Source organism: Molossus molossus, unplaced genomic scaffold (assembly GCF_014108415.1).
Source record: "Molossus molossus isolate mMolMol1 unplaced genomic scaffold, mMolMol1.p scaffold_m16_p_14, whole genome shotgun sequence".
NCBI classification, from domain to species: domain Eukaryota; kingdom Metazoa; phylum Chordata; class Mammalia; order Chiroptera; family Molossidae; genus Molossus; species Molossus molossus.
The window spans coordinates 45,491,544-45,563,632 of record NW_023425349.1 but is presented as its reverse complement, the minus strand read 5'-3'; the positions used below and the strand labels follow the sequence as shown (position 1 = coordinate 45,563,632).

The window sequence follows — 72,089 nt, the reverse complement described above, 5'->3', positions numbered from 1 at the left end:
ATCTGGATTCTCTGTTCTGTTTCATTGATCTATATGCCTGTTCTTGTGCCAGTACCAGCCTGTTCTGATTATGACGGTTTTGTAGTATAACCTGATATAAAGGGTTGTATCCCTCCTACTTTGTTCTTCTTTTTCAAGATTGTTGTGGCAATTCGGGGTCTTTTATGATTCCATATAAATTTTTGGAGTATTTGTTCTAGATCTGTGAAATATGCCATTGGTACTTTAATAGGGATTGCATTGAATCTGTAGATTGCTTTGAGTAGTGAGGACATTTTAATGATGTTGATTTTTCCACTTTCTTATATCTTCTATTTTTTTTTTTTCAATGTCCTGTAGTTTTCTGAGAACAGGTCTCCTTAGTTAAGTTTATTCCTAGGTATTTTTGTTGTTGTTGCAATGGTAAATTGTATTGTATTTTGAGTTTCACTTTCTGAGTGTTCATTATTGGTGTATATGAATGCCATTGATTTCTGGATGTTAATGTTGCATCCTGCTACTTTGCCAAGTTCATTTATTAAATCTAGTAGATTTTTGATGAAGTCTTCAGGGTTTTCTATGTACAATATCATATCATCAGCCAATAATGACAATTTCACTTCCTCCTTTCCAATTTGGATCCCTTTTATTTTTTGTTCTTGTCTAATTGCTGTGGCTAAGACTTCCAGTACTGTGTTAAGTAAATGTGGTGAAAGTGAGCATCCCTATCTTGTCCTTGATGTTAAGTGAAATGCCTTTAGTTTTTTCTCATTAAATATGATGTTGGGTATAGGCTTTTCATATATGGCCTTTATTATGTTGAGATATGATTCCCCTATTCCCACTTTGCTGAGCATTTTTATCAGAAATAGGTGCTGGATTTTGTCAAATGCTTTTTCAGTAGCTCTTGATATGATCAGATTATTTTTATTTTTCATTTTGTTAATGTGGTATATCACATTTATTGATTTCTGAATATTGTACCAGCTTTATATCCCTGGGATGAATCCCACTTGATCACGGTGAATAATTTTTTAATGTATTGCTGGATCCAATTTGCTAATATTTTGTTAAGGATTTTGGCATCTATGTAATCAGGGGTATTGGCCTGTAAATTTTTTTTTTGTTATGTCTTTATCTAGTTTTAGAATTAGGATTATGCTGGACTAATAAAACAAGTTTGAAAGTTTTCTGTCTTCTTAGATTTTTTGGAATAGTTTGAGGGGAATGGGTAACCCATTCATTAGTTCTTTTTTGAACATTCTGTAAAACTCCCAGGTTAAGCCACCGGGCCCAGGCTTTTGTTTGCTGGGAATTTTTTTTATAGCATAGATTTCAATTTTTTTATTACATAATCTTCAATTTCCTTAGTTGTTGTTGGTCTGTTTAAGTTTTCTGTCTCTACCTGGTTCAGTTTTGGGAGACTGTGTAATTCTAGAAATTTGTCCATTTCACCTAGGTTGTCCAATTTGTTGGCATATAATGGTTCATAATATTTTTAACAATCTTCTGTATATCTGTGGTGTCAGCAGTTACTGCTCCTCTTTCATTTCTGATTTTGTTTATTGCAGTCCTCTCTCTCTGTTTATTTTTTTTAAGGTATTTCTTTTTTTTTTTGTATGTGCTCCTAGTGGGAACCGAACCCGGGACCTCTGGTCCACAGGCCGATGCTCCAACCACTGAGCAAAATCAGCCAGGGCTCTCTTTGTTTCTTGGTGAGTATGGTTAAAGGTTCATCAATCTTTTTTATCTTTTCAAAGAACCAGCTCTTTGTTTTATTGATCTTTTGACTTTTTTTAGTCTCTTTGTAGTTTATTTCTGCACTGACCTTTACTATTTCTTTCCTTTTACTTGCTCTGGGTTTTTGTTTTTGTTTACTTTCTAGATTTTTAAGTTATAGGGTTAGATAGTCTATTAGAAATGTTTCTTGTTTGCCCTGGCCAGTTTGGCTCAGCGGTTAGAGCGTCGGCCTGCGGTACAGAGAGACCTGGGTTCGGTTCCCGCTAAGGGCACGTACTTCGGTTGCAGTTTGTCCCCGGCCTTGGTTGGTCGTGCGGGTGGCAGCCACTCGATATGTCCCTTCACGTCGATGTTTCTCTCTCTCTCTCCCTTCCTCTCTCTCCCTCCCACTCTATCTGTACAAAAAATGGAAAAATATCCTCGGGTGAGGATAAAAAAAAAAAAAAAAAAAGAAATATTTCTTGTTTCTTGAGGTATGCCTGTAGGGCTGGCTATTAACTTCCCTCTCAGGACTCCTTTCACTGCATCCCACAGATTTTGTGTTGTTGTGTGTTCTATTTCACTGGTTTCCAGGAATTTAAAAATATTTCTTCATTGATCTTCTTGGTAACCCATTCATTGTTCAATAACATGCTATTTAGCCTCTATGTGTTTAAAAACACTCAAGTTTTTATTGTAATTAATTTCTAGTTTCATACCATTGTGACCTGTGAAGATACTTGATATAATTTTGATATTCTTGAACTTGTAGAGACTTAATTTGTGTCCTAACATATGGTCTATCTTTGAGAATGTCCTATGTGCACTTGAGAAGAATGTGAATTCTGCTGTTTTGGGGTATAATTCTCTGTAAATATCTTTTAAATCCATTTGATATAGTGAATCATCTGGAGTCTGTTTCCTTGTTAATTTTTTGTCTAGAGGATCTATCCAATGATGTTAGTGGGGAGTTGCAATCTCCTGCTATGATTGTATTGCTGTCGATTTCTCCTTTGAAGTCCTCCATATGTTTTTAAATATATTTTGGTGCTTCTGTGTTGGGTACATATATGTTTACCTAGGTTATATCTTTCTGTTGGATAGATCCTTTCAAGTGGCCTTCTTTGTCTCTTGTTATGGCTTTCATTTTGAAGTCTATGTTATCAGACATGAGTATTGCTACCTCAGCTTTTTTATTTGCTTGGAAAATTTTTTCTCTCTCTTCACTTTCAACCTGTATGAGTCTTTTGTTATGAGGTGGGTCTTTTGTAAACAACATCTATATAAGTCATGCTTTTTTATCCATTCAGCTACTCTGTCTTTTGATCAGAACATTTAATGCATTTACATTTAAGGTTATTTAAAAAAATTTTTTTCTTTATTGATATTTTAGAGAGAGAGAAAGTGAGATGGAGAGAGAGATAGAAACATCAGTGAGAGAGAACATCAATTTGCTGCCTCCTGCATGTCTCCCACTGGGGATTGGGCCCACAACCTGGGCATGTGCCCTAATTGGGAATCAAACTAGCAACCTCTTGGTGCATGGGTCGATGCTCAACCACTGAGCCACAGTGGCCAGACAGGTTATTATTGATATGTACTTATTTATTGTCATTTTTATTTATTATAGTTATGTTTCTTTCCCTATTTCTTCTGCTTATTACAACAGTTCTTTTAAAATTTCTTGCAGTGCTGGTTTGGTGATAATACATTCCTGTAGTCTTTTTTTTTTTGTCATCTGGGGAGCTCTGTATTTCACCTTCTATTTGCTAGATAGAATAGTCTTGGATTCAGTTCTTTGTTTTTCATTACCTTGACTACTTCATGCCATTCCCTTCTGGCCTGTAGTGTTTCTGTTGAGAAATCAGCTGATAGCTGTATGGGGGCTCCTATGTAGGTAACTATTGCTTATTTCTTGCTGCCTTTAAAGTTCTCTCTTTGTCTTTAATTTTTGTCATTTTAATTATGATGTATTTTGGTGTGGGCCTCTGAGTTCTTCTTTTTTTGGGACTCTCTGTGCTTCTTGCTCTTGTATGCCTTTTTTCTTCACCCAGTTAGAGAAGTTTTCTGCTACTATTTCTTCAACTATATTCCCTAACCCTTGCTCATTTACTTCTGCTTCTGGAGCTCCTATGATGCAGATGTCATTATATTTCATATTGTCCCATAGTTTTAAACTCTCCTCCACTTTTTTTGTTTTGTTGTGTTTTTTCCTTTTGGTTCTCTGGGTGATTTTTTTCCTACCCTGTCTTCTAATTCACTGACACAATCCTTAGCTTCCTCTAATCTTCTGGTTCCTTCCAATGTGTTCTTTATTTCTGCTATGTCATTTTTCATTTCCTCTTTGACATTTTTCATTTCTAATTAGTTTATTTTCATTGTTTCTACATCTTTACTCATGCTATTGAGCTTTCTCATAATCATTATTCTGAACTCTGCCTCTGATAACTTGTTTCATTCAATTTAATTTATACCTTCTTCTGTAGAATTCTCTTGTTCTTTCATTTGGGATTTGTTTCTTTGTTTCTCCATTTTGGCTGTCTCAGTAGGCTTTGAAGCCTGCCAAATTTTCGCTGTGATTATTAGTGTTCCACTGATTGTGGCTCCCTCTATTGGGTTTGGATGAGTATGGAAGGGACCATCAATGTCTAGTCTTGCCCTGGCCGGTTTGGCTCAGCCATTAGAGCCTCTGCCCGTGGTCCAGAGAGACCTGGGTTCGGTTCCTGCCAAGGGCATGTTCCTCAGCTACAGTTTGTCCCTGGCCCCAGTTGGGGTTGTACAGGAAGTGGCCACTCAATATGTCCCTTTCACATTGATGTTTCTCTCTCTATCTCTCTCGCCCTCCCACTCTATCTGAACAAAATGGAAAAATGTCCTTGGGTGAGGATAAAAAATTAATAAAATAAAATGTCTAGCCTTACTTTGGCAGATAGAATTGCATACCGAGGAAAGATTCAATTATCCCAGAGCTTTTGCCTGCAGGCTGAGCATTAGTCTCAATTATATGATGTGCTTTGGATTGTAGACCTTAGCTGAATGGAAAATCCCTCAGGTAGGCAAGGTAAGAGGATTTGCAGTGGGTGGGGCATTTACTTTCCCCTGGGTTAAAGTTGCTTTGAGAAGAAAGTTCTTCCTGCAGTGTGGGTTATTGGCTCAATGCATGGATCCAGGCCTCAGCCTTCACAGTTCAGTTCCCAGATGCAAGACACCCAACACTGAGGGTCAGGCTCCAGGATCAAAGCCTTTAGCATCTTGTCTCTGCCCACTGACTTGCTGGTAGTCTTGGCTGTTAATGAGCCTCAGGTTGCATTTCTCTGTGCTGAGTGGTGTTAAATTTCCATGGGAGGGGCAGTTGCTTCTTCCCCAGGCTAAAGCTGCTCTGATGGGGCTACTTTCTCTGTGCTGGGTGATGGCTACTGATGGATGGGGGGGTGGCTCAGCATAAGAACTCAGGCCTCAGCCTTCACAGTTCAGTCCCCAGAGCCACAACCCCCAACATTGAGAGCCAAGTCCAAAATTCAAAGGTTTCAGAAGCTCTTCTCTGCCTACTGGCTGGCAGGTAGTCTCTGGCTGTTAATGAGTGTCAGGTTGCATTTCTCAGGGCCAAGTTGTATTAAATTCCTGAGGAAGGGGCAGTTGTTTCTTTCCCAGACTACAGTTGCTCTGGGAAGGGGCTCTTTAAGGAAAATGGCTACTGTCCTGTGGGGTAATTACTCAGCATAGAGCTCCTAATGGCCTCCTTCCCAGCTCTCTCCCAGTGCCACAGATACTCAACTCTCTTCACACATTCCTGTCTAGTCTGCCCTCCCTCTGCTGGGGCCGAAGGTGAGTGGCTATAGCTGTAATTTAGTGCACTGACCCTTCAGGGATGTGTTGGTGTTCCCTGTACCATTCCCTGCTGGATAAAACCTCTGCTCTGGTCATTTTTTCACCCAGGTGTTATGTGGGCGCCTTTCCCTGTTCCACCACTCTGTGCTGGGAAGCCAGCTTGAGGTTTTAACCCCCAACTTCTCGGAGGGAATGACTCACAGCTAAGGTAGCCCTCAGCTGCTGTCCATGGGCACCCAGCCAGCCCTCTCTTGCCTCTGTAGCTCCTACCAGTCTCGATTTGTGGTCTTCTTTACATCTCTGGTTATAAGATTTCTCTCCAGCTGCTCTTCAGTTGGTTTTTCCAGAGGACTTGTCTTTATTTTAGTTGTAATTTCAGTTTGGTCCTGGGAGATGTTCTGTGTCGCTTCCATTCACTCCACTGCCGTTTTGGATCTCCATTATTCCCTCTTGACTGGAAATAAATGTCTATCACATCAATCTATTGGTTGTCTTTATTTTAGATACTGTGAAATAATTGTAGTGGATTTGCACATGGCACAAATTAATTACATGTACTTCTCACATCTAATATATATAAAAACTAGAGCTGGTTTCCATCATGTTTCTCAAATGTTTTATGTTTTACATATTTGGTTTTGGATTCTACCACCAGAGGGCACCTCTGCCACATTTCAAACTACTTTCAAGTCAGTATTAAATAAATAATTTTACATCTGGAACGTTCTTGTTCATTTAGCATGAGAATTTTAGTGTTCAGCTTGAAATATTTTGTGAGCCTACCTGACTTTTCTGGATCCTGGAACATGTCAGCTCACTTTCCTTGGTGTCTAACACACAGTGTTAATTTGTTTCTTCTTCACCCTCTCCATCTTTTCACCTTTTTTTTTTTTTTTTTTAATGCTGTCCCAGTGCCTCATAATGGTAAAAATTCCCCATAGTTTCTCTTAGGCCCTCTCACCCTCAAAAGACTGCATTTAATGTCATAATGTATCAGCCATCCCTTTTCAGGTGGCTTCTAGACAGGAAAACAGGAGTTGAGACATATCTCCAGAATCCTAGACATCCTCTGCTCCTTGAGAGTCCATCAACTTGGCAAACTTAGTGTGTCCACATCTTGCCCAATATATGTTCTCTCCTTTCTGTTTAACCCTTCTAGTATTTTTAAACAGGCATTTAAATAATCAATGTTATTGAAGCATAGTTTATATATGAAGGAGAATAGAATTTGCCACCCCCAAATATGCCTGTTTGGCATAAGGGTAATCTTGAAATGGTTATTTTTAAGAACTAGCAAACAAGGGAGAAGCTCTGAAAACTGAGCAGAAGTTACCCTTTTATAAGAATATTTAAATTTATAAGAGAAATCTCCATTTGTAAGGGTGTCTTCTTCTCTGTACCAGGATCACAGGGTGACTAAAACTCTAGAAATAATTATCAGTGGAGAATGCAACAACTTAGAGACTTAAATCTTCAGCTCAGCCAGTGTGGCTCAGTGGATTGGGCATTGTCCCATGGACTGAGAGGTCCTGGTTCAGTTTCCGGTCAGGGCACATGCCCAGGTTGTGGGCTTGATCCCCAGTATGCAGGAGGCAGCCGATCGATGTTCCTATTTCTCTCTTCCTCTCTCTAAAAAAAACAATAAAAACATATTTTTAAAAAAGACTTAAGTCTTCATAATAACCATAACCTGTTTACTGTGCTTTTTCTGTAACCTCTCATAACTTACCCCTCCCCCACAACATATTCTTTTGTCTTTATCTGCAGATGGTATTTAAGGTGGTAGCTGGGACACTTTCAGGGAGTTTCCGTGGTATCTTCCATATCTGCAGGAGATATGATATTAAGTTTTTCTTTGTTTTTGTTTTTTTCTGTTAATCAGTCTTTTTTTTTTTTCTTTTTTAAACTTATCTTTATTGTTGAATATATTACAGATGTTCCTCCTTTTCCACCTATTGACCCCCTCTTCCCTGCTCCTGCCCCCCTCCTATCTTCCCCACATTATTGTCTGTGTCCATTGTTTATGAATATATGCAAATAAGTTCTTTGGTTTATCTCTTCCCACCCTCCCTCCTTCCCTTTGAGGTTTGTCAGTCTAACAACCAATTTGTACTTCTTTCTTTCTTTAGAAAAATTTTTAAATTAATTTATTTATTTATGTTACAGATGTTTCTCCTTCGCCCCCCGACCCCCAGACACTTTCTCCCCTATCCCCTCCCTTCGCAAGCATTATTGTCTATGTTTGTTGGTTATGCATATATGCATATAAGTTCTTTGGTTTATCTCATCTTTCCCCCACACCCCGCTCCTCTGAAGTTTGTCAGTCTGAACCATACTCCTTTCTATGCCTTTGGGTCTGTTTTGTTCATCAGCTTTTTTTGTTCATTATATTCCATAAATAAGTAATATTATGTGGTATTTGTCTCTATCTGACTGGCTTATTTCGCTTAGCATAATACTCTCCAGGTCCCTCCGTGTTGTCTCAAAGGATCAGAAATCTTTCTTTCTTACAACTGCATAGTACTCCATTGTGTATATGTACCACAGCTTTTTTATCCACTCATCTACTGATGGACACTTGGGCTGTTTCCAGATCTTAGCAACTGTAAATAGTGCTGCTATGAACATAGGGGTACATATATTCTTCCTGATTGGTGTTTCAGGTTTCTTAGACCAATTTGTACTTCTTAATCTTTTCACCTTATTCACCTATCCCCCAAACCCCCTTCCATCTGGCAACAAACAAAAAGTTCTCTGTATCTGTAAGTCTGTTTCTGTTCTGCTTGTTCATTTTGTTTGAAGATTGAATTGTTGATAGATATGTATTTATTGCCATTTTATTGTTCATATTTTTTATCTTTTTCTTCAAGAAGACTCTTCAACATTTCATGTAATACTTGGTTTGGTGGTGATGAACTCCTTTAGCTTTTTCTTGTCTGGGAAACTCTTTATATGTCCATCGATTCTAAATGATAGTTTTCAGGGTAGAATAATCTTGGTTGTAGGTTCTTGCTTTTCATCACTTTGAATATTTCTTGCCACTCTCTTCTGGCCTGCAAAGTTTCTTTTCAGAAATCAGCTGACAGTCTTATGGGAGTTCCATTGTAGGTAACTAACTGTTTTTCTCTTGCTGCTTTTAAGATTCTCTCTTTGTCTTTAACCTTTTGCATTTTGATGATGATGGTGTGGGCCTCTTGGGGTTCATCTTGTTTTGGGCTTTCTGTGCTTCTTGGACTTGTATGTCTGTTTCCTTCACCAAGTTAGGAAAATTTTCTGTCATTATTTTTTCAAATAGGCTTTCAATTTCTTGCTTCTCTCTTCTCCTTTAGGCACCCCATGATGTGAATGTTGGTACGCTTTTAGTTGTCCCAGAGGCTTCTTACACTATCATCATTTTTTAAAATTCTTTTTTCTTTCTGCTATTCTGATTGGGTGTTTTTTGCTTCCTTATATTCAAATCGATGGCTTTACCTACTCTACTATGGAATCTGTAAATTATTCTTTATCTCAGTTAGTGCCTCCTTTATTTCTGACTGTGCATCCTTCATTTCTGACTGGTCCTTTTTTATGCTCTTGGGGCCCTCAATAAGTTCATTGAGCATCCTTATAACCAGTGTTTTGAACTCTGCATCTATTAGATCCCTTATCTCCATTTTGTTTAGTTCTTTTCCTGGAGTTTTGTTCTGTTCTTTCATCTGGGACATGTATCTCTGTCTCCCTATGTTTGTTTCTTTTTTTTAGGTAGAGTTGCTATGTCTCCTAAGCTTCCTAGGGTGTCCTATTGTAGTAGGTGTCCTGCAGGATTTAGTGGCACAGCCTCCCTGATCACCCATCTGAGCCCTCGAGGTGCACCCCTATGTGGACTTTATACCCTTATGTTGTAATTGAGTCTTGATTGCTATTGGCACATCTATGAGAGGCATTTACTCAGGCAGATTAGCTGCAATGACTGGCTATGCCCACTGACCACTGACGTCTGACTACCTTGGATGATCAGCTGATCAGGAATCAAACCAGCTACCTTCCAGTGTATAGGATCATGCCCAACTAACCTAGCCACATTTGCCAGGGCTAACTACTCTCCTTTCTGTCACTACTTACTAGATATACATGTTCAGAATTCCAAATATATAAATATGAATCAAATGGCATGTGCTCTTATGTGTTTGGTATCATCACCTCAGCATAAGGTTTCTGAGATTCATCCACATTGTTGTGTGTGAAAGGTCGGCCAAAGGAGGAACACACCTGGGTTCAGGCAAGAGAATTTTATTGGAGAGTTATCTGCCAGGCTAACTCCTAAGGTGGGGTCAGCGCCAGTATCTCTAATAGGCAGGGTTATATTGGGGATTTATGGGTAGGGGGCAGGCAGCCCTTACAGGGAGAGGGAAAGAGAAATGTGATTTGGTTACTTGCGTAGGTATAGCTGCAAGGAGACTAATGGGAGGGGGGGTGGTCTCCACTCCCAGGGTGATTCAACCTAGATAAATCACTGGGGCAGTGATCTGGAACATCCTGTTTATCAGAATTATTTTCATATATCAAGGGAGGAGGGAGTTGGAGACCTTGGCTGCAACCCAGTCAGTGTGAATCGGCTGTTTTTTTTTTGTTGCTGTTGTTATTTTGTTTTGTTTTTAACTAAGTAGCATTTCATTGCATGGATATATCACAATTAATCTATCCAGATAGATACTTCTTTTAAGTTTTTTTTTTGTGTGTGTGAGATAAATATCATGGTAGGCATCTGCTCACTGAAAAGTATTTTTCCTTTTTGACAAAAATGTAAAATGTAATACTGGTTAGTTTATTTATTCGTGTGTTTTATACGTTTGTTTTTTTTTTCCCCAAAGTGGAACTATATTTTAAAGCTACGATAGTTGCAAATATGTTTATATGTATATTTTTCTTTATTCAAACATTTAAGAAGAAGAATGTAAAAATCCTTGGACATGACTGCATATGCATTATTTATTTATATATTGATCCTGAGTAATAATTCATGTAGTGATTGCTCTTGTTTTATTTTTTTATTTTTATTATTATTTTTTTTTTATCCTCACCAGAGGACATTTTTCCATTTTTTGTTCAGGTAGAGTGGGAGGGAGAGAGAGGAACAGAGAGAGAGAGAAACATCGATGCGAAAGGAACACATCGAGTGGCTGCCACCCGCACAGCCGACCAGGGCCGGGGACAAACTGCAACCAAGGTACATGCCCTTAGCGGGAACCGAACCCGGGTCTCTCAGGACCACAGGCTGACGCTCTAACCGCTGAGCCAAACCGGCCAGGGCAATTGCTCTTGTTTTAAAATCTACTGATATCTATGCTAACTCCATCATTTTTTACAGCTACATAATGCCAGCACGATATAACCATTTTTCTATTGTTGGGAACCCAGGAAACTTCCTTTTCCCTCTTAGTTCTTCTGTCTGGTCAAATAATTTAAATGACATACAGAAGATTCAGAGGGAAAAAATCAAATTTTAATACATATGTATGGGGAATTCATATAAGCATGAAAATACCAAAGGTAGTAAGGCAAAATGAGATATATATATATCATTCAGAACTAAGGAGGGGGAAGTAAGGCAATTCACAGGGAGATGAAAAGAGTTATTATTTAGTAAACAAATGTATATTGAACTATCTTGAAACAATGAGACACAGAAAGAACTTTGATCAAATGGGGCTTTCTAGGTTTCACTCTAGTTTATATTAAAATATACTCTTCCATGATAATAGCTCCCTTCCTAGAGCAAATCCCTTTGTTTAAATCCTTTTATGCTGTTAGGGGGATGATTAAAGTTCTGCATGAGCCTGCTGGGCTTTGCTTGTTTTCAGCTCTAAATAATCCACATGGCAAAGAGGCACATCTTGGGTAACTTGTTTTGAACCCCTACATTATGAATGAAAACTGTTTTAAAAGAATAGTGTTTATATCAAACAAAACATTTAAGTTTATGTAAACTGAAAATGATCTAGTATTTAATGAATATCAATCAGTTAATTTAATTTAGTATAAGCCTAAGGTTTTAATATTAAAAGATCTTGGAAACTATCTCCAAGCTGCATGTTACAAGATATATTATTGTTGAAATTATTGTCTGAATAATGATTCAATTTGATTAAACACAAATTTATATTTTTATAACATTAAACATATAGTAGATGTAACACTAGCTTATTGATCAGTAAATTATGTAAGTTTAGAAAGAACATACCCAAATAGAATAAAAGTATATGCTTGTTTTATACTTACTGATAATAACACAGAAGATATAGCTGTTTTTATTAAGCCAACAATATTATATATAGTATTCTCATGTGCCAAACACTTACCTAAATTATATGAACTTGAATTTTAAAAATATTTGGGATGGTTTTCATAAGAATACTTTTGAAAGTGTTAGAAGTCCATAACAAAAGTCTTAAAATAATTTTAAAAGTATAAGTTCAATTTCCTTAACTTCTAGGAATTTTAGGAATATTTAATTTATATAAGCACTTACTTATCTCCAAGTCAACCAGAACTGAGGACCTTTAAGGAATGTTGTAGTCTAATTTGGTGATACCATCTGAAAGTAGGAAAATGTCACATACATAAAACACATATTCATATAGATATGTAAACATATGCACATAAACATAGAGACAGGTACAAATAGAGTTTATAACTTCAACTTTAAAACTTCAACTCATTGGTTGTATAAAAGAGCTAGCTTGCTTGTCCTTTTCTCATCTTTACATTTTGCCAGGATTGTGTTTCTGGCAGGTGGTTACTTGCTCAATATTAGTCTTTAGCATCTCTACCAATATTTGTGGAGCAGACCCTAAAATTTCCTCTCTCCTGACATGTAATCTTATGGATTCTGTGGACTAAATTTTAGGCAAGAAACTGAAGAAAGACCTAGTGGTCATCTGTGTGTCTCCAAAGCCTATGAGTGGATAAAAGGTCCTTAAAATACCCATCAATTTTCTACTGACCTTTCACAGTCTCAAGTGGTTGCTGATGGGATCCCCGAGCACCTGAGAACCCCTGTGGTGGGGGAGTGTATTGCAAGGCCTGAAATTTCAATGCTGCCTTGAAGTCTTTGATGCTCACAGGATTCCAAGCGCTGTTTCCCTGCTCTTGCCAGAGATGCCCCCACCCAGTAGGAATGGCTCCCCACTTGGCTAGTTTCCCTAACAGCCAGGTCAGATGCACCCTTTTCATCCTTATTCTAAGGAGTGTTACTTCTTTGCCTGCCCACAAAGTTATTTAAATAAGCCATCATGCCATCATGTATTCCCGTAGGAGCCAAGAGTCACCCATCCTCCTGCCACTACTATAGAGCCTGCCTCCTACAGTCCCTGCTGATTCACTCTGCCCTTGAGGGGCAATGCCCAGGTGGCCCTGAAGGCACGCAGTGTCCTATCCTCCCAGGCTGTGAGTCTATGTAACTAATACAGTCGTCCCTCCCCACTTCGCGCTTCGACTTTTGCGGCTTCACTCTATGGTGGTTTTTTCGAATATATTCATTAAAAAGTTGACCGAGACAGTGAAAATGATACAGCGTGTGCCCGGTTGTCTGAGTCAATTATACACCCCTGTATTACAATTAAAATTAAAATTACTGTACGTATGGACTGTAGGCCTACGTATTTGAGCACCCCAGGAATCCTTCAACGCCAAGTGCAACCGCTAGAGTTTGGAACTGATTAACTGCGATAAATGAGGGACGACTGTAAACTGTTACCAAATCTCATCTGTCCAGGATCGACATGTGTTTGGCCATCTCGTACTATTTAGGGCAGGGGATCGTTCTTCCTTCACCAATGAGTGAAGAAGAGGTGAGCATGATAGAGGGGGCCTGAGTCTCAAAAGGCTGCAGTGGGTAGGGAAGGGCATCACGGGGGTGCACAGGAGGGAGAGTCAGTCACTAGAAGCGGTGGGAGGGGACCGATCAGAGGATTCAAGGCAGCTGAAGAGAAAGTTAAAGTGATAAAAGGAGAAATGCAGATAGTGGGAAGGGAAAGGTCTCAGATGAGCCAGTTTGGAAAGATACTACATTTCCCAAAGAGGCCTTTGAAGTCCTGAATCACCTTTAGTACTTGCTGCCAGTTCTTAAAGATGTTAAACTAAATTAGTGCCATGATGGCAGGTAGTCAGTGGGAGAAAAGGAGAAGGTGCCTGATGGAGTAAGAGTTACCCGTGAGATTACTCAGAAAGTTAATCACCAAAAATAAATTTTAAAGGAGCTGAGAAAGAGTCCCATTTCATTAATTCCCTGGCCTAATCCCTGGGTTGAGGAACAAAGGAAAAACAAAAGAGGTCTTACAAGGGGGCCAAAAAAAAAGGATCTTTGTTGGAAAATACCCTCTTTTTGCTGGAAAGAATTAAAGTAACTTCAGCAGACAAGATGTCCAGAGCACTAGCCCAAGAATTGAACTCACCGAAGGATCCTCAAATTGCTGAATGTGAAGGTCCCTAGGTGAGGCCTAACCTTGATCTGAGTCACAGCACCATTAAACTGTCAAATAAAAACCAAATCTGGACTTGGTAAAGGGAGACTTGTTCAAATGAATTATTACAACCAGGGAAGGGTTTATTGGACTAGGGGGGAAGGGGTGGAATAGGGAAAATACTTCCATTGTAAGATATGCAAGCTTTTGAAAGGTTAGGCAGAAAGGGCTTTTCTTTTATAGGGAGGAGTTCAATGGCTAGAAGGAACCTGTCTTAGGGAGTGGGATGAGCAGGTGGAATGATTGGACAATTGGTCAGGACCAGTTTTCCTTGGGGTCAGCTGGGAAGGGGCCATTGGGGCTTTATTCTGCAGCCCAGGGCTGGCTTAGGCTGAGGGTGGATGAAAGCTTGAGGAGGGAGTGAAGCCAGATTCAACTTTGATCAAGTCAAGTGAGCAGGTATTTTGTGCATATTGATCAGTAGGGACAAAGAGCTCAGCAAATCATCTATGAGGCAAAAAAAGAGAATTTGGAGGGTCTGTGTTTGGCCTCGTCACAGGTGAAAAAGGGAACTCTCTGTGAGTCTTATCTAAGTCACTTGAGCAAAGGTGGTGGTTGTTCGCAGTAAGCTGTTTTCTGAAACACAAAATGGTGTGGGTGTGGGTATTTCTTTAGCTCTCACTATCTTCTGGGAGCACAGGGTTTGGGTCAGGTTCAACCTTATCCCCTTACTTAAGTTGTACTTAAATTTTTTTTTTTTAATTTATGATTTGAGGAGGGGGAGTGGGGGGGGGGAGAGAGAGAGAGAGAGAGAGAGAGAGAGAGAGAGAGAGAGAGAGAGATGGAGTTGCTGTTCCATTTATTTATTCATTCATTGGCTGATTCTTGTATGTGCCCTGACCTGGGATGGAACCGGAAACTTTGACCTATCAGGGTGATGCTCTAACCAACTGAGCTACCCAGCCAGGACAAGTTGTATTTTTAACCACAGTTTTATTATATTTTAAAAATGTATTGTAAATGTATCAATTGTCACCATAACAGCTATGTTTAACAATACTTCTCTGCATTTAGGGTATTTGTAGTCATGAGTTTACTCCTTATGCTCGTTATTATGGGTTATCTTGAAGCTCAAACCCATCCTTCTGCACGCTGGTCGTGCTCTGGCTGTGACACAACAAACCATGTTGCCTGTAAGGTTTTGCCAATAGGAGGTGCTTGAGACCAAAAGCCTGGAGTAGGGAGAAGAGACTTGCCTCTTTTTTTTTTATCCTTACCCGAGGATATTTTTGCATTTGTCTTCAAATAGAGCAGGAGGGAGAGAAGGAGGAAGAGAGAGAGAGAGAAACATTGATGTGAGAGAGACCCATCAAGTGGCTGCCACCCACACGACCCCATCTGGGGCCGGGGACAAACTACAACCAAGGTATGTGCCCTTAGCGGGAACCGAACCCAGGACTCTCTGGTCCACAGGCTGTCGCTCTAACAGCTGAACCAAACAGGCCAGAATGGGACTTGCTTCTTGATAGTAGCTTGCTGTAACTGCCAGTCACACAGCAATGGTTCTTTTCCCTGGTTGCAACAGTTGGTTCCAATTTCTAGTTTTTAATCCTCCTTCTCAGATCCAGCAATCTTCAACATTTCTCTTAAAAAATACAACCACCATCAGGGTACAGCCCCTTCCTCGGAGGTCTGAGTCCCAGATCCCTCTGGGCCTTCTTCCAGCTCTTAGTTTCTAATAATCCAAACACTTCTCTGTGGCAGCTGCTTCCTGCAGTTACTATCTCTCTGTTATTGCAATGTTTTTCTTCTACGGTTTCAAACCCTCCATTGCCTATTTGAGCAATTCCTTAAAGTTTCTGTAAAAATAACTGCTGAAATTTCTGTTTTCTGACTAGACCCTGACACCCCTAAGAAACCCAAAAATACCTTCTGAACACCTTGTATACATTTATGATGGGTATGTTATTGTGATAATTAAATGACATGTATGGGGTACATGCAATATCCAACTGATAAAAAGACATTATAAAGGTTAATTTATAAATCCATTGTTTGGACTTTGAAGTTAATTTTCCTGTCAAAACAATATTACACAGTAAAGTTAGATGATCAGATCAATCCATCATCGCTGGTAATGTATCTGAAGCACAATATTGTACAAATAGTGTTAAGGAACAGAATTAGCATTGTTTTTATAATGTTAAAGAACAGAATTCAACAGAGCTAATTTGGCTTTATTAAGTAATTCGTGAATTGGGGTGCATCCCACACAGCAACCAGAGGGAAACTCCATGAGCTGTACAAAATGGAAGGTTTTTATAGTCAGAAAGAAGCTAAAAGAGTGAATTATTTCAGGCAAAGACACCTTCCCTTATGGGAAGGTAAGGAATCTTATCAGGCAGCATACTTCAGTATTTCACCAGGAAATTCCAGGGTGATTGATTCAAAATTCCACTTTTGGGAGAGGCTGACACAGACATTAGATTAATTATTAAGCTTTGGTTTGCTGACGTGACTTAGCAAAGTGATTGCATTTTGGCCTGTGTTTCTTCTTTTAACAGCAACATATACATTCAAAGTTTCAACCATTGTGCTAATAAGTTTTATTCACCTTTTAAAAATTTTAAATTATTGTATCCAAAATATTTCTGTTTTAACTATAATTAATATTTTAAAATAAATTTAAATGAGGTATTTAAAAAAAAAACTATACTAAAACTTCAAAATTTGTGTATTTTGCACTTCCCACACATTTCAATGCAGTCTAAGCACATTTTGTGGGTTCAATAGCCACATGTGGCTAGTGGCTACTGCATTAGCCAATACAACTGTAGAATTGCTGGGTCATAGGATGTGCACATTTTCTTTTCTATTCCGTTTTCAGACAAATGTTTACAGATATGAATAGGTGACTCAAAAACAAGCAAATCTGATCACTCTTTTAAAAATAAAAATGAGTATTCTTGTAGGCATACTAAGTATTGACTATTGAAAACAAACAAAATATCCTTGATGTAAGCCTTGTATGAAAAAACTGGTCAAGTGAGGATGGAGGAAATATGGTTAGTCTAGTGGAAAGAAGTGAAAGGCTTAGTTTCAAACATTGAATTAATAAAATTTATGAATTTATTTTCATAATGCCTTGTGAGGGTTTTTGCAACATATTTGCCTTCACAATGTCTTCACTTAAGGAATTAAAAAATATCATGTCCCTTAATAAAAAAAAAGGTCATCTGGATTAGCAATAGATGGAGAAAACAAATTGCAATTACTTTTATAATTTTTTAGTTCTGACCAAAATGCAAATTCTGTGCATATTTGCAGAGGGCATGTTGGTTTCACACTTTTGTTCCCATGATTAAAAAAAAAAAGAGATAAGCCACAGTTTATTTTTAAAATTTTTAAAATTTATTTTTCTGTTTTAATCCTCACCCGAGGATTTTTTTTTCCATTGATTTTTAGAGAGAATGGAAGGGAGAGAAAAAGAGAGACAGAGAGCCTGGCCGGTGTGGCTCAGTGGTTGAGCATCAACCCATGCACCAAGAGGTTGCCAGTTGGATTCCCGGGCAGGGCACATGCCTAGGTTGTGGGCCTGATCCCCATTGCGGGATCAGGTTGCCCAGGAGGTGGCCAATCGATGTTCCATCTCATCGATGTTTCTATCTCTCTCTCCCTCTTCCTTACTCTCTCTCTAAAAATCAATAAAGAAAAAAATAATAATAAAAAAAAGCACATTAAAAAAAAAAAAAACAGAGCGAGAGAGAGAGAGAGACATTAATTGGTTGCATACACCATGTGCCCCAACGGGGGCTGAGGATAAAACCTGCAACCCAGGTGCGTGCCCTTGACTGGGAATAGAACCTGAAGCCCTTCGAGGCGCGGTCCAATATTCTCACCATTGAGCCACACTAGCCAAGGCTATAAGCCACAGTTTAAAAGGAGCTCGTGAGCTCCCCTAATTCTAGGTCTACACATAATGTATTATAACAAGGAAAAAGGTTACTTTCCTAAATAAAATTAAAGCAAGATGCTCTAAGATTATCATTGGAGAAGGAATCTCCTTAGGAAAGAGCTCAGATTTACCTTCCTGGAGGAATATTTCACTAGCTCCACTTATTAACTCCACTTAGGGGACACTGTCAACTTCTGCTCCGTGTAGATCTAAGAATGCTCCCCCCAACCCCACTCCACCCCATCTCACTTCATCTGGTCCAAAGCCCAAAAGGGTGAGCCTCAGAGACTCAGTGGTGCCCTCTAGGCCAGCACAGCCCTGCTGTCTGCATTCAAGTGTCTCCCCAGAGCAATGACCTTTTTTTTTTTGTTGTTAGAATGATGGTTAGCAGGAAATCTTCCAGTTACAGGGAAACCCATCAACTCACAGGATTTCAGCTTTACCCTACAGATCCAGCAGAACATGGTGAGTGGGACTGCAATACCTGTAGGTGGAATTAATAAATGATATGAAGATGATGAAGAACAACAGAAGACAAATACACAACGTTCCTCTTGCTACAAAGGAAACTGTCAACTTTTATAAATGACACAAGGCTATGTGCTGGGAGGGCAGGAGAGAGGTGTTTATACTGTTTTGCATGGCACTGTGGCTTGTTCCATAGTGACATATGAACGAAATGAGTTTTTATTTTTATTTTTTGCATTTCTCATCTCTTTTATTTTTTATTTATTTTTGTTACAGATATTTCTCCTTTTTACCCCATTGACACCCTCCTCCCCATCCCCCCCACCTTGTCCCCAGCTTTGTTGCCCATGTCCATCAGTTATGCCTACATGCATATAAGCTCTGGGGTTTATCTCCTCCCTCCCCTCCACCCCCTTTTCTGAAGGTTGTCAGTTTGTATCCTACTTCCACGTCTCTGGGTCTACCCTGTTCCTCAGACTGTTATGTTCATTATATTCTACAAATAAGTGAGATCATGTGATATTTGTCTTTCTCTGCTTGGCTTGTTTCGCTTAGGATAATACTCTCCAGGTCCCTCCATGTCGTCTGAAAGGATAAGAGATCTTTCTTTCTTACAGCTTTATAGTACTCCATTGTGTATATGTACCACAGCTTTTTTGAGTGTTTAAATGCTAACTTTAGTAAGCAAGACTCATGGAGGGGAAAAATACATGGTTATCTCCAAACCTGATATGATATAAAGAACGTTGCATTAATTTTTTCCCCCTGCCTCTGAGGAACAGAGCATAAGATTTTGAAAAACACGCCACTCACGTGCGCAGCCCTTATGCCCTAAGAACCAAGGTGAACTTGAGGAAGCAGAGAGAACAGCTGTAGGGGATGCCGGCCCTCCTCCGGGATAGTGGCAAAGCGGAGAGGCACGCCCACTGGGGCCAGGAACCACGAGCCCCAGGCCCAGCACGCTGGAGGGAGGCGAGGCCGGGAGGCGAGGCGGGGCGGTGGGCGGGCCCTACGAGGGCGGCCCCAGGGGCGTGGCGCGCAGGCGGGGCCGGAGGCTCAGAGGTGCGATAGCTGAATCGCCGCTAGCTCAGCACAGAGCTGGGCTAGTGCGCGGCGGGTGAGAAACGGTCCCCCGTGGCTTCTCTAGGGCACCACGCGGTACCTCACCCTTCTGCGCCCCTGGGGCCAGGACGCTCGCTGCAGGTAACCAACTCCTCACAGGCTTCCCCGTTCCGCCGCCCCGCGGCGAGGGAGGGATAGGAAGGATGGGAGGAGGGAGCGAGCTCTTAGCCAGGGCCCCGCTGCCCGGAGCGGGGTGGCCTCCGTCGGCGCCGAGGGAGCAGAGCCGGGGCTGGAAGAGTGGACGCGCGTTAGGAACCCCTGGAGAGCGTGTGCGCTCAAGGGCCGGGAATGGCGCACGGCGTCCTCCCTCGACCGTACCCTTCGTACCCTTCGGTCGGATGACTGGTGTTCGGGGCCAGAATTCTAGTGCCAGGTTTCACCTGGAAGCACTTTTTCTGGCCTCTTTAACCCTGGTCCGCAAAGGGAGTATAAGCTTAGAAATCGCTGGAGTTGGCTGCGGGCTAGAAGCGAACAGTTACTGCCATCCCCTCGGGGCCTGGGGCTTTTAACTTCATTTAGCATAACCCTGCGAAAAGACATTACCCTTATTTTACTGTTTTACTGATGAATAAGCCGACGCCAGGATGACAAATGACTCACCCTGGGCGACTAGAACCGCTGGAAGAGAGACGGTAGTCTGGGGGCTCCTAAGCCCTTAGGCTTCTCCCAGTCTTCCTGCTGCCTCCCACTCCTTCACGCCTTTCGCCATGCTGGGTCTATTATGAAAACAGGTGATTCCTTTTTTGTTATTATTGTTGTTAATTCTCACTCCAGGATAATGTGGAAGGGAGGGAGAGAGAGAAACATCAATATGAGAGAGATACATGGATTGGTTGCCTCCTGCCCGACCAGATAGGGTGGGGATGAAATCTGCGACCCAGGAAGGTGCCCTTAACCAGAATCGAACCCACGACCCTTCGGGCCTATGCTGTAACGCTGAGCCAAACTGGCCAGGTCTGCAGGTGGTTCTTCTTAAACACAGTCTACTCCCTACCTAGGATTTTTTTTTTTTTTTTTTTTTTTTTTTTTTGTTAGCATCCAATTTCTGATTCCAATTCTTCCAATTTTAAGTCATTAGCTCTATCACAGCCCTTTTCCCCTTTGCAGCACTTTCTCTCAGATGCAGAGCAAAACAGAGGCACCCTTGCCTGCTGCACACTGTCTTTCACCGTGGACGAGGTCGCCTGCAGATCCGGGCTGGACCGTATGGGCTGCCCAGTGGAGGTAAGTTTTGGAATCACCTGGCATCCTGTGCATTCTTTGCTTTGTGATTTCTTTCTTGAGGGAAGAGAGTCTTGATTTTGCAAATAGTAGAACAAGAGGCGAATTGGGAGGTTATATGGTGTTCAGAGAAAGCAATAGTGTCTGGAGATGAGAACCCGGCCACAGCTTTTTGTGGCCTGAATTCGGTGAGTGGTAGGTGAGGGCCTCAGTCAGGGACTTGTACCCTCCTCTGGGCTTTCTGCCCCCCTTTCAGAGCTGTTCTGAAAGGCAGGTTTGTTTTATAGAGGGGAGGTGGAGGGGTGAATGGTTTTCAAAGATCAGTGTAAATTACCTGCTAGGAACCCAGACAGTTCCAGACAAGCCAGAGGATTTGTTAACAGATTTCAGTTCTGGCAAGAAGGAAAAAAGCTCTGTGGATACCTGCTGTTGCTTAATGAATTTTGTTCAGGCCTTAAAGATGGTAGTTATGGGAAACTTTGAGGTCTTAGAAATGGCTAACTCCTCTACTTTTTTTTTTTCTAGGTCTTTACCATTTTTTTTTCCTTTTTACTATATTTATTGAGGTGACACTAGTTAACAAAATTATACACGTTTCAGGTGCATAATTCTACAACACATCATCTATACACTGTATTGTATGTTCACCACCCCATTCAAGTCTCCATCCAGCACCATTTATTCCCCTTCTTTCCTCCTCCAAACCCGCTCCCAAATCACCACATAATTCTATGTAACATACCAGGAATTTACTTTTATAAAGTTTTATTGGTAGATAAGAGAAAATATTTTTTTCTATTTCATGATGAGGGTTTGAAGGTTACCTGTCAGCTCCCTGCCCTTCCTTCAGCCTGGCCCTGGCAAGGACCTCCTTAGCCTTGGTCCAGAATATATATACTGGATTCTATCCTTCACTAATTATAGTTTATTCTTGACTTGTTATAGGACTACTAGTCACAAGTTGCTTCTTTCCCATTTGTAATTTAGTTGCTAAGCACTAAGAAAAATGTTTTTCCTGAGAACTATTAACTATCTACAAAATCAGCTATCTACAGGGACTGAAGTAATGCACAGGAGACCTAAGTTAGACTGGGTTGGTCCCTGGTGACCTCCAGAGGACTTGCTAAAATCTGGGTGGGTATCAACCATTTCTTCCACATAACCATGCAGAAATCCTGGCCCAGTTTGGCCAGAGCTTCCCCGTGCCCCCCAAATAACAGAAGTTTTTTTTATTTTAAAAAATGTAAAATATGATTTAATATAAATATTGGCTCATTTATTTTCTTTTTTAAACAGAAGGAACAAAATCAGATATGGTTCATGCATCATCCATTTTTAAATCTCTGTCTTAGAAACTGCTGTACCGGCTAATTACATTCTCAGATCAATGAAAAATTCTGACCTATGATGTAGGTAATGTACATTTTTTCATGAAGTGAGGTAGTAGGAAAGAAATTAATACTATTGAAAATGATCTCTTTTGATTCATTATTTTCACTGCATTGAGTCCTTTATGGCCCACCCAAGGAATCATGTCACTGTTTTTAACATGTTTTTATTGATTAAATTTTTTTTTTTTTTACTGACATTACAGAGAGAAAGTGAAAAGGAGAGACAGATAGAAACATCTATGAGAGGGAGCATCGATTGGTTACCTCCTGTATGCCCCACAATGGGGACCTGGCCCACAACTTGAGCATGTACCCTGACCGGGAATCGTACAGGTGACCTCTTGGTGCGTGGGTTGATGCTCAACCACTGAGCCACACCGGCTGGGCTTGATTTATTTTTTAGAGAGAGAGGAAGGGAGAGAGAGAGATAGAAACATCGATTAGCTGCCTCCTGCACACCCTCCACTAGGTATTGAGTATGTGCCTTGATGTATGTGCCTGAAACTTGCGTATGTGCCATGACTAGGAATCAAACTGGGACCCTCAGTCCATGGGACGACGCTCAATCCACTGAACCACAGCGGGTATATGTCACTGTTTAATATTCAGTCTAATGAAAAATGTATTCATGGTTCTAGCTCAGAATGTCAAATGCCTGACTCCCTGCTTTAAAAGGGGAGTTTTCAAATGACTACTCATATAAATCAGGTGGTTTTTTTTTTTTTCCTGAGGACTGTATTCTTAACCACATTGGTTTTGACACGGAAGGCATGCCTTTAGGTTGTCAACGTTTCTTGCCTATTTGTGGCAAATGCCATGTATGTTTAGACCAGAGTTTCTCAACTTTGGCACTTTTGACACATTTGGCCAGATAACCTTTTGTTTTGGTGATTGTCCTGTGCATTGTAAGATGTGTAGTGGCTTCCATGGCCTCTACTTATTAAATGCTAGTAGTCCCCTCCTCCAGTTATAACAACCAAAAATGTCTGTAGACATCACCAAAGATTTCCTGGGAGACAAAGTCACTCAGTTGAGGGAAAAAACAAAAAAGATACAATATTTAAAATACTCTAGACAATTATGAACTAAACATTAAGTAAACATAATTAACTTTAAACTTTTAAGACTAGATAAGCTATTTGTAAAGTTTAACCAAACATCTGGCATTTTAAAATATTTTTACAATAAAGATGACTAAACCAGTGTTTTTCCTCATGAATGGTTATACATGCCCAGCCAAGTTTTAACCCAAAGAAATTTTGATATAGTTATTAGATTTTTAAAGTTTAAAATGTTGGAAAGTAAAAATGAATTCTGTAGCAGTTTCCATTTTTCTCCTTTTAGTATACTCGATATCCCCCACCCCCCTTTTTAAAGGTGATGGAGTATCAGTGGATCATGCTTCTTGATTTGGGAAAATTGACACAATCTTTGATATTAGAACCCTAAACAAAAAATTCTATGTGAAAATTTTATGAGATTTAGTGTAAACCATGTTCAGACTAGCATTTAGTTCTAGGAAAAATTAAAAAGCTTTTTACCTAACAGCAAGAACAAAGATAACCATGTATTTCTTTCTTATCTTTTTTTTTTTAGACAAGCTTTTTTATCTTAAAATAATTCTAGAGCCCTGGCCGTTTTGGCTCAGTGGTAGGAGCATCGGCCCACAGTCCAGAGAGACCCGGGTTTGGTTCCCACTAAGGGCACATACCTCGGTTGCAGTTTGTCCCCGGCCTGGTTGGGGTCGTGTGGGTGGCAGCCGGTCAATATGTCTCTCTTACATCGATGTTTCTCTCTCTCTCTTCCTCACTTGCTCCCTCTCACTCTATCTGAAGATGAATGCAAAAATGTCCTCGGGTGAGGATAAAAAAATATATAGTTCTAGACTTTCAGAAAAATTGTGAAGATAACACAGAGAGTTCCTATATACTGTTTCCCTGTTACTAATGTAATTATGTATTTCTGTAGTCTGAAAAATCCTAACTTTATGAAAGAGACCCCTACATAATGTATGATAACATATCAGAAGAAAAAAATGTCCTTAAATTATAACCCTGTTAAACCTTAAGCTTGGGAACCCAGAAACACAGCCCTGGTTATAAAAGATGCATCCTTAGGTAGAGATTGGCTAGCCACTGGGTCTCTTTCAGAAATTAAGCTAATTTGTAAGAGTCAGGACAGGCTACATAATATGTGGGGCCCCTTGTTTTCTAAGACCTCAACGTTTCTTATTAAGAATTTCTAGATGGCTACAGACAGATGGCATTATTAAGCCAAGTGCAGGGTCCTATGTGGCCATACAGGTAGCGCACCCATGAAGCTGGCTTTGGTAAAATTTTTTGCCCACAGCTCAAAAGAGGGCTGTGATCACAAATGCAAATCCAAAGAAGGAAATGTTACTGCTGCCACAAAATACTCAGAATTTCTGGTTTATTGATTATACTAATATTTTCAATCAGGAGTCTTACATGTATTTGATAATCAGTGCACTAAATACACTTAGAATGAATAACTTTTCTTTTGCTAAAGAAATAGCCAAATTGTGAGGGTCCTGCGTATCTTGAACGACCTGTTTATTTATGCATTTATTGAACAGCAATTTCCCGTGAACCTGTTAGACACCACATTGTCAGTTCTGGGGCTACAGCTGGGAACAGGATGGAAGGTCCCTGCCTTTATGAGCAATCTAGTCTAGTGGCTGAAGGGGGGGGGCAGGGCGGGAGGAGGCAGACAAGTGCTATCGCATTATAAGTCACACAGGCTATTGCATTATAAGTGGTAATTCAGGAAAGCACAAGATGTCCAGAGAGCATTTAACCCAGGGATCTAACTGAATTTAGTGGAAAGGAGTACTTAGGGTAGGTCTCCCTAAACACAGATACTGAAAATGAGGCCTGAAAAATGAGTAGGAAAAAGGTGAATTAGGGGTTGAAGTTCCAGGCTGAAAGGGTTGAAACCAAGGCAGGAATGTGACTTGGGTGAAGCCTCTTGGGTCATTTTTAGCATTCTGGACTTTAACAAAAAAGTATTGGGAACCCACTGAAGGGTTGTACATGGGAGATGAGATGATTAGGTTTGAGTTTTTTAAATGAGCATCGTTGCTGTGTTGGAGGAGGGTTTGATGGGGTTGGCTCTGTTGGCATACACAGTGCCTTTGTGCAAACCAGAAAAAGGCTTCCGTCTGGGTGGATCAGTTAGAAAAGCTGCACAGCTTTGTCCCAGCTGGGCCAGGCCAAAGCCTTTAGCCCCCTGAGCCAGTCACTTTGCACACGCATCGCCTGTGCAGTCGTATGCGGCCACCCTGGGGATGGGTGTGTGCAAATAGTGCAAAGGCTTTGCTGTTATCCAGGGATGGTGTGGTGATGCTGAGTCTGTCAAGGGCAGAGAGAGAGAGATTGAGTTTTAGTTAAACTCAGTGAAAAGGTAGTGGTTATTTGGCTGTAAATGATGGAAAGGGAGGTTTCAAGGATGATTCAGACGTTTCTGGCAGAAAGAACTGAGTAGGATAGAATGGTGAGACCACTATAAATAGTGTTAGCGAACACTGGAGGAGGAGCAGGTTGGCAAGAGGGGGAGAAGGATAATTCCATTTGGACGTATTTGCTTGTGAGACAGGCCAGTGGAATCAAGGAGTCGGCAATTGGTGGAAAAACATGTTGGAGAGCTGTTGCATAAAACAATCATGCATATAAAAAAAAGATGATCCAAATTGGGGTGTCAAATGAAAGGAGAAAGGAGCTGGCCCCAGAAAGTAAGAGCCTTGGGTCTGGAGGGGGAGAAGCTGGTTAAGGCTACTCAGAAGCCAGATATGCATGCAGGGTAGGGAGGAAGTTTTGATCCCACTTGAGATTGGAGAGACTTGAACATATTCTAATACTGCTGGGTAAGGCTAAAGATTTGGGAGTGAGAAATAAATGATAGGTCCAGGTTTCAGGGAAGGTGAAAGAGGGTGGATTCCAGAATACAGATTGGGGCACTAGTCTTTGATGGAAAGAGGGGGAGAAAAGATGGGTAAAGATGTCTTAGATCTGGGGGCCAGAATTTCAAGGACTTCTCTTTTCTCTGAAGGAGGAGGCAAAATCATCTGCTGAGTTTGGTGTGTGTTTCTGTGAAGTCAGATATTTTGTCAACCAATATTTATCAAACATTTTCTAGTGCCAAACATTGTGGCAAACACCTTGGAAGGTATTACAAATGATGCTGATTGCTATTAGACTTGGCCCTTGTGATATATTTGGTCTTTGTACCTGGTTTCTAAACCCCTTAGGATTTTCTGAGTGACAGGAACATCTTTTGTTATTCACACTTGATTTATGCTAATGAGGTGGTTTAGGTGTGGGGACCCCTAGGTAGCCTCAGGATGAGGCTGATCACCAGGTTAGAGGGTTGGAAGTTTCAGCCCTACTCACTGACCTTTGGAAAGGGGAGTGGGTGCCTGTAGACTGGGTTACAAAATCTCTTGAACTGTCGTACTTAGATAGCTTCTAGGTCGCTGAACACTTCAAGGGCTGGGAGCTGGTGTGCCAGGAGAATGCATGCAAGCCTGTGTTCCTGCCCCATACCTTGCCCTTCCAGTGGCCCTGAATTGTGTCTTTTCTAATAAACCGGCATTAGTAAGTTCAGGAGTCCTAGCTGTGCTAGCCAATTTTCCTAACCTGAAGAGGGGTAATGGGCACCCCATTTGCAGTTGACATCTGAAGGTGTAGTCTCATGTGACTGATCCCTTAATCTGTGGGGTCTGTGCTAACTCTGGGTAGTTAGTGACAACTGAATTGGATGGTTGGACACCCAGTTGTTAGAACTGGTTGGTGTCAGAAGTGTTGTAAAAACGGTCTGCTCTACACACCTGAAATAGCCTCTCACTGTCTTTTCTACAGTTATTTCCCACCTTTGACCTTGCGCTTGAAGACTAAAGGCAGTAAAGGCAGTAACACTCAACTGAGAGCTTACTCCTCTGATGTACCATTTTTTGAAAGGGGTTTAAAATAAAGTGTAAATATATATATGTATGTGTGTGTGTGTATGTATATAAATATATAAATATAAACATACATTAGATTTCATGTTTGACTCATACAGATTCTCCCTCCCCCTTTTGGTTATGAAATTTGATCTGTATCAAAAGAAGGAATGGAAAAAAGGGAAACAATGTTTAGTGGATATTGACCACAAAGGAATGTCAGCTTTCTCATCTGGGCCACCCTCCTAACACCATTCCGTCTTCCCCGGGGGGGATTGAGTGGAGGCAATGCGCTGCTCTGGTGTGAAAGGATACATTCTGACAGAGCGAAGTTCCAGGCTCTGGTTAGCCTCAGCCTTTCACTCCTTGCTGACCCTTAGAAAAGTCACTTGTATCCCTGGGCCCCAGCTTCCTCTTGAGTTAAAAGAGGAGAGAGGGACTGGGGACTAGATGGAGTTTTCCCTTATGATCTGGTAATGTACTCATCTCTAAAATATTTTCTTGACCAGGTAAGTTTGAGAAATGTTGAGTTCCATGTCCCTATCTCTAAACATTCACTGTGAGCAGTACTATTTTAAAGGCTAAGAAGTAAGAGGCCCACGAGCACAGAATCCTGTTTTTCTTTATGACCACATTTCTCTTAATATTGGATCACAGAATCCACCCTACCCCCACGACCTAGTAACTGCCTTTAGCTGGTGTTTCTAGAGGACCAGATGCCCTCCAGAGTTCTTTTCTGTTCTACAATAGATGCTTTGTTCAGAAAAGAATTTTTAACTATATTGACCAAGCCTCTAATCTCCCCTCCCCCCAACCAAGGCTCAAGGCTCAGCAAATTACCATTGTGTAAATTCCTTGATGCTTGGGAGATGCGTTATTTATGTCTGTGTTTTATCCCCAGAACCTAGGGTTCTGTTTTGTATAATAGATGCTGGGTGTAGGATTAAATTGTGTATATACAGGTATTTGTTAGTAAACTTGAAATACAGTTTCTGATTTGGGAGATCTGAAAAGTTACATTTAGACATGTATTAAAAATATGAACAAAGTCCAGACAAGAAAAAATATAAACAATAGTAATGAATATAATGAATAGCTCTGGCTGGATAGCTTGTCCCCATACACCAGCCAAGGTTGTGGGTTCAATCCCCGGTCAGGGCACATACAAGAAGCAACCAACGAATGCATAAATAAGTGGAACCACAAATCAATGTCCCCCCCCTTCCCCTCTCCCTCCCCAAAATCAATCAATAAAAAAATAAAATATAGTAATAATAATAATAAGTTGCTGATGTTCCCTTGGGCTAGTTATATGTCAAATACAGTGTGAGCATATTACAGGTTGGCTCATTTATTTTTTATAAAAACTAAGATATGTATGATCTCTATCTCAATTAAATCGCTTAAAATTAATTAATTAATTATTTATTTAACCAGTGACGAAGCTGAAGCTTGGAGAGAGGTCTGTGTTTGTGGATGATGGTGCCAGTGTTTGACCTGGGCAATCTGGCTCCAGGGCTGAAATCGTTGCTACCAAACCTTCCTCTTACATGTAAACATACTCAAGGGGAAATACTGAGCCACTAGTAATCAAAAAACAAAATGAAACCTCAGTGTTGTACCAGTTTGCTGTTGCAATATTGACTAAAATAATTATATGGTATATGAATATGTGGTATATAATTAAGATAATTATATACTAAATGTAGAGAATATGGTACTCAAACATTATGGGGGCTGTATAAGTAAGAGTGGTCCATTTGGAAGGCAATCAAGAGCCTAGAAATTTAGATGTTTTGATCCAAGAATCCCTTTCCTGGGAATTCCAAGGAAATCTTTTAAAAAGACAAAAGAAAACAAAGCTAAAAGTGTTCATAGCTCATGTTCATTAACAATATAATATGGAAATACCCTTAGAATCCAACCGTGAGGCCCACACTAATTGTGCCCCCTCCCCCAAATAAAAAAAAAAAAATGACAAGCCCCAACCAGTTTGGCTCAGCGGTTGAGCGTTGGCCTGCAGACCAGAGAGTCCCAGGTTCGGTTCCCGCTAGGGGCATGTACCACCAAAAAAAAAAAAAAAAAAAAAAAATACAATACTGTGATATCTGTTCAAAACAGAAAGCCGAATCCCGGCTGCTAATACCTCTGAGCGCAAATGTAGGTTAGTAGTGTCCCTGGACAGACATCAGAAGGGCACATGGCTTTCTGTGTGTTTGAAAATTATCTTTAATGCTTTGCAAACATATTTAACTGGAGCTTATGTTGGAGCATCTGGGCCATTTTATCTCAATTAGCAGTTTAAAAGAATTCCTGACGTGAAAATTAAAACGGCAAACAGTACAAAAACATTTGACTAAATACCTGCCCTCCCGCTTTCTCCCCAAATAAAAAGATGGTCACTAAATAATTCTGGGTGTGTGCTTGTCAAGTATTTCCAGTGCACGTTTACAGTTTACTTGGAAGCTTGTTTCGTTTACTTCTGTACAGACTGAAACGCAGCTCAGCTCTGGATGCGGTTTCATCTCAAGAACCTTTTTTCATGTCATGACAGATAATTCCTTCATTCTTGGCCTTAGCAATTATTTTAAATTCAACAAGTATGCCTAAATGTAATTTAGATAAAATGAAAATGATAAAGTTTGCCACTCAAGTGAAGCTGCTTGAAGGAAACATTCAGGACCCAGATCACAGATGAGGGTTGAAGAAGCTGCTGTGATGTATCTTAGGGCTGAAGCCTTCAGGAAGAGAGTTGGTCATATTTATACCCTCAGGAAGGTTTGGAAGGTTCTGAGGCTCCTTGAAAGGTTATGAGGTAGGGTGAGGTATAATTCAAAGGTGTTAATAACCGGATCCAGTGTTGTTCTTGGCCAGAAAGTGAGACTGCTCTGTTCCCTCTGTCCCCTGGAGAGCCAGCCCTGGGTTAAACCCCACGCTTTCCACTGCTCAACTAGAGCAAATCACCATCCTCAAAGCAGCTAAAGCCTCCGTTTCTCAGGTACCGCTAAGTGAGAATAAAAATAGCTACTCACAGGGTTGTGTGAATTAAAGAGAAAAAATGTTTAAAATGATCAACAAAATACATGCTAACTACTAACATTAACAAGGTCCTTACCATGGACATTATTTTTAAATGAGAAGCATTTAATGCACTGATACAATATGTATGCATTACTATGTGGTATTTTTTTTTTTTTTTTTGCAATTTTCTTAAAAGCTGATGTTAAATTGATGGTGCTTTTGTGAGTGGCTCTGGGGATCAGTCAGCAGGACTAGGTTCTTGTCTCCCAGAGGCAAGTTTTCAACAGGAGAGACAGCAAGAGGCAAAGCTTTATTCAAATGAAAGAGTCTGAGGGACTCTCTGGGATGGTTCACTCCAGCACCCTAAATGGATCTGGGTCCTGGCTTTTGACTTATTCTTGCCCCTCCCACGCTTCACCCTAACCTCTCTGTGCCATTCATCCCCTAACTGGTGGGCTCCCTAGAATTTCATGCGTCTGCTTAACTGATAGGCTTCTTAGAAACTCATGTGTCTGCAGGTGTCTTGTACGATTTTGTCCTTTTAGTGCTGGGAGTCGTTTTTATTGCATTTCTTTTCCCTGTTTTTGTCTAACTTTGATGGCTACTTTAGTTTTCGATTCTCCCTTTCCCTGTCCATTACCCCTCTGCTGAATAATAGCAAAGTGCTTTGTCACTCAGGAGTTGGGGGATTTCCTAGCTGAACCCAACCACTCTGTGCACAGTTACGGACACCTTGTGCAGAAAGGTTAAGAAAGATAAGGCCAATCATGAAGACAGGATGAGAGCCACTCAGTATGACCTGTCATTTTGGATTTCTTTATAGATATCCTATAAGACCTAACATAGAGTGCTCTGACTTCATGTACAGTCCCAGACACACTACAATTTGGGGCATTTAAGTACTGTACTTGAGTTTCCTTATCTGGAAAAGACGATGAGCTAGAAGGCACATTTAGCAAAAGGCATCCAAGATACTTCCCTACATTTTGAAGGAGGAAGGGAGTACATTTTGAAATATTCGGACTTTAAAAAAAAGTCTTTCCCCATTGAATAAGCCTGTGCTGGGACTAGGGGGCAGTATGAGTCGAGGGGGTAAGAAGCCTGAGACTAGACCCCCATTACTAAATGCTCACCAAGCACATGCGTGGGTTTGTTCACAGGGACGATTATGTGGAAGGAAGTGCTGACATGAGAGATGATGGTGATAACTCCTGCTTATTGAGCCACTACTGTGTATCAGTCACTCTGCTAGGAGCTTTGTAGGTTTTAAAATCGCTATCAATTAAATGAGGAGGGTATTCTGGGGTATGTTTTCAAATCAGGAAACTAAGGCTGAGAGAGGTCAGGTAGCTTGCTGAAGCCATACATTAGGATGTGAGACAGTTAGGATTTATACAGTTGACCCTTAAACAACATGGGTTTGAACTGTGCAGGTCCACATACATGCGGATTTTTTTTTTTTTCCAATAAATGCGGTACTGTAAATGTATTTTCTCTTCCTTATGCTTTTAATAACCTATTCTCTAGCTTACTTTATTGTAAGAATATAGTATATAATATACATAACGTACAAAATGTGTGTTAATCGACTGCTTATGCTGTGCATAAGGCTTCCAGTCAACAGTAGGCCATTAGTAGTTAAGTTTTTAGGGAGTCAAAAGTTATATATGGATTTTCAGTTACATGGCCCAACCTCTGCATTGTTCAAGAGTCAAATGTACTCACTTCTGTTTGACTTCACACTCTGGTGTACTTGGTGGCTTCCACTAGTTAATGGCGTTGGGTTTCAAAGCAGGGCAATCATTGTAGTTCAGGAATAGGACCACATGCAAGAGGTTGAGCTGGATTTTAACATGTTGAGGGAAGTCAGGCAAAAAGAGCTTTTCTCTTTCTATTGATTAGCTGGTTAGCCTTATGTTTTGTCGTTTGAGATGAGAATATTTCCTCTGACAGTCACTTTTAGCCAGCCAAATTTCTAGACATGTCGTATGACATGGAATTTTAAGAACTTCCTACGAAAACAAGAGGGAATGTAGTATTTTGGAATTAGAATTTCTGGGACCTAGAAAGCATTTAGGAGGCTAGAGTATTTAAAATTGGAATTGTTCAGAAAAACCTGAACCTATGAGCTGAGTGATAAGCAGATGGGACAGAACCAGATGTCTCTGCTAAAGAATTGTTCTTGACTTGTGGTCTTGCTGACCATGTCATCTCTGGGCCCTACTTTCCTCATCTTTAAAATTAAGAGTGGACAAAAATGAACCTTAAAGTACCTTTCATATGTAAAATTTTTTTTCCATAAAACTATGGTGCTCTGTTCTGTAGTATAAACTTCCTAGTACTCGATTAAAATATCATAAAAAGAAAGGAAAGTCTATTACTCCTCAGTCTGGAATTTTGAAGTGAACAGTATCTTTATAGTCATTTTTGTCTTGCATTGGTAATGAGGTTAAAGTTCCTTTAAAAAAATGTTTTAGTGTATGCTCATAAATAGATACATTTTTAAAGTCTATGGAGCTCAGCCTCTGCAGATGAACTCCCTGCCCTAGAAGACAGGTTTTTTTTCTCCCAATCTAAAGTTGTTTTAGCCATTACTCATGTTTTAAGGGAATAAGATAACATGGGATAAAACCACGTAGGCAGGAAGAAACGTACTGGCCTTTGAGAGGGTGCTGGACAGATGGTCATTGTTTAGTTACACATTTTTATGACACTAACCTCGAAAAGGTCCCTCCTTTTTCAGACAACTTGGGATCATACCTCCCTATATTTTCCTAATATATTTATTTTCATGTCTGTTCTCTCTTAGTTTAAAAAGCCTCTTGTAAGTAACATGGTTTGTCTAACTGTACTCACCAGCTCTGAAGATGTCTAGCAGAGCTGTAAGCCAGCTGCATCTTTTTAAAATTATAAAGAGGATTTTAAAAAATAATAATAACCTCCAGGATTAAAACTGTGTCTCTGATGGTATCAGGAAAAATTCGGTGGCACTAAGATTGTTCACACTGTTATGCAATTATCACCACTATCCACTGCCAGAACTTTTTAATATCTTAAACAAACTCTTATACCCATTAAACAGTAAGGTCTCCTCCCCCAGCCCCTGGAAACCTCTATTACACTTTCTGTGTCTATGAATTTGATTACTTTGAGTCTAGGTACTCATATGAGTAGAATCATACAGTATTTGTGTCTTTGTGACTGCCTTATCTCACTTGGCATAATGCCTTTAGCCATCCATATTGTAGCATGTATTGGAATTTTATCCCTTTTTAAGGCTGAATAATAGTCCACTGTGTGTGTGTGCACTACACTCAGTTCTGATATTTCAGTGCAATTATAGCATTCTTTGACTTTCAAGGGAATGCGTAAAACTTGTATGGGCGAATCCATATATATTTCTAGCACTAGATTTTATTTTAAGGAAGTTAGATGAAGGATGTTGAGAAAGTACTGGTACTAACGGTATGCAGTTAGTATGCCTTTTTTTTTTTTTTTTTTTTTTTTTTGCTGTGGAAAAGATACGTAATCAGGTTTAAGGACATGTAATCATAGACTCTTGTTTGAATTGAGCTGCTCTAGCTCTGTATCTTCTCATTTCCACCTTTGCCACAGAGCGAAGCTGGAGCCCGTGTCTTCTCCAGGCCCCGTGGCTTCAGCCACAGGCCCCACCCTGGTGGCCAAGGGACACAGACAGCTCAAGGGGGAAAGGAGCTGGCCCTGGGGGGAGAGGCCCTCTGAAGTTAATTCCAATGCATTGTGTCTGGTCCTGCTGGTGCCTTCATCTCATTTTCCCCTTTTTGTTTTTTATTCCATTAATGCATTATCTCTAAGTTCTTCGTAAAGTGAGTAACTCAGACTAGTTATTGGGTCTTCTCTCACCCTTTCAAGAAGTCACTGGTTATTAAAGAAAGACTGAATTTAAAGAAAGAATGAAGAAAGAGCAATGGTCTTTGAGCTCAGACATTCAATGTGTGTGTGCGTGTGTGTGTGTGTGTGTGTGTGTGTGTGTTCAAGGGCCAGACAAGAAGAAGGAAACGGCATTCAGAGGATAAGTAGCAAACCAAGTCTAGTCCATGTGCATTCACTGTTTTCTTACTGTTCTGTGTACTTACTATTTACATTATATTTGCAAAAGAGATTCCTAGAATAGTGTCTTGGTTCTTTCCAATTTCCTCTTTCTGGGGATGTTCTGAGCATTATCATTATTACTAAGCAAAGTTCATTTTATGAATGAGGAGCCATCCCAGGGAAGGAAAGAGCTGGCCCCGGAGCCAGGCCACCGCCGCTGTTGCTTCTGCACAGAGCATTTTTACAGCCTCCCAGGATGTTTCTCAGATGAGCTCTTTATTAGAGGTGATCATTTGAAGCAATTTGGGGTGTGTGTGTGTGTGTCCCATGCTTGTCATTACTATACTGATTTATTTTCTGAAATCTTGGCTTTGTTTCCACAGTGCTTAGAAATCTATTCACTGTTGTGGTTCAGTGTATTGAGAAACAGACTTGCTGTCATAATACAATGGAAAAGGAGGTCTTTAGGGTTATGGAACATGAGTGGCAAACATTATCTGTAATTATCTCTTACTCATCTTTCTTTTCTTTTTAAAATTGCTTTTGCTGCCCTGGCCAGTTTGGCTTAGTGATTAGAGCATTGGCTCATGGACTGAAGAGTTGCGGGTTCAATTCTGGTCAAGGGCATGTATCTTGGTTGCAGTTCATCCCCGGCTCTGGCCGGGGTCGTATCAGAGGCAACCAATCAATGTGTCTCTCTCACATCGATGTTTCTCTTTTCTCTCTCTCTGTTCCTCCCTGTCTGAAAATATGGAAAAATATCCTCAGGTGAGGATTTAAAATATAAAAATAAAAATAATAAAAAAGAATTGCTTTTGCTGCACATCACAATCTCGTCACCATTTCAGGCTTCCTTTGCTTCAGGCTTCTACTTCCTAAGCAAGCACAGAAGGTAGGGAACACATTTCTCTCCTGTTTCCTAGTATCTAAATTCTACCCCTTTAAAAAAGATTCAGGCCAATTGTAATAGAGGAAACCTTCTTGGGTCCTTTCTTTTTCTCTGGATGGACTTACAGCCTTCCACTCTGTGGCATAGACTGGGGTGTATTTTTGTTGTTGTTGTTGTTTATTGATTTTAGAGAAGAGGGAGGAAGGAGGAGAGAGAGAGAGAGAGAGAGAGAGAGAGAGAGAGAGAGGGAGGGAGAGAGAGACTGATTTGTTGTTCTACTTATTTATGCATTCATTGGTTGCTGCTTTTATGTGCCTTGACCGGGGATTGAACTTACAACCTTGGTGTATAGGGATGATGCTCTAACCAATGGCACTACCCAGCCAGGGCAACTGGGGTACGTTTTGCATGTCAGCTTTCCTGACAAGTCTGGAGGCAGAAATGTGGGTTTCATTTTTCTTTCCCAGGCTGTCAGAGACTCCTCTCTCTGGTTGTTCCTCCAGAGGAGAAAAACCACCGAAACAGAGAAAAATGAGTACTCTTTCCAGTAATGAATTGAAAACGAAAGTTTAATTATTTAACATTTTTTCCCAAAGTGGTGTATTGAGTAAATGAAAAAATTCAGGCCAATTGTAATAGAGGAAGCTATCTCGACCTTTTCATACCATTCATTTAGATGAGAACCATCCACCACCCCTTTTTTTTCTTTTGCATATGACCACACAGGTGAAACCTAGTTTTATACGTAATTTCATCTCACTTAAATTAGGTACAGGGCATTAAGAAACATAAACTTAACTTTAACATTTAACCCAGTATATTCAAAATTTTATCATTTTTACTATGTAAGCAGTATAAAAAATTATTAATGCGGAATTAAAATGACACCTGCATCCAATACACATGCTCTAAAACAGCAGAAACGTCTAATACAATGCAGCCATCAAGTAAAATGGAGTCCCATCATAAGAATCAAGTTAGCCCTGGCCAGTTTTGTTCAGTGGTTAGAGCGTCAGCCCAAGGACCAAAGAATCACGGGTTTGATTCCAGTCAAGGGTACGTACCTCAGTTGTGGTTTGATCCCTGGCCCTGGTTGGGGTTGTGTGGGAGGCAACCAATTGATGCGTCTCTCTCACATTGATGTTTCTCTCTTTCTCTCTTCCTCCTTCCTCCCTCTCTATCTGAAAGTCAATGGAAAAATATCCTCAGGAGAGGATTAAAAAAAAAAGAATCAAGTTGTGCTTAATATAAAGATATTTGCATTGCTTCCAGTTTAAAAATTTAAATTTATTGATTTTTAGAGAGAGAGGAAGGGAGTAGGAGAGAGAGATAGAAACATCAATGAGAGAGAACATTGATTGGCCACCTCCTGCTTGCCCCCCACTGGGGATCGGGCCCACAACCTGGGCATGTGCCCTGACTGGGAATCGAACTGGCAACTTCTTGGTGCATGGGTCAACACTCAACCACTGAGCCACACTGGCCAGGCAGTTAGGACTGTTTTAAATCTATTATGATGGACACCAATAGGACTCTTTTAATCTGATAAAATCTGTGTTCTTTATTTCCATCAATTCTTTCTTTGGTAAATTTCTCTTCTTCATTTGCTTCTTTCTCTGTGGAATACCTGTAATTTGAATATTGGATCTTTTGTATCAATTTTATAATTTTTCTGCTTTCCACTTATTTGCCTTTTTGCTCTCCTTTCTTGGAGCTTTTATCAACTTTAATTTCTAGTTCTTCAATTGAGTTTTTTCATTTCAGCCATCATATTTTCAATCTTTAAAAGCTTATTGTTCTCTGTTCCTTTTTTGTAGCCTATTGTTCTATTTTCATGGCTGTAATCGTTTCTCTTATGTCTCTGCAGATAATAATAGGATGTTGTTGAAACTTCCAACTCTTTGCTTGATCTTAATTTCTCCATGTAATAGAATATTGAATGGGTACAAATGCCTCCCATATAGTATACATGGTCCTTTCCAATATGATTTTGCTTCTCTTCCCATCTAGAATCTTATTTCCTTTTGAATTGTAGCTAACCTGGTTGCTTTCTCTAATAGAACGTGACAGAATTAACATGCATTTTCTTTCTTTCTTTTTTTTATCCTCACCCAAAGATATTCTCCCATTTATCTTCAGGTAGAGAGAGAGGGAGAGAAAAGGAGAGAGAGAAACATCGACGTGAGAGGAACACATCGACTGGTTGCCTCCTGCATAACCTCGACCAGGGGAGGGGACGAACTATAACCTAGGTAGGTGCCCCTGTCTGGAATCGAACCCAGGGCTTGTTTGTCCACGGGCCAGTGCTCTACCGCTGAGCCAAACCAGCCAGGCTTGGCATACATTTTCTAGCGCTTAGGCCTTACTAGGCTTTGGAGCTGCTGTGTTTATTTTCTTGGAATGATGCCCTGAGGCTGCCTTGTAAAGGAGCTGGTCTAGTCTACTGAAGAGATGAGGGACATCCCAGCTGACATCCAGTACCATGTGTAGTTGTGAACAAGCCATATTGAGCCCTCCAATCCAGACAGTCCTCCATCTGAATGCAGCTGCCTAGATGAACCCACCCAGCTCTAAAAATAGGGAGAAATAGCCCTGTCTAGTGTGGCTCAGTTGGTTGATCGTCGTCCAGTGTACCAAAAGGTTGCTGGTTCAGGGTGGGTACCTGAGGCAACCGGTCAATGTTCCTCTTTCACATCCATGTTTTTTGCTCTCTCTCTTCCTCTCCTTTCCTATCTCTAAAAACTCAATAAAATCATATTAAACAAAATAATGGAAAATAAAAGTAGTGAGAAATAAGTCACTAAGGAATTGTAGTTGCTTGTACAGAAATAGTTAACTGATACCCTCCCTAGTTTTGTTTTTGCCTTTTTCTTTCCTCTTTGTTTGGAACTTTTTTGGGTCACGAGCTATTCTTGGATATTTGTCAGTTCTCTATTTTCTGAGGCATAGGCCTGGAAGGTATACACCTGCCTGCCAATATTCTGGAACAAGTAAATCTGACTGAATTCCCCAGTTTTCAGGTTTGTACTCTTGGCCCCAGCTGTGCCCCGTGCCCTCCAGGTCAGATAGCCTCTGTTTTACGTTTTCCAGTCTTCTGCTGGGGCCAGGAAGGGTATTTAATTGGTTATGATGACTAGGGGGAGGGACCCGAGAGTTTTAACTGCCTCTTAAATAGATTTTCCAACCAGTCATTAGTTTTTAACTCCACTTTACCACTGCACCCAGAGGAATTAATTGTGCTGCCAATTTCAGAGTCTTTGGAGGAAGGGAGGTGATTGTTGTTGAGGGGGTGGAAGCTATAATTTGGGTTTGTACTTTTGTGCTGTAAATTGAGTTGTCTCTCAGCTTTCTCTGCTTTAGGATTAGGCTTTCTGAGACTGCCAGACCAGTTACCATTTACCCCTTCTGGCTTTCAAATGTTGATGCCATTTCTTCAATTATATTCTTCATGTTTGAGGGGCTTGGGTCCTTTAAAAGATCACCTGTCATTTCACCTTTAAACCGATCTTACTTTGAGATACACTCTCTAAATGGGCTACTCCTTGCTGCCAGAAACAGAACTCTTCTCTGACATTCAAGAGGGAGAGAGGATCGATGTTTAATTTTTAGCAGAGGAACATGGAAAGAGACTTTATTCATTCAACAAAAATAACTGAGTGACTCTCTGTGCCACTTTCTGTGCCTGGCTCTGAGCTGTGGGGGTCAGAAGAAGGGAGATATGGTTTTGGCCCTTCTCTCCCTTCATTGCACCATCTGGCTTTAGCTGTAATATCTAACTTCATGTAGAAAGCCCCCTTTTTGAAGGGGGCACAGGAAATGTGGTCTAGTGCTAGTTATAGAATATCCCTTATTGCCAATGTTTCCTTGGCTGGAGCCCAAGAAAACCGGGATGAATATTGGAAGACAATGACCTACACTATGGAGCCTGATGTTTTTAATCATGGTGCTAAGTTATGAGAAAAACCCAAGGATTTTTCCTGGCCAGTCTGGAGGGGCTGGAATGGCTGGGGTTTGATGAGTTTTGTATCAGTGTGAGACCTCAGAAGTACTAGGATGTTCACCACAATGAGTCACAGAGAGTAGCAGGCAGCAGAGACTGCCCTTTTGGCCTGGCAAGCCTGTGGGCGGGAACAGATGACAGGTGTCCCCAGACAAGGAGGCACAGATGGTGGAAAGAACTTCACCTTGAATGGCAAGGGGTTGTCTGGGAAATCTTAGCTGTTTCCTACTCCTTCTCTTGGCCTGCTTTGGGTGGCATTTAGGCACACTTATTTGAGTCAGGATCCTCTGAGATATTGGCATGGCTTTGGCATCAATCACAGTAGTGGGTATTTTGCTCCAGTCACAGCAGCCTCTGGGCCATAGAACAATAGTCTTTCAAGAGTCAGTGAAATTGAGCCCTGGAAGGGTATTCAGTGGGCCCAACTGACCTAACTTAGACCTGCTTCCTTCTGCATAAGGACAATAGATGGTGGACCCTGATTTATCCATCCATCTCTTTGTTTACGCATACCTGTGCAGACTCACACATGTGTACATATACTTATGTGTATATGTATATTTTTATTTTTTTATTTATTAGATTTTATTTATCTTTAGTTTTGAAAGTATTACAGATATCCCTCCTTTACCCTAGCACTGACCCCTTCCTCCCCACTACCCCCCCCCCACCCCTGCCTAAACTGCACTGCTGTCTGTTGTCTATTGGTTATGCATATAAGTTCTTTGGTTTATCTCTTCACAACCCCCCACCTGCCTTTGAGGTTTGTCAGTCTGTTCCCTACTTCTATGTCTCTGGATCTGTTTTGTTCATCAGCTTATTTGGTTCATTATATTCTACAAATAAGTGAGATCATGTGGTACTTGTCTTTCTCTGACTGGCTTATTTCGCTTATCATAAAGCTGCTTTGAGACAAAAAATCTGCCTGAGAAAGGTGGTTCCTGCAGCATGGGTTGATGACGCAGCACAGGGACCCCGGCAGCTGCTTTCACAGCTCGGTCCCCAGAGCCACCAATCCCAATGATCGCAAGCTAGGCCACAGACTCAAAGCTCCCAGAGACCCACCTCTGCCTGCAGGCTGGTTGATAGTCTCTGACAGTTAATGAGCCTCAGGTTGCAGTTCTGTGCTAGGTGCAAATTCTTCCTGGCAGTGGGGGTGTCATTCCAACTGGTGGGGCAGTTACTTCCCTCCAGTCTGTAGCTGCGTTGATGGGAAAATTCTGCCTGAGAAAAATGGTTTCTGTAGCATGGGGGAATGACCCGACTTCGGGCTCCTGATGGCCCCCTTCCCAACTCTCTCCCCAGCTTCATGAATCCCTGACTCTCCTCATGCAGCTCCAGTCCAGTCAGCCCTCCCTCTGCTGGAGCCCAAGGTGAGTGGCTGTAGCTGAAATTTAGTGCACAGACCCTTCAGGCGGGTGCCCATGTTACCAGAGCCTCTCCCTGCTGGACAGAACCTCTGCACTGGTGTTTTTCACATCTAAGTTTTATGTGGGTTCCTTTCCCTGTTCTGCCACTCTGTGCTGGGGAGCCCGGGCTGGGGTTTAAACCTCAGACTTCTCAGGGGGAACTTCTCACAGCTGAGATAACCCTCAACTGAAGCCTGTGGGAACACAGCAAACCCTCTCACGCCTCCACACCTCCCACCAGACTCAATTTGAGCTCCTCTTTATGTCCTTGCTTATAAGGTTCTCTCCAGCTGGTCTTCAGTTGGTTATTCCAGGTGACTTTCCTTTATTTAAGTTATAATTCCAGTTTGGTCCTGGGAGACGGTCCGTGTAGCTTCCATTCACTCCGCCACCATTTTTTTTTTTTTTTCCTGTATGTATTTTTTTTAAAGAAAGAATATTTCTACTGCTTCTAAAAAATGGTAAGTAGGCAATAGGTGGAGAGAATTATTCTTATCTCATACTTTCGGTTGGAGTTAAACCACAATAACATTGATGGAAATTGTTGAGAAGAGTTTGTTATTTTGAATTCTCCTCCTTTCTTTATAGTTGACAGTATATCTGTCTGCTTTAACTTTAATAAAGGTTCAAGCTAACCTGTGCCGGATCCTTCCTATCTTTCTTCTTGTCAAGGAGCCCAGGTGTAATGAGAGACTGAACAGGAAATTCCTGATTGCTTGTTCTTAGAGGTGTGTACCTGTGTATGTGTATAGTCATACAAATATGTTAAATTCTTCTCTTCGAGTTCTGAATATGTTATATCATACTAATTAATAATTTTTAAGAGCACTTTTTCATTTGCTAAGTGTTCTGTTTTATGTGGCTTCCTGTTTGCTCTAGTCATTGCTATGAGGCAAAGGACCCTAAATGTAGTGATATTAAAACTTAAATTTAATTGTTTGCTCACACATTCTGTGGGTTTGGAATTCAGATAAGACTTGAGTGACAAGGGGTTGTGGTCATCTGGTGCTTTTTTCACTCACAGATCTGGCCCCTGGCTGGGAAGAATTAAAGACTGGGTTCAGCTGGGGCTGTTGACTTGAGTACGTATGCATGGCCTCTTCACGTGGCTTCTTACAAGATGCAAGCTGGTTCTTTTTTTTTATTAATTCTCACCCAAGAATATTTTTCTATTTATCTTCAGATAGAGTGGGAGGGAGGAAGAGAGAGAGAAACATCAACATAAGAGGGACACATTGATTGGTTGCCTCCCACATGACATCAACTAGGGCCAGAGATGAACCACAACCAAGGTACATGATCTTGACTGGAAATGAGCCCGTGACTCACTGGTCTGCGGGCCGATGCTCTAACCACTGAGCAAAACCAGCTAGGGCGGAAGCTGGTTCTTAAAGGACACTTCTGGAGAGCAGATATTCTAAGACAACCAGGAGGAAGCTGCATGGTTTTACATGTCCTAGCTATAGTGGCCACGCAATATTACTTCTGTCAAACTCTACTGCTCACTGTAATCATAAGGTTGTCCAAATTCAAGGGGAAGGGAATTTTGACTGCTTCTTGATTGAGGAGTGGCAAGGTTATACTGTAGAAGAACATAACTGGATGGGAGTATTGTTTTTCCTGTTTTCAGACAATATAATCTGCCTCACTTATTTAGTGAATGCATTATCTTTTCTCATCTTTCTGAGAATATTATTAGTTTCCTTTTTCTTTACACAGTCTGTTTCCTTTAAACATTTGGGGGAATTCCTGATGTAAGCAACATATTTAAGTGTTGACCTGGTTGGATTCCCTAGTAAATAAATTCCTGTGTTGGCTTGGCTGCTTAAGTTACAGGGGCTAAGAGCTGGAAATAGGGAATGAGATCTCAGTATTCATAGTCCTTGGGTTCACGTAGTTCCACTGTTTCCTGGTTGGGAACCCTGCTTTCCATTATGCCATTATGCCTGGTGTGCCCCAACCTGGAGAACCTCCGCAGAAACTAAATTTTGGGTCTCCGTCAGGTTTTGTGGCCAACACCCAGTTGTTTTGTAAACAGCTGCCAGTCAATACTCTTTTGTGAAAAACACCCTCCATCCCCACTGGTATCTGTGCCATCATTTCCCTGAACCTTTTAAAGATCCTGTAGCATACACAGAGCTGGTTCTTTTTTCCCTTACAGTCAGCCTAGATTCTGGGGTCTGCTTCATCAGTTGCCTCTCATCCATCTGCTTCTCATATTTGATTTGCTGCCTCCTCTCACTCTTCTGAGGTCATTTTGCCTGTCCTCCCATTCTAGTAAGTACTCAGCTGCACCCTAATCCTCAGGTCGGAGCTGTCTGTTTTATGTTGAAACACTTCTAGTGACCACATTGTTACCTCAGGTCCATTTGATACTTTTCTTCTTGTCCCCTTCCTGGTTTTTCTTATTACTAGCATTATAAAAAAAAAAGGCAGCGTTTACTTTCAGAATCTATAGAATTTAGCGTTGTTGTGCTGCTTGATTTTAATTTCAAAAAGACACGAATTAAGAACCACCACCTTTAGATACTGGTTTTCCTTCTTTCCTTTGTATGTGGGAAATATTTTCTGTCACCATTTCTTCTTAGGGTGTGTTTTTCTACTTGAAAAATATTCATGGCAGGATTCATAAGCAAGTCTTCTGTTTCAGGAGAGGCATCTGTGTTCTCGTGAGGGTCCTTCCCTCGCTGGGACAGTCGCCAACTGAAGTAGACTGTGGGTGAGGAAAATTTGGTGTGTGTATTTTTCTTACTCTTTTTTTTTTTTTAATTTTTATTTTTCCAAATCTTTATTGTTGGATGTAAAATGTATTACAGATGTTCCACATTTTTCCCCCATTGACCCCCTCCTCCCCCCTCCCGCCCCCCTCCCACCTTTTCCCACACTATTGTCTGTGTCCATTGGTTATGCATATAAGTTATTTGGTTTATTTCTTCCCACCCTCCAACCCCTTTCCCTTTGAGGTTTGTCAGTCTAGCAATGAATTTGTGCTTCTTAGTCCCTTCACCTTTTTCACCCATTCCCCCAACCCCCCTCCCAACTGGCAACCAACAAAATGTTCTCTGTATCTATGAGAATGTTTCTGTTCTACCTGTTCATTTTGTTTGTAGATTCCATTGTTGATAGATATGTATTCATTGCCATTTTGTTTGTTCATACATTTTATCTTTTTCTTCAAAAAGACCCTTCATCATGTCATATAATAACGGTTTGGTAGTGATAAACTCCTTTAACTTTTTCTTGTCTGGGAAAGTTTTTATATGTCCATTGATTCTAAATGACAGCTTTGCAGGATAGAGTAATCTTGGTTGTAGGTTCTTGGTTTTCATCACTCTGAATATTTCTTGCCACTCCCTTCTGGCCTGCAAAGTTTCTTTTGAGAAATCAGCTGACAGCCTAATGGGAACTTCCTTGTAGGTAACTAGCTGCCTTTCTCTTGCTGCTTTTAAGATTCTCTCTTTGTCTTGAATCTTTTGCATTTTGATGATGATGTGTCTTGGTGTGGGCCTCTTGGGGTTCATCTTGTTTGGGACTCTCTGTGCTTCCTGGACTTGTATGTCTGTTTCCTTCAACAAGTTAGGGAAGTTTTCTGCCATTATTGTTTCAAACAGGTTTTCGATTTCTTGTTCTCTCTCTTCTCCTTCTGGCACCCCCAAGATGCGAATGTTGGCACGCTTGAAGTTGTCCCAGAGGCTCCTTACACTATCCTCATTTTTTTGGATTCTTTTTTCTTTTTGCTGTTCTGATTGGGCATTTTTTGCTTCCTTATATTCCAAATCGATGGTTTGCTTCTTGGCTTTACCTACTCTACTATTGAATCTGTGTAAATCATTCTTTATTTCAGTTAGTGCCTTCTTCATTTCTGACTGGTCCTTTTTTATGCTCTTGAGGCCCTCACCAAGTTCACTGAGGTTCTCTCTAAGTTCATTGAGCATCTTTATAAGTATTTTGAATTCAGCATCTGTTAGGTTGCTTATCTCCATTTTGCTTAGTTCTTTACCTGGAGTTTTCTTCTGTTCTTTCATTTGGGACCTGTTTCTTTGTCTCCTCATTTTGGCTGCCTCCCTGTGTTTGTTTCTATGTATTACTTGATGAGAGGTATGGGGCTAGCTGAGACCAAATGCTGCTCATTTGAAAGAATTTAGGAAAACCTGAAGCAGGATCCAAGAGAGGCCAATCCTATGGTTAAGCAACTGGCAACAGCTTGGGTGGGCCTGAAAGTTGGGTGGGGCGGGGTCTCAGGGAATCACCAGGGTGGGGCTATCAGCGTGTGCCAGGTTGCTGGAGTCCCAGATATGGCGGCTGTCTGCCGCCCCAGGGAAGGGCTCACCAAAGAAACAAAGGCCCCTGACTTCATGTCTGTCCCTGAGAAAGCCTCCTCTCAAGCGTCGCTCCAATGCCAAACAGCTCAGTTCTTCCCTGTATGTCTCTGGTGCCCCTTGAGCTGCCTCCCCTCCAAGTTTAGAGGGAGTGAGTCCGATAAGTTCATGTGCGGGCCCTTTAAGAGTTGCTGCCTAGGGCTCCAGCTGCCTCAGCTTCCCTGAGCCTCAGTTCCCGCTGGTTTTTCCAGCCAGAAGTTATGGGGACTTCTCTTCCTGGCACTGGAACCCTGAGCGGGGCACCTGGTGTGTGACGGGGACCCCTCAGTCCTCAAGGAGGGCCTTCCCAGCCAAGGTATCCTCCTGATTTTTATCCGCCACACAGTGTGGGACCAGCCCGTCTGTGCCTTAGCCCCTCCTACCAGTCTCCATGTGGCTGCTTCTTTCATAGTTGTAGGATTTCTATTCAGCTTGATTTCAGGCCGTTTTGAATGATGGTTGTTCTGTAGTTTAGTTGTAACTTTGACATGATTGTGGGAGGACGTGATTCCACGTTTACCTGTGCCATCTTGACTGGAAGTCCATGATGGATGTTTAGAATGTGGATGAGAATGGTAAAGACCTATGTCTTTTTTGAGGTGAGATCCAAGTTTTTGATTAAGTACTCTGTATGTTCTGTATGAATTTTGGGGTGACTTCTTATGAACTCACATTCTTTTTAAAAAAAAAATTGGGGGGGGGAGAGTATATTTATTAAAGCTGGGGACAGTGAAACAAGGAAGGGCCTAGGATAGAAGAAGCAACAAGAGAGCCTAGGTGGCTGCTTTGGCTCCTAGAAAGGTCATAGGAGAGAAATGAGCATAGATGGGGCTGCTGTCAGCTCACTGGAGAGTCAGAGAAAAGGGGGCCTTGGGTTCAGGTTCAGGGGAATGGGAAAGATGTGGACATGCTCCCAGGAGGGAGAGCACCTCATTTCTCTCCCCTCGAATTAGATGATCTATAATCATGAGTAAGAATTCAACACCCATGATGGGAAGTAGGAACATGCATGAATGACCTCTACTCAATGTTCCGATGTCCCCGTCACTGGCCCCTACTGCTCTTTGCACTGCCCCAACCACCCTACACACATGAAGTCTGACTTGTAGCACTGCAACCGTCCTATATTCAGAGAACTCATGAAACTTAATTGCACACATTTTGATGAAAATTAATGTGGAAATGCCAAATTGTCATATGGCTTTAAATAAAACAAGCTAGCTGATACGTCTAAATATAGTTTTAGTTTTTGTAGAAAATAGAAACCAATGACCAACACAGGTCCTCAAAAAGGCTTCCTGCACAGGATTCTGGAGAGTCTCCCACTCCCCCTCCACCAGGAAAGCAGAGACATCTCATGGAAGGAGCACTGGACTGAGGATTATATGAATAAGGGCTGGCCTCATTTTCTTTAAACCTCAGCTTTCGCATCTGTCACAGGCCACCTACAGGAACCTGTTGTAACCTCAGGTTTTTTCTGTCTGCATCTGATTTTTTGCTTAGTCACTGCACTACCTAAAGACACAAAGTATACCTTGAAGGTACCTGATGTGTTTCTGTTCTACTTCCAGACACAGGAAGGTCAGGAGTGCAGTGATGTCAGGGCGAGCAATTTAAGAGGCTACAAGCCCAGCTCCCCCACATTCTGGCGCTGGCATTTATGGAGGAATGGGCCTCTCCTGGAGCCCAGGGCTGTGAGGCCCACAGCCCAAAAGTTATTGTAGATTAGTGTTCACTTGTTAGTCTGGGCCTTTCAAGTTTTCTTTCTTGCCTGGCCTGTGTGGCTCAATGGTTGAGTGCCGGTCCATGCACCAAGAGGTTACTGGTTCGATTCCCAGTCAGGGCACATGCCCAGGCTGTGAGTCAAATCCCCAGCGGGGGGCACGCAGGAGGTGGCCAATCGATGTTCTCTTCCATTGATATTTCTGTCTCTCTCTCCTCCCTTCGTCTCTCTCTAAAATCAATAAAGAAAAAAAAATTTTTTTTTCTTTCCATTTTTATTTATTTGGCACACACTAAGCTCCTACTATGTGCATGTGAGGCTCAATGAATGTTAAATAAAGGAAAAATACTCAGAAATTCAGAAGTTACCCCAGCCCTCCAAAAAGCATATATAAATCTTTATGCTCTCCCCTTCTCCATTCTTGGCCTGACCTCTGCTCACATACCAAGCCACTAAATGCTCTCACGAACAAGCCTTTAAGGACAGTGCAAATGGCCATTCACTAAGAGGTACAAAGTCTTCAGCAAATGGCCATTCACTAAGAGGTACAAAGTCTTCAGCTTCATTCGAGGCCATGCCACAGTGATGATGCTCTAGAGGACCCAAGACTCCAAGTCCAATGATGCCAGGCCTGGACTGAGAGATTTCTAACTGGTCCAGAGGATTCAGCTGATCACAGAGGGCCTTCACTGTGTCTAGGAACAAGGGAAGAGGCTTCCTCGGGGACTGGAATAAGAGCAGGAGAAAGGACTGGAGACACTCTGTTTCCTCCTCAGCCACACTGCACCCCAGAGGATCCTGAGGGGCAGCATTTCCCTCTTTGCCCTGTCCTATGCAACCTGTTCCATCTGCAGAGACAGTTCATACAGATCCCTGACCAGGCTCAGAAAGAGAGAGTGGTAATGGTGTGTGGCTCACATTTGCCATTTCTTTGTTAATGTCCCTCACTCAGAGTACTGTGTTATTGATGAAGTAAACCACACGGCGGGTGTCAGGCATAAGCGGGGCACCAGGTCTGTAGAATAAATGATCTTCTGAGTGGCCTGTGCAGTGTGTACCACATTGCTTCGTCTGAACCATTTACGGACCCTATTCACATTAGGCTCCAGTGTCTCAAGCTTCATTTCCACCTTCTCTGTCAGCTTTGTAATCTAACAAATATCTAACAACATGCATGTGTATTGAGTTTCTCTGAAGAGCTGGTTCGGGCCTTGGGTCTGGTTGGTGAAGTGGGTGAAGGCCTCCATGGTGCCCAGCTCATGGTCAAGCATCGCACTGGACTCGGTAGGGAGTCCTCAGGGGCACCGCTGGGTCCCTGAGGGAGGGTCGGCCTGGGGCCGCCTGGACTCACATTCTTAAAAAAAATCTTTATGGTAGTTCTTCTCTATTTCTACTTGTCTTGTTAAAAAACAAAACCCACTAGTAGCACAATTCAGTTATTTGTATTTTTATTGTTGAATGATAAGAATTCTTTATGTATTCTGGATACTTATATTTCTGATTATGTTATCCTCTACTTTCTGGTGTCCACTGTTTCTGATTTAAATTTTTGGACTCCTTGTATAATCACTTTTGCCATTTTCAAGATTCTTAGTCTGTCTTTCAGTAGTTTAACTGTGAAGTATCTAGATGTAGATTTCTTTCTGTGTATCATCCTTGGAAGTCAGTGGACTTCTTGAATGTGTTGATTAGTGTTTTTCAATTTGAATAGTTTATTTTTTAGAGTTTTAAGTTTATAGAAAAATTGCACAGAAACAGCATTCCCACATACCCCATCCCACATTTGATGAAACAATATTGATACATTATCATTAATTAATTACAGTTAGGAGGGGTCACTCTTGCCCTGGCCAGTGACTCAGTTGGTTGAAACGGGGTCCTGTACACCAATAAGTTGTGGGTTCGATCCCCAGTCAAGGTGCATACAAGAGGCAACTGGTTGATGTTTCTCTCTCTCTCTCCCCCTCTCCCCCTCCCTCCCTCCCTCCTTCCCTCCCTCCCCCTCCCTCCCTCCCTTCCTTTCTTATTCCCTCCTTCTTCCCACTCTCCCCTTCTTCCTCTCTCTGAAATCAATAAAAACATCCTTGGGTGAATATTTAAAAAGCAGGGTCACTCTTTGTATTGTACAGCATGTGGGTTTTGAAAAATACAAAATCACATGTAGCTCCCATTACAGCATCATATGGAATAGCTTCACTGCCGTAAAATAGCCCTGTTCTCTACCTACTCACCAGTTCCTTCCTTTCCTCAACCCTGGCATGCATTGATCTTTTTATTATCTCTGCAGTTTTGCTTTTCCAGAATATCATATAGTTGGAATCGTACAGTATGTAGCCTTTTCAGATTGGCTTCGTTCACTTAGCAATATACATTTAAGTTTCCTCCATGTCTATTTTGGCTTGGTAGCTCATTTTATTTTCTCACAGAATAATATTCCATGTTATGAATGTACCACAGTTTGTTTTTCCATTTACCTATTGAAGGACATCTTGATTGCTTCCAATTCTTGGCAATTATGAATAAGCTTCCATAAGCATTCACGTGCAGGTTTTTGTGTGCACATATGGTTTCAATTTGGGTAAACACCTAGGAGCGTGACTGCTGGGTTGAAGGGTTAGCATATGTTTAGATTTGTAAGAAACCGCCAAACTGTCTGCCAAAGTGATTATGCCATTTTGCATACTTGGAGCTCATCGAGCCCTCTTGGATGTACAGACTAATTTTTTAAAATCAAATTTGGGAAGTTTTCAGCTCTTATTTCATTATTTTTTCTACCCACCATGCTGTCGTCTGCAGCCCTCTCCACCTTCCTCACATCGCCAACCCTTTTTCCCCCTACCTTTTCTTTCTGACACTCTTGTTAGGCATTGATTGACATGCTTAATGGTATCTCACAGGTCTCTGAAGCTCTGTTCATTTTTCTTAATTCTTTTTTCTTGCAGACTGGATATTTTTAAAAAATATTTTGTCTTTATTGATTTTAAAGAGAGGAAGGGAGAAGGAGAGAGAGAGAGAGAGAGAGAGACATCAATGAGCGAGAACATCAATTGGCTACCTCCTGCATGCCCCCCACTGGGGATCAGGCCCACAACCTGGGCATGTACCCTGACTGGGAATCAAACCAGTGACCTCTTGGTGCCTGGGTTGACGCTCAGCCACTGAGCCACACTGGCTGGGCCAAACGGGATATTTTGACTTAATTTGTCCTCAAATCCACTGGTTCTTTCTTCTCAGTTCAAACGCACTCTTGAGCCCCTCTGGTCATTTTTCAATTTAGTTATTATACTTTCCTTTAAAAAAAAAAAGTTTGTATTGATTTTAGAGAGAGGGGGAGAGAGAGAAACAAAGATGTAAGAGAGAAACATTGATTGGTTGCCTCCTGCATGCACCCCAACGAGGGATCAAGCCCACAGCCCTGGCATGTGCCCTGACTGGGGATCAAACCAGTGACCTTTCAACCAACTGAGCTACAACAGTCAGGGCCAGTTATTGTACTTTCAATTCCAGATTTCTGTTGGTTCTTTTATATATATATATATATAATTTCTATTTTTTTATTGAAATTCTCAATTTGGTTAAATATTATTCTTATACTCTCTTTTAGTTTTTTTACTTCTTTGAACACATTTATAATAGCTACTGAAAATCTTTTATCAGTCCAATGCCTGGGCTTCCTCAGGGCCAGTTTTTATTGACTGCTTTTTTCCTGTGTATGGGCCAGAGTTTCATGTTTCTTTATGTGCCTTGCAATTTCTTTTGTTGAAAGTAGACATTTTATTATGTGTCAACTCTGGAAATCAGACCTTTACCCTGCTCTACCTAGGTTTATTGTTATTGCTATTTGTCTAGTGACTTTCCTGAGTTAGTTTTCTAAACTCTATATTTTTTGTTGTATGAGGCAACTTAAGTCTCTGTTCATTTATCTTAGAGGTCTCCTAATAATTAGAGATTTCTTCAAACTCCTTGAACCAGTAAGGAGCAGGACTTGTTTAATGGAGTGATTTTGTTTAGGAATCTGATGTTGTAGTGGTTGAGATGGTTAAGTATTTTACCAGACTTTCCCAGTGTTTGCTTTCTAGTAGAGGCTTGGAGTGGGGTGGTGGACAAGATAGATGGAAGATGAGATAATCAGCTAACTCAGTTGCAGGATCTTCTTTAATGAGCCAGTGAGCACTGGGCATCTTCACAGTGGGGATAGGATATATTGGATTTTCTAGTCCTATTGGACCATTAAACTATTCCTTGGCACACTCTTTGGGACATGCTACTAGAGTTTTCTTTGGAAAAGCTTGAACTAAATTGTGGGGTGTTTGCAAACCTTTAGTGATCCACAAACATAGCATTGAAAAAATAAGACTGGAGAGAAGGAAATTAAAAAGAGAGAAATCAATGAGTCATAATTTTGAGGGGAAAAAAGTGAATATGTAGGATTAGTTCATCAGCGTGCTTTCTGAGTGTCTGTATACTTACATGTGCATGACATCCCTTCACACATTTCCCTTCTCATTTCACAGATTTTTTAAAAAGCCTATGGGACATAACACCATTGCTAGAAACCTGGTAAAACTCAGAAAACTGACTCCATAAGAGGCACTCTACGTGGGCACAGGAGGTTACTTGGAATCAAAGAACTCAATGAGCCAAACTTTCTTTAATTTTAAATGGTAAGAAAAAAATCTGAGCACTTATTGTAACATTACACTAATCGTAACATTACACTAATCATTGTCAATTATTTTTATTTGTATTATTAATATTTATAATTTGTTTCCTAATTAAATATTTAAAAGTTCCAATGCTAATTCTGGTGTTAAAAATAAGTTTTAAATCTTTGTAAATCTGATATGAAGACCGTTGATGGTATTTGGCTTTCTTTGTTAGAACAGTAGTACTTATTAGTTATAGAATGAATTGCCAAGTATAAAACTGATTCTTTGAAAATAAAACAATATCTAAATATATGTAAATATTTTATATAATTAAAGTGAGTTGGGCCCTGGCCTGGTAGCCAGTTGGTTAGAGTATCGTTCTGATATGCCAAGGTTGCCAGTTCGATTTCCAGTCAGGGCACATGCAAGAATCAACGAGTGAATACACAACTAGATGGAACAACAAATCGATGTCTTTCTCTCTCTCCCTCTCCCTCCCTCTCCATCCCGCCCTCTCTCTCTCCCTTCACACATTCTCTCTCTCTCCCTTACTGTCTCTCAAATCAATAAAAAAAAAAAAGTGAGTTGGGTTCTTGGAATTTGAATAGAGACATAAATTCTGTCACTAATTATAATTTGTATGCAACTATTGTTTTGCAAGTCTTAATTATTATAACCTGTTATAACCAATGCAAGAAATGCAAGACTGTGTCTCTATTTTGGATTGCATGTCTTTTCATCCTGTGATACCTGAAACTGAACTAAAGGGAGGTCAACCCAAATAGTCCCAAATCTAAACATCTCCCTTAAGTGTACTTCCGATCCTAAATTGGTAAAGAGCTGAATGAGTCTGATCTCTTGAAATATTTGGGGCTATTGATGTCAACTGATGGGCATTAATGGATCTGTCAGGAAGAACCCCGACTAGTAATGATTTCAAGGTAAGGGGTACTAATTAGAACTGACACAGCATCAAAAACCCAACAACTATGGAGAATTCAGTAAGCATAGCCTAGGTCTTCAACTGTGTTTTACACTTCAAAATACCTGAGAGGTAAAATGTTCATTGTAGGATATTCTAGCACATCCTTGTACACATTATTTTTTAAAAACAATTTGGCATTAATCCTGGAGACTGTGGGTTTCTGTAACACTACCCCTTTTCTTCTGATTGACTCACTTTGTTTTTGTTTTGATGCTGGTTTCTTCTGCTGTGCAGAACCTTTTTCGTTTGATGTAGTCCACTTTGTTTTTGTTTTAAAAACCTGATCTCCTAGCAAAGAGGACAGTTTTGAGTCTGAGAAAATGTCATGGAAAACTGTATTTATAGGTATCCTTCCTGTTTTTCTTTTAGTGCTATTCTCCATTTAAAGATGCCTTCGCAGTTCTGATAAATGCAAACTGAAAACTCACAAGGCCACGGCAGAGATAAAATCACTACTGCTGGAAACCTGGAAGACTGCCCTTAAGAAAGGAAAATCCCCAATTACTGTTTGAAATGCTGAGGAAGTTGCTGAGGAGGAGACTTTTTTCTTATCCCGCTAAATATTACTTCTTTTTTTTTGTATTTTCCCTAGTCACCTTTTCTGTATTAAGAATTTATCAAAAGCCTGAATTTGTAAGCATTGGACATTTGGATCTGGTTGGAGAAAATCCTAATAATAATATTAATTGCACCAAAGTTGTACAGGGTGATGCACATGAAATTGAAAAGGTAAAGCTTGAGATTCTGACAGTGCAATTTGGAAAGCGTCCTCGGTGGACAACCTATGACTATATAAACATGACTAGTGATTGTACTTCTTTCATCAAGAGACGCAAATATATTGTAGAACCTCTTAGTAAGGAAGAGGCAGAGTTTCCAATAGCATATTCCATAGTGGTTCATCACAAAATTGAAATGCTTGATAGGCTCCTGAGGGCCATCTATATGCCTCAGAACTTCTATTGCATTCATGTGGACAAAAAATCAGAGGATTCCTTTCTGGCTGCAGTGACTGGCATCGCATCCTGTTTTGATAATGTCTTTGTGGCCAGTCAGTTGGAGACTGTGGTGTATGCATCGTGGAGTCGGGTTCAGGCCGACCTCAACTGTATGCAGGACCTCTACAGAATGAGTGCAGACTGGAAGTATTTGATAAATCTTTGTGGTATGGATTTTCCTATTAAAACCAACCTGGAAATTGTCAGGAAACTCAAGTTGTTAATGGGAGAAAACAACCTAGAAACTGAGAGAATGCCATCGCATAAAAAAGAGAGGTGGAAAAAGCATTATGCAGTCGTTGATGGAAAGCTGACCAATACGGGGACTGACAAAGTGCAACCTCCTCTCGAAACACCTCTGTTTTCAGGCAGTGCCTATTTTGTGGTCAGCAGGAAGTATGTGGAGTACGTGCTAAAGAATGAAAAAATCCAAAAGTTTATGGAGTGGGCAAAAGACACATACAGCCCGGATGAGTATCTCTGGGCCACTATTCAGAGGATCCCTGACGTCCCTGGCTCACTGTCCTTAAGCCATAAGTATGACATGTCCGACATGCATGCAATTGCTAGGTTTGTCAAGTGGCAGTACTTTGAAGGTGATGTTACCAAGGGCGCTCCCTATCCACCCTGCAATGGTGTCCACGTGCGCGCTGTGTGTGTTTTTGGAGCCGGCGATTTGAACTGGATACTGCGCACGCATCACTTGTTTGCCAATAAGTTTGACATGGACATTGATTTCTTTGCCATCCAGTGTTTGGATGAACATCTGAGGCATAAAGCCCTGGAGACCTTAAAACACTGACCATTTATTGTAGGCCATTTTGGAAATAAGAAGGCTACAGGAGATGTATCCTATGTGATTCGTCTGCTCTGTTAATTAACATCAGAAACACTGTAGGGGGTGCTCTTTGGAACGGGGACTCTTAGCTCTTCATGTCAGAGAAGCTACATGGTCTCTGAAGAGCACAGTTTGAAAGTTTATGGCATTAAAAGTTGACTTAGAGTTAATGTGAGGCCAGGGCAGGTTTGCCAGGCTTTGTGGGGAGGGGTGGCCCAGGAGGCTAAATGCAAAAACCAGCTCAGGGACTTAACAAAATGATAAGATTTAACCTGTGCCAAAATTACTTTGAGAGCGTTAAATATGACAGTTTTCCTGATTCGAATACATTTATAGCAACACCAATCATAAGGATATAATTTATATTATAGATTATATTTGTTGAATTAGAAAATTGACAGTGATTCTTATGAATATAATTTACTCTCTGCTGTAACATTGTGCTGTGTATTGTATCTGTATGTCATCTCAGGGAACTTGAAAAAACGGGCTTGACTGAATGAAAATATTTCTGAGTCATTTTTGCTCTTACCAATGTATATATGTTTTACAGAACAAAACAAAAGGCAAATTCTAGTTTTGTTGATTCCATGAATCATCTTAGGTTATTAGAAAAGATATCTTAGGTTATGAAAAAAGTTAAGGTATCTTTGTTTATTACTATAGTTTCTACAGAGTAACACTCAATTTTACAAATATGTATCTTTCTACTCCTCTACGCCATCTCCCCAGACCCTGCTATCAAGCTATATAAAAACTTGTTTTATTACCTCATAGTACTGCCTCAGTTCTATCATATGATTCAATTGACAGTAATTCATGTAGAGAATTAAGACAGAAAGGGTGAAGTAGGTATGGATTGGGGAGGAGAAGGAGTCATATTTAGAAAATTTCTGAGACCCATGATGAGTGTTAAGAACGAGAAGTGGGCACGATGCCTAGAAATGAATGCTGTTGCTCTCTTTTGTTCAGCCTCCCAGAGTCTTGTGTCCTACTGTCCACCTGTGTCTCCATTTGAAAGAAACTGGCTCCCGTTGTCCTTGCTTCTTCATGTTACCTGCCCATTGGTTGCTTAGCCCTTGGGTTGTAAGTTTCTCTCTCAGAACCTATGAGGAAGGAAGAGGTGTTCCGTTGTTCTACATGGTGTGCTTGAAGGCCTGGAGATCTGAAAGGGACCAATAGTTTTGGGGCAGATTATTTCAGCATTGGTATTATTCACAGTACATGGTTTTTACTCCACTTTATCATCAAAAGACAGATAATTTGAGGTTGTTATACTCGTCTCAAAGTAAATGATTAAAAACAAACAAACAAACACCAAACTTGCTTTTGTTTTGCTGAGCTGATACTGTTCAGCCAAAGATCTAACAGGCACTGTGAAGCTTTATCATTTAGCTGAGACTTTAAACAAGAATCAAAACCATGTACTTTATAAAGCATAGCCAACTTAAATAGGACATAAGAAATTCGTAATATCAGACAGTCTTCGGGCCTTCAACTGACAAAACATTTGTATTTCTCAAAGTTAGAAAACATTTTCATTTCATGGTGTTGTGCTGACCCTCTCAAAGGAAAGTTTCACGTTTTTTAAACCTTGATCATGTGTAAACGTGCAAGTCAGTGGATTGCTGTGTTTTGCATGATTTGATATGACAGCTTTGAATACTCAAGTGATGACATCAGTGAGGGCATTATTTGCATAGGGTTCCATCTCTGTTCCTTTCTAACCTAGTTTGTTCTTTGATTGCACGTCAAATGTTTCTCTCATTCCCTTTCAGCAGAAAGGTTTTACCTATAAGACAGGGCTTTAAAACAAAACAAAACTCTAAAACCAGTAATATTCGGTTACACATACTTTGCGTCTGTGTCTTGTATTTTTACTTCATTCATGATGTCTTGTTTTATGATTTTTTTTTTTTTACTTAAAATTTTTTCATATTAATAGGAAAGTTAAAAGCAACCGTACAGGGCACCAAAAAGGTTGTGGGTTCAGTTCCTGGTTGGGGCACAAACCTAGGTTGTGGGCTCGATCCCTGGCTGGGGCATGTACAGGAGGCAACTGATCAATGTTTCTCTCTCCCCCTTCCTCTCTCTCTCAAGTCAGTAAACATTTCCTCATGTGAGGATTAAAAAGAAAAAAGCAGTAGTACAGGGAATACCATATAACCCTCACCTGGAGCCACTGGTTGTTAATATAGTGTCCCCTTTGCTTTAAATTGTATAGATAGTTTGAATTTAGCAAAATTAAAAATTTTTAAAGTTTTAAATGTACAAATATCCAAAGGTATCACTCATTTCAACACTCTTAGTGTAGAATGATTGTATCTGATTTACATTTAAATTGGCACGTTTTGAGGGATTTTCTCCACCCCAGGTATAAAAATAGGATTTTAGAGTCTGTTTCTCCAAACCCAACGCTAAAACTGCAGCTGTGGAACCTCATCTTTCTTGAATCGTACTTGTTGAGATGTATCTGAACATTCTTCTGTTGCTAAAGACTGTTAAAGAGATTGTGCAGAATTTGTTTATCGGGACTCTTACTTTAATACCTTCGGCTTAACCTAAAGCAAATGAAATGTATATGACCAGGGCAAGCAATTTGAAGACTCAAAAAGTTGGTTTCAAAAGGAAGCCCAGACTTACATTCAGGAGGTAAAAATTACAGGTACTTTGGGAAAGATAAATAAATTATTTAGATTGTTTCATATGTCAGTTATTAAACACTAATTTCTTTTTACTGTCATTTAAGATCTTTTGTAGAAAATTATAACTCATTCACAGATGAATCCTTAAACATACATAAACTGCACTTTTTTTGATGAAAGGATTATTCGAGTTAATAAAATAACAGCAAAAAGTTTCAATATTACTTATTAAGGACAAGTTAACAAAAATCTTTCTTTCTTTTACAAACAATTACATAGGCTCTGCCCAGACAATGGTAAACAGTGAATGTGCAATGGTATTGGTCTCTCAAAGTATACTTGTATCATTCATCAAGCATAATTTACTTAAATGAAATAACATAAATTGATTTTCTTTTGCAGTTATTTGGGAAGGAAAAAGCTATGTTTTTAGTGTATTTCATTTGTAGGATCAGTTGAACTGGTCTTTTCTAGTTGCTTAGAAAGAAAAATCATTTCTCATTATATTAAATATAAAATAAATGCAGCACTGTTTCAAGGTAATCGTGGTTACTGTTAAGTTTTACATTTTTGAATATGGGCATGACTGAAAGCATTTGGAATTTGTCATATACCGCCATTAAAATCAGCCATTCCAAAACCAATGCCTTCTCTTCACAAATTATTCTTTTTTCCGCCAGCTACCAGCACTCCAATATTAAATTTAGTGGTTGATGTAGTGTTGTGTGTGAGTACTGATTAAAAATACAAGATTAGCCCTGGCCGGTTTGGCTCAGCGGTTAGAGCATCGGCCTGCGGTCCTGAGAGACCCGGGTTCGGTTCCCGCTAAGGGCACGTACCTCGGTTGCAGTTTGTGCCCAGCCCTGGTCGGTTGTGTGGGTGGCAACCACTCGATGTGTCCCTTCACATCGATGTTTCTCTCTCTCTGTTCCTCTCTCTCCCTCCCACTCTACCTGAACAGAAAATGAAAAAATGTCCTCGGGTGAGGATTAAAAAAAAATAAATAAATACAAGATTACAATGGGGGGGGGGGGGAGAAACATCTGCAACAAAAATAAATTAATTTAAAAAATACAAGATTAATTCTCCAGGCAGAAACGTCTGATAGGAAGAGGGTGTGGCAAGGGCAGAAAATACATTACAGATTATGCAAAAAGATTTAGACAAGGGCTTTTGACGAAAGCATTTGAATAGCCAGTACCACATTCTAGGGCATAACTAGCTATAGTTTGTCTGCTGGGAGGAGAGCAGTTGTCCAGTCAGGTTTTCTACTCAGTGGCCACAGATACTAATGGGATCTGCTGCTTGCTGCGGTTTACTAGTGGAGGGCACAGCCCAGGGAAGAGGGAAGCCCCTCCCCACCAATACCAAGTACCTTCTCCAAAGCCCTCTCACCTCACATGCTAAAACCCTTCTTTACCTCCCTTTTAGATGAAACAGACTAGAAAGTAGCAAAATTGATCTCGGATCTTTCTCAGAGCTTGAGAGCTTTACATATCCTTTATAAGTCTGCTTATCAAAGACTTTTAAACATGCGCTATCTTCAAGTTTTCAGGCTTGTCATCAGAATATTGATTTAATATTTTTTGATACAGTAAGACCCACACTAGAATGGGTTGTAACTATTAGAGAAGACTGGTCTCATTATTATATATGATATGATTGTCCAAGTAAAAAGCTCAGGAATCTCATCTTAGAATTAATAGGAAATTAGCAAATACTTTCAGGTATCCAACAATTAAGTTTTCCCATATTTAAGCAAAAAAAGAGAAGTTTTAAGATAAAATGAGAATATATTCCCTTTTATCATGGAAACAAAGCTCTGTAAAATGTGTCAGGACCTGCCCTAGCTGTTTGGCTCAGCAGTTAGAGTGTCAGCCTGAGGACCTGAGGGTCTGGGGTTCAATTCCCAGTCAAAGGCACACACCTGGGTTGCAGGTTCAATCCCTGGCCCTGGTTGGGGTCGTGCGGGAGGTAAACATCCATGTTTCTCTCTCTCTTCCTTCCACTCCATCTAAAAATCAATGGAAAAATATACTCTGGTGAGGATTAACTAAGTAACTAACTAACTAACTAACTAACTAACTAACTGAAGTGTGTTGGGACCTAAGGCAGGCTGTCCCAAATACCCCACAGTGGCATAGTGATTACTTGGAATTAAATTTACTTGACAAGGTGCCAAAAGGACACCTTGACCGGCCCTTGGCACCTTGAATGCTGGAAATAAATTTCCCATGTGAAAGGTTTCCTCACTGTACCTGGAAATCACCCTTCCTCCAGGGTGTTAACTCGGAGTCGAACCATCTGTACAAACAAATGATTATATATACTAAACACAGTATTAACACAATAATAGACTCCCTCTTAAAACAGGGAATATTGATTTTTACATCCTTGCCCTGTAACAGTTCAATCTTCTCAGTAAAGAAAGAAGGCAAACTTGATTCAGCTAGGAATCAAATTTCTTGATTTGTATAGGACCTAAGAGCCACAAACTCTTGTAATACCTTGGCATCCTGCAGTCCTGAATCTGGCTACACTTCTCACCTCAATTCCTGCTAACACAGCCTGGTTTGTAGTAGTTGACCTCTGCTCAGCTTTCTTTTTCTTTTTTTTAATTAATTAATTTATTTTTGTTACATTAGTTTTTCCTTTTTCCCCCACTGATTCCACCCTCCCCCTCCGTCCCCACCTTGTCCCCAGCTTTGTTGTCCATGTCCATTGTTCATGCATACATGCATATAAGTTCTGTGGTTTAGCTCTCCCCCACCACCCCTTTTCTGGGGATTATCAGTCTGTACCCCACTTCCACATCTCTGGGACTACCTCATTCCTCAGACTGTTATGTTCATTATATTGCACAAATAAGTGAGATCATACGATACTGTCGTTTTCTGTTTGGCTTGTTTTGCTTAGGATAATGCTTTCCCGGCCCCTCCATGTCGTCTCAAAGGATGAGATCTTTCTTTCTTACAGCTGCATAGTACTTCATTGTGTTTATGTACCACAGATTTTTTTTTTTTTTCCAAATCTTTATTCTTGGATGTAAAATGTATTACAGATGTTCCACATTTTTCCCCCATTGATCCCCTCCTCCCCACTCCCGCCCCCCTCCCACCTTTTCCCACACTATTGTCTGTGTCCATTGGTTATGCATATAAGTTCTTTGGTTTATTTCTTCCCACCCCACCAACCCCTTTCCCTTTGAGGTTTGTCAGTCTAGCAATGAATTTGTGCTTCTTAATCCCTTCACCTTTTTCACCCATTCCCCCAACCCCCCTCCCAACTGGCAACCAACAAAATGTTCTCTGTATCTATGAGAATGTTTCTGTTCTACCTGTTCATTTTGTTTGTAGATTCCATTGTTGATAGATATGTATTCATTGTGATTTTGTTTGTTCATACATTTTATCTTTTTCTTCAAAAAGACCCTTCATCATGTCATGTAATAACGGTTTGGTAGTGATGAACTCCTTTAACTTTTTCTTGTCTGGGAAAGTTTTTATATGTCCATTGATTCTAAATGACAGCTTTGCAGGATAGAGTAATCTTGGTTGTAGGTTCTTGGTTTTCATCACTCTGAATATTTCTTGCCACTCCCTTCTGGCCTGCAAAGTTTCTTTTGAGAAATCAGCTGACAGCCTAATGGGAACTCCCTTGTAGGTAACTAGCTGCCTTTCTCTTGCTGCTTTTAAGATTCTCTCTTTGTCTTGAATCTTTTGCATTTTGATGATGATGTGTCTTGGTGTGGGCCTCTTGGGGTTCATCTTGTTTGGGACTCTCTGTGCTTCTTGGACTTGTATATCTGTTTCCTTCACCAAGTTAGGGAAGTTTACTGCCATTATTATTTCAAACAGGTTTTCGATTTATTGTTCTCTCTCTTCTCCTTCTGGCACCCCCAAGATGGGAATGTTGGCACGCTTGAAGTTGTCCCAGAGGCTCCTTACACTATCCTCATTTTTTTGGATTCTTTTTTCTTTTTGCTGTTCTGATTGGGCATTTTTTGCTTCCTTATATTCCAAATCGATGGTTTGCTCCTTGGATTTACGTACTCTATTATTGAAGCTGTGTAAATTATTCTTTATTTCAGTTAATGCCTCCTTCAATTCTAACTATGTATCCATGATTTCTAACTGGTCCTTTTTTATGCTCTTGAGGCCCTCCCTAAGTTCACTGAGGTTCTCACTAAGTTCATTGAGCATCCTTATAAGCAGTATTTTGAACTCAGTATCTGTTAGGTTGCTTATCTCCATTTCGCTTAATTCTTTTACTGGGGTTTTGTTCAGTTCTTTCATTTGGGACCTGTTTCTTTGTCTCCTCATTTTGGCTGCCTCCCTGTGTTTGTTTCTGTGTACTGTATTACTTAATGAGAGGTATGGGGCTCGCTGAGACCAGATGCTGCTCGTTTGAAAGAATTTAGGAAAACCTGAAGCAGGTTCCCAGACAGGCCAATGCTATGGTTAAGGAAGGGGCAACAGCTTGGGTGGACTTGAAAGTTGGGTGGGGCGGGGCGGGGCCTCAGGGAGTCACCAGGGCGGGGCTACCAGTATGAGCCAGGTTGCTGGAGTCCCAGATATGGTGGCTGTCTGCGGCCCCAGGGAAGGGCTCACCAAAGGAACAAAGGCCTCTTACAGCACGTTTGTCCCGGAGAAAGCCCCCTCTCCAGCCCTCGCTCCAGTGCCAAACAGCTCAGTTCTTCCCTGTATGTCTCTGGCGCCCCGGGAGCTGCCTCCCCTCCAAGCTTAGAGGGAGAGAGTCCGATAAGTCAGTGCGCGGGCCCTTTAAGGAGCTGCCTGGGGCTCCAGCTGCTTCAGCCTCCCTGAGCCTCAGTTCCCGCTGGTTTTCCAGCCAGAAGTTATGGGGATTCTCTTCCTGGCTCTGGAACCCTGAGCGGGGCACCTGGTGTGGGACGGGGACCTTTCAGTCCTCAGGAAGGACCTTCCCAGCTTCGGGAGCCTCGTGATTTTTATCCGCCACACGGTACCACAGCTTTTTTATCCATTCGTCTACTGCTGGGCATTTGGGCTGTTTCCAGATCTTAGCTATTGTAAATAGTGCTGCTATGAACATGGGGATACATATATTATTTCGGATGGGTGTTTCAGGCTTCTTAGGATATATTCCTAGAAGTAGGATCACTGAGTCAAATGGAAGTTCAATTTTTAATTTTTTCAGGTAACACCATATTGTTTTTCATAGTGGCTAGACCAGTCTGCATTCCCACTAGCACTATACTAGAGTCCCCTTTTCTCCACACCGTCGGCAACATTTGTTTGATGATTTGTTGATAGCAACCATTCTGACAGGTGTGAGGTGATACCTCATTGTTGTTTAATTTGCATCTCTCTGATGATCAGTGATGTTGAACATTTCTTCATATGTCTCTTGGCCATTTGTATGTCCTGTTTGGAGAGGTGTCTAGTTCATCTGCCCATTTTTAATTGGGTTCTTTGTCTTCCTTTTGTTGAGTTGTATGAGCACTTTACATATTTTGGAAATTAACCCCTTATCTGATGTATCGTTGGCAATTATGCTCTCCCATATAGTTGGTTGCCTTTCCATTTTGGTGATTGTTTCTTTTGCTGTGCAGAAGCTTTTGAGTTTGATGTAGTCCCATGTGTTCATTTTCTCCTTTGTTTCTGTTGCCTTTGGTGATGTATCTGAAAATTCTGCTGTGTATGATGTCTGAAATTTTATTGCCTACATTTTCTTCTAGGATTTTTATGAATTCACAGGTCACATTTAAGTCTTTTATCCATTTTGAGTTTATTCTTGTGTATGGTGTAAGATGATGCTCTAGCTTCATTTTTTTGCATGTAGCTGTCCAATTTTTCCAACACCATTTATTAAAGAGGCTGTCTTGACTCCACTGTGTGCTCTTGCCACCTTTGTCAAATATTAATTGAGCATATTGCCTTGGGTCCATTTCTGGGTTCTGTGTTACGTTTCACTGGTACATATGCCTGTTCTTGTGCCAGTACCAGGCTGTTTTGATTATAGTGACTTTGTAGTATAACCTGAAATCTGGTAACGTGACCCCTCCAACTTTGTTCTTCTTTTTCAAGATTGCTGTAGCTAATCAGGGTCTTTTTTTGGTTCCAAATGAACTTTTGAAGTATTTGTTCTAGTTCTGTGAAGTATGTCATCAGTATTTTGATGGTGATGGCATTGAATCTATAGATTGCTTTGGGTAGTATGGACATTTTAATGATGTTAATTTTCCCAAACCATGAACGAGGTATGTGCTTCCAGTTTTTTATATCTTCCCCTATTTTTTTTTTCAATGACCTGTAATTTTCTGCAAATAGGTCCTTTATGTCTTTTGTTAAGTTTATTCCTAGGATCCTAATTTTTTTTTGCTGCAATGGTAAATGGGATTGTTTTCTTAGTTTCTCTTTCTGTGAGTTCATCCTTGGTGTATAAGAATGCCATCGATTGCTTGACGTTAATTTTGTATCCTGCTACTTTGCCAAATTCATTTATTAAGTCTAGTAAATTTTTGATGGAGTCTTTGGGGTTTTCTACGTATAGTATCACGTCATCTGCGAATAATGACAGTTTCGCTTCCTCCTTTCCAATTTGGATCCTTTTTATTTTTTCTTTCTGTCTGATTGCTGTGGCTAAGACTTCCAGTACTATGTTAAATAGGAGTGACGAAAGTGGGCATCCTTGTCTTGTTCCTGTTCTTAAGGGAAATGCTTTTAGTTTTTGCCCATTGAGTATTATGTTGGCTTTGGATCTTTCATATATGGCCTTTATTATGTCGAGATATGAACTCTCTATTCTCAGATTGCTGAGCATTTTTATTAGAAATTGGTGCTGGATTTTGTCGAATGCTTTTTCAGCATCTATTGATATGATCATATGATTTTTATTTTTCATTTTGTTTATGTGGTGTATCACATTCATTGATTTGTGAATGTTGTACCATCCTTGCATCCCTGGGATGAATCCCACTTGGTCATGGTGAATAAATTTTTTGATGTATTGCCAGATCGATTTGCTAGTATTTTGTTCAGGATCTTAGCATCTATGTTCATGAGGGATATTGGCCTGTAGTTTTCTTTCTTTGTAGTATCTTTTTCTGGTTTTGGAATCAGAATTATTCTGGCCTCATAAAATGAGCTTGGAAGTCTTCCTTCTTGAATTTTTGAAATAATTTGAATAGAATGGGTATTAGTACTTCTTTGAGTGTTCAGTAAAATACCCTGTGAAGGCGTCCGGGCCTGGGCTTTTGTTTGCTGAGAGAGTCTTGATTACCTCTTCAATTTCTTTTGTTGTTATTGGTCTGTTCAAGTTTTCTATCTCTTCCCAGTTCAGTTTTGAAAGACTACGTGTTTCTAGAAATTAGTCCATTTGGCTTAAATTGTCGAATTTGTTGCCGTATAATTGTTAATAATATCTGTTAACAATCCTTTGTATTTCTGTGGTGTCAGTTATTATTTCTTCTCTTTCATTTCTGATTTTGTGTACTTGGGTTCTCTTTTTTGTTTCTTGATAAGTCTAGCTAATGGTCCATTATTCTTGTTTATCTTTTCAAAGAACCAGCTCTTTGTTTCATTGATCGTTTGAAATTTTTTTTTTTTTTTTGGGGGGGGGGCTCCATGTCATTTATTTCTGTCCTGATCTTTACTATTTTCTTCCTTCTACTTTATCTGTGGTTTTCTTTCTGTTTGCTTTCTAGTTGTGAGGTTACATAGTTTATTAGAAATTTTTCTTGCTTCTTGAGGTGGGCCTGTAGTGCTATGAACTTCCCTCTCAGAACTGCTTTCGCTGCATCCCATAGATTTGTGTTATTGTGTGTTCATTTTCATTGTTTTCCAGGAAGTTTATAATTTCTTCCTTGACCTCCATGGTAACCCATTCATTTTTCAATGACATGTTATTTAGCCTCCATGTGTTCAAATGTCTTTGCATGTTCTTGTTGCAATTGATTTCTAGTTGCATGCCATTGTGATCTGAGAAGATGCTTGATATGATTTCAGTCTTCTTGAACTTGTAGACACTTAGTTTGTGTCCTATCATGTGGTCTAACTTTGAGAATGTCCCATGTGCACTTGAGAAGAATGTGAATTCTGCAATTTTGGGGTGTAATTCTCTGTAGATATCTATTAAATCCATTTGATCTAGCGCTTCATTTAGAATCTGTTTCCTTGTTAATTTTTTGTCTAGATGATATATCCAGTGATGTGAGTGGGGTGTTGAAGTCTCCTGCTATGGTTGTATTGCTGTTGATTTCTCCTTTGAAATCCTCCAAAATATTTTTAATATATGTTGGTGCTCTTAAATTGGGTACATGTATGTTTACCAATGTTATATCTTCCTGTTGGATAGATCCTTTCAATATTATGTAGTGTCCTTCTTTGTCTCTAGTTATTGCCTTCATTTTGAAATCTACTTTATCAGATATGAGTATTGTTACCCCAGGTTGTTTTTTTTTATTTCCCTTTGCTTGAAAGATTTTTTCTTCATCCCTTCACTTTCAACCTATGTGAGTCTTTCTTCCTATTATTCTACTAATTGCAGCAGTCCTTTTAGCATATATTGCAGTGCTGGTTTGGTGTTAATATATTCCCTTAGCCTTTTGTTGTTTTTTTTTGGTCTGGAAAGCTCTTTATTTGACATTCTATTTTGAATGATAGCCTTGCTGGATAGAATAGTCTTGGATTCAGATCCTTGTTTTTCATGACTTTGATTACTTCATGCCACCCCCTTCTTGCCTACAGTGTTTCTGTCAAGAGGTCAGCTAGTAGCCTTATGGGGGTTCCTTTGTCCATAACCTGTTGCTTATCTCTTGCTGCCTTTAGGATTCTCTTTGTCTTTAATTTTTGGCATTTTAATTACTATGTGCCTTGGTGTGGGCCTGTTTGGGTTTTTCTTACTTGGGGCTCTCTGTGCTTCTTGAACTTAAATGCCTTCTTCTTTCACCAAGTTAGGAAAGTTTTATGTCACTATTTCTTCAAATATATTCTCTAACCTTGCCCATTTTCTTCCTCTTCGGGGACTCCTATGATGTGAATGTTATTACGTTTCCAGTTGTCCCACAGTTCTCTTAAGCTATCTTCCTGTTTTTTAATTGTTTATTCCTTTTGGTTTTATAATTGGTTGACTTTTTCTACCCTGTCTTCTAATTCACTGATCCGGTCCGCAGTTTCTTCTACTCTCCTGGTTAGTCCTTCCAATGTGTTCTTAATTTCTGCTATGTCATTCTTCATTTCCACTTGGTTGGTTTTCAATGTTTCTGTATCTTTACTCATTGTGCTGATGTCCTTACTCATGTTGTTGAGCTTCCTCAAGATCATGGCTCTGAACTCTACCTCTGATAATTTGCTTAGCTGCATTTCATTGGACTCATCTTTGATTGAGTTCTCTTGTTCTTTCATTTGGGATTTGTTTCTTTGTTTCACCATTTTGGCTATCTCAGGGGGTTTTGGAGTCTGCCAAATTTTCCCTGCGGGTGTTGGTGTTCTCCTATTTGTGGCTCCCTCTACTGGGTTTGGATGATCCTGGGTGGGCCCATGTTAAACACCACTGTCAAGTCTTAACTTTTCTGGGTAGATTTGCAAGCCCAGCAAAGGTTCAATTATCCTCTAGCTTCTTACTGGAGGCTAGTAGTCTCAGTTACTCAACGCCTTGGATTGTAGCCCTGGTGTTCTGCATAAAAGGATTTCCCGAGGGTGGGGCAGATGCTGGTTGTTAATGAACCTCAATTTGCATTTCTTTGCTTCACCTGGGAAAGGCTGAGTCTCTGGGCGGGGTGGGGACTTCTGCTTTTCCCCACAGCTCAGGGAAGGAACACACTGGCCACCGACCTTTGTGGCCGCAACTCAGCAAAAACTCTGAGTGCCCTCCAAATCCTGGGTGTCCCCACAGAGTTCCAGCCCAGTCTGCCTTCCCTCTATTGGAGCCCCTAGGTGAGTGGCTGTGGCTATTTTAGTGCTCTGTCCTGGCTTTCTGCGCTGTGGAGCAGGCTTGGTCTTTATTCCCCAAGGGCGCTGCTCACAGCTAAGACTGCTGCTGTCCGTGGGTTCCCAGCCCACCACCCTTTTGTGCCTCCGCAGATCCTACCAGTGTCCCTGGTTATATGGTCCTGTCCTGATGCTTTTCTGTTGCTTTTTTCCCGAGGATTTGTCTTTATTTTAGTTGTAATTCCCATTTGGTCCTGGGAGATAGTCTGTGTAGCCTCCATTCTCTTGGCCTCCAATTTCACATTCTGCTCAGCTTTCTTTTCAATCCATTCGCATCTTAGCTCACAATTTCTTTTTGCATTTACATTTGAAAGGAGACAATTACTGTAGACTTTCGTTCCTCAGGGATATTGTAGTCTCCTTCAATATTTTTCCAAGTCCTATTATTATTATTATTATTAAATATGTTTTTATTGATGTTTAGATAGAAAGTGAGAGGGAGAGAGACAGACAGAGATAGATCAGCTGCCTTCTACATGCCCCCTACTGGAGATCAAGTCTGCAAAATGGGGATGTGCCCAGTCCTGGAATGGAACCAGTGACCTCTTGGTGCATGGGATGGCGCTCAGCCACTGAGCCACATGGCCGGGCATTCCCAAGTCTTTAAAGCCAGATTAGACTCTATATAACCTTTACCCAAAGTTTCATGCTACTGCAATATATTTACCTTTTGCTCTGTAATTAAATTGAGCAGGGAACTCTTACAGATTCCATCTCTCTCTCTCTCTCTCTCTCTCTCTCTCTCTCTCTCTCTCTCTTTAATCCTCACCAGAGTATGTTAACTGATTTAAGAAAGAGAGGAAGGGAAAGAGAGAGAAACATTGGTTGTCTCCCATATGTCCCCCCAGGATCAAACCTGAAACATATATATGTGTCCTGACTAGGAATCGAACCCTCAGCCTTTTGGTGCTTGGGATGATGCTCCATCCAACTGAGCCACATTGGCCATAGCTCCCTTACTCTCTTAAAGGCACTAGATGGACACGGTCATAAGGCCTCCAGATCTAAAGTTTAATGGGTACAAACGACTGGTACTTAGGACATGAGATATCTCAGAGCATTCAAAAATTCCACCCTAAAATGCCTGGTGTCAATTTTGCCCACCCCTCTCCCCCATACGGACAAGAAAACAAAAGCCAGTTACATAAATTTTGAGGAGTAGTAGGTGGCTACTGCCATCAATGGATTCTGAATTTCTCAGCCCTGGCTCACTCTGTATGCCCTTCTCCCAGAGCCTATCTCCAGGCCTGCAGGGGCATTAACCTTCTTTGAAACCTTGAAATTATCTCTGTCCACACCACTAGCCCTTAGCTTGCTTATTTGTTTATTTATTTATTTATTTATGTTCTTATTAAACTTTTAATGGGACTCAAAATTCTGTGACAGATTTTTGGTCAAGTTGTTTCCATTAAAAAGTACTGATTTTAGAAACTAAAAACTGCCACACCCACAAAGAAACCAAATGGTCCACAAAACATTCTCCTTTTCTTTTGAAGTTTTTACAGTACATTGTAATCAATAACCAGTCTTTTACTATTAAACCTAAATGGCCAATTGAGATAAGAAGTACTGGGTCCACCAATGATTAAGACTGGGGTGGCAGGTATTGGGGGTAATATTCATTTAGCCTTATGAGTTTTCTGGGCAGATATGGTGACTGCCATCTCCAGCTGCCTTCTTGTCCACTGCTCTGATGACACCGACAGCAACTGTCTGTCTCATGTCATGAACAGCAAAGCGGCCCAGAGGGGGATAGTCAGAGACACTCTCAACACACGTGGGCTTGCCAGGAACCATATCGACAATGGCAGCATCACCAGATTTCAAAAATTTAGGGCCGTCTTCCAGCTTTATCCCCAAACGACGGTCAGTCTTCTCCTTCAACTCAGCAAATTTACAAGCAATAGGAGCCATGTGACAATCCAGCACAGGTGCATAGCCAGCACTGATTTGGCCTGGATGGTTCAGGATAATCTCCTGAGCTGTGAAGCCAGTTGCTTCCATTGTGGGTCATTTTTTTTTTTTTTTAATCCTCATCCGAGGACATTTTTCCATTTTTTTGTATAGATAGAGTAGGAGGGAGAGAGAGGAAGAGAGAGAGAGGGAAACATCGATGTGAAAGGGACACATCGAGTGGCTGCCACCCGCACGACCAACCAGGGCCAGGGACAAACTGCAACCGAAGTACGTGCCCTTAGCGGGAACCAAACCCGGGTCTCTCTGGACCGCAGGCCGACGCTCTAACCGCTGAGCCAAACTGGCCAGGGCCATTGTGGGTCATTTTTGCTGTCACCAGCCACACTGCCACGACTAACATCTTTGAAGACACGTTCTTGACATTGAAGCCCACATTGTCCCCAGGAAGAGCTTCACTCAAAGCTTCACGGTGTATTTCAACAGACTTTACTTCAGTTGTAACATTGGCCGGAGCAAAGGTGACCACCATGCCAGGTTTGAGAACACCAGTCTCCACTCCACCCACAGGGACAGTACCAATGCCACCAATTTTGTAGACATCCTGGAGGGGCAGACACAGGGGCTTGTCAGTTGAACGAGCTGGTGGTAGGATGCAATCCAGAGCTTCAAGCAGTGTGCTTCCACTGGCATTGGCATCTTTACAGGTGACTTTCCATCCCTTGAACCAAGGCATGTTAGCACTTGGCTCCAGCATATTGTCACCATTCCAACCAGAAATTGGCACACATGCTTCTGTGTCAGGATTGTAGCCAGTTTTCTTAATATAGGTGCTGAATTCTTTAACGATTTCCTTGTATCTCTTCTGGCTGTAGGGAAGCACAGTGGAATCCATTTTGTTAACACCAGCAATCAATTGTTTAACACCCAGTGTGTAAGCCAGAAGGGCATGCTCACGGGCCTGCCCGTTCTTGGAGATGCCTGCTTCAAATTCACCAACACCAGCAGCAACTATCAGGACAGCACAGTCAGCCTGAGATGTGCCTGTGATAATGTTTTTGATGAAGTCTCTGTTCCTGGGGCATCAATGATGGTCACATAATACTTCTGGTCTCGAATTTCCACAGGGAGATATCAGTGGTGATACCACACTCACGTTCAGCTTTCAGTTTATCCAAGACCCAGGCATACTTGAAGGAGCCCTTCCCCATCTCAGCAGCCTCCTTCTCAATTTTTTTGATGGTTCTTTTGTCAATCCCGCCACATTTGTATATCAGATGGCTAGTAGTTGTAGTGGAATCTACGTGTCCGATGACGATGATGTTGATATGAGTCTTTTCCCATTTTGGGTTTAATTTAGTGGTGGTTTTCACAACACCTGTGTTCTGGTGGCAAACCTGTTGTGAAAAAGTGGCTCTTAGCTTATTTCATTTTAACAAACCATTTATACTGCAATGAAAATAATGGGATTGCTGCAGGCATTCTAGTGCAATCTTTTTTTGCCTCTCAGATATGTCCTATAGCAAATTTCTTATGCTAACTCCATCCTATAGTATTGGATATACACTTATATTTACCTGAGTAACCATAGTTGCCACCCTGATTGACAGAACCAGTACTCTAACATCAGCCCCCCCCCCATTTATCTCTATGTTCCCCCATGCTATGTCTACTACTCTGCAAGCTCATAGGAGGCAACCCCTCTCCACAACATATGAATAGGCACTTTTAATTAACCCTTCCATCATGCATCGTTGTAATACTTTAAAGCCAGATACTTTATTCCCCTTCCTGATGAGGGAGCACCCAACTCAATTCCACATGATTGCCTCTGTAGGGAAGAACAATAATTTGTCTTTTACTCTTCTAAGTTCTCCTGCCTGGCCTAATAATAAAATCGACATGCAACAGAATAATAGGAGAAAATAACCAGATTTATTACATATGTACATACTGGGGTTCCCTAAGAATATGGGACCTGAGGACAAATAGGGCATTTGAGGCTTATGTGCCATTCCGGACTAAGAAGAGGGGGAGCAGGGAGTTGGGACTTTAAAGGGAAAATAGGCTATTCACGGGTAGATGAGAAAGAGCAAATATTTGGTGAACAGTCTTGCCAGGCCACCCAGAAGCAATGGGACCTAGAAAACAGTCTTAGCAAACAGATGCTTCTAGGTCAGCGGCAATCAACCTGGGGGTCATGGCCCATTTGGGGTTGAACGACCCTTTCACAGGGGTCACCTAAGACATAACAGTAGCAAAATTACAGTTATGAAGTAGCAACGAGAATAATTTTGTAGTTGGGGGTCACCACAACATGAACTGCATTAAAGGGTCGCGGTGCTAGGTAGGTTGAGAACCGCCCTGGCCAGTTTGGCTCAGCGGTTAGAGCGTCGGCCTGTGGTTCAGAGGAAGGCTGAGAACCACTGTAATCTAGGTCATTATGCTAAGGTGGTCTTCCTGCCTTTAAGCAGGTTTTTCTATCTGAATTCCTTTAGGCAGGTAAGGGGGGAGGACAAAAGTTTCCTTCTGAGTCTTTTGTTTCTTAAAAATAACCAGCTTAACATAATCAATATCTCAAGAAAACTTATCTTAGGGTGGCAAAACTCTGCTTCCCCTCATGTTACAACTGTAGAAATGGCCTCAAAGCTATGAGAGGACTTCTACGTGTGATGCTCCTATCAGTGGAGTTTCCAGAGAAACATGACTGGCTATGCTATAAGGTCGCCACATGTCATGCTGGAAGCATCCTCTCTGCCTATTATGAAATCAGCCCAACGGGCGAAACTCAGCTCTTACTAGAGCTTGCACATTAGCAAAAGGACAAACTGCCACTATCTACAGACTCTAAATATGCATGGATCTGTCATGCTCGGGGCACAATTTGGAAAGCCCGCGGATCCTTAACTTCGCTGGCACTCCCTCCGCTCATGGGTATATAACTGCAGTGCTGCTACAAGCTACTCACCTCCCTTCTAAAACTGCTACTGTTCACCCTTCAGCCCATGGGAAGGAAATTGATGTTATATCTAGGAGAAGACAGGGCTGATACAACTGCTAAATACACGGCTTAAAATGGACCCCTTTATCCTTTCTCTACCCATTTTTACAACTGCCTTTATCTCTCACTGATACTATTAACTACCAGGCAAATACCCCACGATCTGAAAAAGACAAATGGATACAAACGGATGCCAGACAATGATTAGAGAGATGATATATTGGGCCTAATAGACTTGCTACAGCTCCTTTTTTTTTGGACTTTATGGCTTGTACTTACATCCCAGTGAGCAGGACACAAGCAGACATGGGATAATTAAGGAACTAAAAGACCATTGGTTTTACCCTGGCATCCATAAAGTTTCTGATTAAAGTATCTCCCAGCACATCAGTAAATCTCACCAAACTTCTGGAAGAAATCATGTATTTCAGGAAGTCCTCCTAAGCCCACGATGTGCTTTGCAGTACCCTGGATGGGTTTTAGAGACTTGCCCCCAGCTTTAGGCTGTTCTCGCAGTTTGGTTACTGTCTCTGTGT

The 72,089-nt window shown here is 40.9% G+C and overlaps 1 protein-coding gene and 2 pseudogenes across 8 annotated transcripts; 1 reads left to right on the top strand and 2 right to left on the bottom strand.

Annotated features, from left to right (window-relative positions):
• The first annotated feature begins 19,480 nt into the window (after positions 1-19,480).
• On the top strand, positions 19,481-56,671 carry GCNT1 (glucosaminyl (N-acetyl) transferase 1). Of its 8 annotated transcripts, XM_036261047.1 has the most exons (7): positions 19,481-19,593; positions 20,620-20,736; positions 40,371-40,438; positions 41,099-41,202; positions 43,125-43,207; positions 51,070-51,219; positions 52,559-56,671. In XM_036261047.1, the coding sequence occupies exon 7, from the start codon at positions 52,703-52,705 to the stop codon at positions 53,987-53,989; it is 1,287 nt and encodes a 428-aa protein (XP_036116940.1). In that variant the 5' UTR covers positions 19,481-19,593; positions 20,620-20,736; positions 40,371-40,438; positions 41,099-41,202; positions 43,125-43,207; positions 51,070-51,219; positions 52,559-52,702; the 3' UTR covers positions 53,990-56,671. The 8 variants fall into 8 exon arrangements, with proteins under 8 accessions (XP_036116940.1, XP_036116942.1, XP_036116943.1 ...); XM_036261049.1 differs by lacking the exon at positions 43,125-43,207; XM_036261051.1 differs by lacking the exons at positions 19,481-19,593; positions 20,620-20,736 and adding an exon at positions 22,132-22,146.
• LOC118629299 lies at positions 47,032-47,802 on the bottom strand (annotated as a pseudogene).
• An 11,586-nt stretch (positions 56,672-68,257) lies between the features above and the next one.
• On the bottom strand, positions 68,258-70,141 carry LOC118629298 (annotated as a pseudogene).
• Positions 70,142-72,089: the final 1,948 nt, after the last annotated feature.

Coding starts and splice junctions, on each gene's coding strand:
- GCNT1 (XM_036261050.1), top strand. CDS start 52,703: ATGCTGAGGAAGTTGCTGAGGAGGAGACTTTTTTCTTATCCCGCTAAA.